Source organism: Salvia splendens, chromosome 13 (genome assembly GCF_004379255.2).
Source record: "Salvia splendens isolate huo1 chromosome 13, SspV2, whole genome shotgun sequence".
Classification (NCBI taxonomy): Eukaryota; Viridiplantae; Streptophyta; class Magnoliopsida; order Lamiales; family Lamiaceae; genus Salvia; species Salvia splendens.
The window spans coordinates 20556394-20628156 of NC_056044.1; the positions used below are offsets into that span (position 1 = coordinate 20556394).

General features: G+C 39.1%; 5 protein-coding genes, 2 long non-coding RNA genes and 1 other non-coding gene across 14 annotated transcripts in view; 4 read left to right on the forward strand and 4 right to left on the reverse strand.

Annotated features, from left to right (window-relative positions):
- Positions 1 to 7201: 7201 nt before the first annotated feature.
- Positions 7202 to 8104, forward strand: LOC121763040 (dirigent protein 22-like). The gene has a single exon (XM_042159095.1). It carries the CDS (start codon positions 7343 to 7345, stop codon positions 7907 to 7909), a length of 567 nt encoding a protein of 188 aa, XP_042015029.1. The 5' UTR covers positions 7202 to 7342; the 3' UTR covers positions 7910 to 8104.
- Positions 8105 to 16334: 8230 nt separating this feature from the next.
- On the reverse strand, positions 16335 to 16439 carry LOC121763139. Its single transcript, XR_006042382.1, has one exon. It is a non-coding gene; the product is annotated as a U6 spliceosomal RNA (small nuclear RNA).
- A 1267-nt stretch (positions 16440 to 17706) lies between these two features.
- On the reverse strand, positions 17707 to 18492 carry LOC121763051. Its single transcript, XR_006042339.1, has 2 exons — positions 18427 to 18492; positions 17707 to 17944 (listed from the first exon to the last, which is right to left on the reverse strand). It is a non-coding gene; the product is annotated as an uncharacterized LOC121763051 (long non-coding RNA).
- A 137-nt stretch (positions 18493 to 18629) lies between these two features.
- LOC121763048 lies at positions 18630 to 20273 on the forward strand. Its single transcript, XR_006042336.1, has 2 exons — positions 18630 to 19858; positions 19992 to 20273. It is a non-coding gene; the product is annotated as an uncharacterized LOC121763048 (long non-coding RNA).
- Positions 20274 to 31181: 10908 nt separating this feature from the next.
- LOC121762994 (chromatin modification-related protein EAF1 B-like) lies at positions 31182 to 44604 on the reverse strand. Of its 7 annotated transcripts, none has more exons than XM_042159026.1 (24): positions 44048 to 44603; positions 42608 to 42809; positions 42449 to 42503; positions 42272 to 42372; positions 40754 to 42194; positions 40540 to 40659; positions 40217 to 40372; positions 39446 to 39625; positions 39161 to 39241; positions 38548 to 38605; positions 37941 to 38464; positions 37798 to 37851; positions 37283 to 37337; positions 37018 to 37196; positions 36873 to 36926; positions 36657 to 36737; positions 36197 to 36334; positions 36019 to 36114; positions 35503 to 35606; positions 35137 to 35340; positions 34695 to 35076; positions 32560 to 34241; positions 32058 to 32217; positions 31182 to 31459 (listed from the first exon to the last, which is right to left on the reverse strand). In XM_042159026.1, the coding sequence occupies exons 2-22, from the start codon at positions 42748 to 42750 to the stop codon at positions 32637 to 32639; spliced, it is 5811 nt and encodes a 1936-aa protein (XP_042014960.1). In that variant the 5' UTR covers positions 42751 to 42809; positions 44048 to 44603; the 3' UTR covers positions 31182 to 31459; positions 32058 to 32217; positions 32560 to 32636. The 7 variants fall into 7 exon arrangements, with proteins under 7 accessions (XP_042014960.1, XP_042014966.1, XP_042014962.1 ...); XM_042159032.1 differs by lacking the exon at positions 31182 to 31459 and having other exon boundaries at positions 31769 to 32217; positions 37941 to 38237; positions 38313 to 38464; XM_042159028.1 differs by lacking the exon at positions 31182 to 31459 and having other exon boundaries at positions 31769 to 32217; positions 37292 to 37337; positions 44048 to 44604.
- Positions 44605 to 46367: 1763 nt separating this feature from the next.
- On the reverse strand, positions 46368 to 47542 carry LOC121760675. Its single transcript, XM_042156312.1, has 2 exons — positions 47264 to 47542; positions 46368 to 47204 (listed from the first exon to the last, which is right to left on the reverse strand). The coding sequence occupies exons 1-2, from the start codon at positions 47540 to 47542 to the stop codon at positions 46368 to 46370; spliced, it is 1116 nt and encodes a 371-aa protein (XP_042012246.1).
- Positions 47543 to 64768: 17226 nt separating this feature from the next.
- On the forward strand, positions 64769 to 66062 carry LOC121763027 (xyloglucan endotransglucosylase/hydrolase protein 3-like). Its single transcript, XM_042159077.1, has 4 exons — positions 64769 to 64967; positions 65041 to 65141; positions 65224 to 65417; positions 65514 to 66062. Exons 1-4 carry the CDS (start codon positions 64784 to 64786, stop codon positions 65914 to 65916), a joined length of 882 nt encoding a protein of 293 aa, XP_042015011.1. The 5' UTR covers positions 64769 to 64783; the 3' UTR covers positions 65917 to 66062.
- Positions 66063 to 71731: 5669 nt separating this feature from the next.
- Positions 71732 to 71763, forward strand: part of LOC121763031 (RPM1-interacting protein 4-like) — a 2056-nt gene continuing 2024 nt past the window's right edge. The window contains exon 1 of the mRNA XM_042159083.1: positions 71732 to 71763. This exon is cut by the window's right edge and continues 235 nt beyond it. The gene's annotated coding sequence lies outside the window, so the exon portion shown is untranslated.

Genomic DNA, 71763 nt, shown 5'->3' on the forward strand with positions numbered 1-71763 from the left:
TACCAAGTTTTCTTCTAACACAAATGTGCATCCCATCAAGACATTTTCCTTGATCATACTCTAACGAGTTCAAAATATAAGCACATGATATGGAGGCACAAAAGTCTAACAATTCTTTCACAAGGCACTTCAAAACAAAACCATTTGTTGTAAGATCTTTGACAAAATAACCATAAATATACCAACTCCATTAAAAGGTTTGATTCTACTGCAATAATAGAACCTATCATACCAATTCTTTCACATGCATCAAACACCTTGTACCTCTTGGTCTCAAATCTACTCACTCTACCAATCCACATACCTAACATTTCCTCACCAAGGGCAAAAAGGATAGGGTGATTTAGAGCCCTCCCAAGGTTGATCTTAGAATCTAACAAGCAACTTTTTTTCCTCACATGCTTGTAGTTTTTCTCTCTCGGTTTCTTTGATTCACACTCACCCCCACCACTCTCTCATGGTTTTTGCGTCTCACATTTTCACCTTTTCTCACACTCTATTGGCTTTTGAAGCATGTCCTCACTCTCTAGCTTTTTCTCTTTCTCTCGATCCTCTCTCAAGTGCTTGTGTTTATTAGCAACCTCATGTAGCTTTGGTTCGGTGTTCAAGATTTGAAGGGCATTCAACGGCTCACATTCGTCTTCGGCTTCCACTATGCTAGACACACCATCATTGAAAGTTGGGCATGCGCCTAATTCATGTATGACCATGGACTCTTTTTCATCCTCACATTGCTCTTCGTCATTATCGGCAACAAAATCCACCATATGTTTGACACGCTCTTTAACAATGTAGTTAACATTGTCACACTCACTTTGAATCAAGCTCTTTGAAGGAGCGAAATTGGATGACAATCACGACGAAACCTTCGTTCGATAGCTAGAATGAGATAGGTCCACCTTCTTTGGGGAAATGCTCCTTTGGCTCGTGTCGCCACCACCAAGTCGGGGGTTAAAGCCTTTCCAACTCGAAGTAGTGTTTCTTGGATAAACTTGCTTGTTTATAGAGACATTATCTTTAAGCATGGTAGAGGTACTAGCTTGCATTGTGGACACACGTGTATCTATCTTGTCCACCTTATTTATCAAAGTGGCCAACATCTCCTCAATTGAGGACTCGGCATACGAACCCATATTGATGTACCTACAAAACAAAATGTACAAAACTAGGGACAAGTCCCTTTTGTTAGTAACACAAATAACACACACACCTGAGAATTGAGAATTTAGTGAGGAGCTCACTTCCCATATTTTGTACCCCTTTTCCCCAAAACTCACACCCAATGTCACTCGGAGGGCTTAGAAATTTTAGCGGCTAGGATACTCTCCCTCACTTGCTCTCAAGATGATAATCCACAAGGGTAGCACAATTCACAAACAAGATATGCAACTAGACAAGTAATTACTAGTTCTAGAAGCCAAAAGATAAGTGAAAGTAAGGTGCTAGGCCAATGGGACAAATCAACGAACACTTTGTGTGCACAATTTCACCCAACAACAATAGACCCAACAATTGATGTAATTTTGGCCTACAATTTTGGAATAATCACATTGACATACCCAATGACACATATAACAATTTATAGCTAAAGCCCATGGATATATTTTGAAGTATGACTCTCTTTTTTTGAATTTTTTTTTTGTTTTTTTGTTCAAACTTACAAGAACAAGAACCAATGGCTCTTGATACCAAATAATGTGAATCTTAATGATTCAAGACACATATGTTTGCCTCGGACTTGCTCTTGTAAATATTTCAATAACTCAAACAAACCCAACAAGATATGAAACAATAAAAATGGTGGAAAAGGGAGAAAGTGAATGTGTTATGATTTAGATAGATGCTTGGAACCTATGGACCTTCTACAAAACAATGAAGACAACCCAAGGCAACTTTCACCAAAGCAATAATCTAATGGCTCCACAAAACAAGCAACACAAGAACTAGAATTGCATACCTTAACATTCAATCTAAGCCCGACAATAGATTAAAATGCAACCACAAGGGATTTTGATAAATCTTCAAAGATGAAGAGGAATGCTCATAATGGAGTCTTTGGTAGGTTTACAAAATGTTCAAAGCTGACAAAGAAAAAACCCTAACATATCTATTTATACTAGAAGTGAAAAAGGAGCAAAATAAAACAATTCTTGGTCAAAAAGTCACATCCCGGACAAAACGCCCGACCGGGCGTTTCCCTAGGTTCATTTCGCCCGACCGGGCGAAGTTTCTGGAGAAAAACTGATCTCTCGACAAAAACGCCCGACCGGGCGTTTTGCATGTGGAAAAACGCCCGCCCGCGCGTTTTGTTCTGCACTGCGCGGCTTTCTTAAAACGATCATAACTTCCTCATTCGGGCTCCGATTGAGGCATGCAAGATACCCACGCGAAGCTCTTTCGACGATGAAGTCAATGATGGTCTGAGGAGAGGATTTGGACTTTATCTTCATAGGCAAATTCCTGTTTGAATCAGACCTCCCAATCCGACTAGGCTCCTTGCCATGTCTTCACCCTCTTCTCGGACCCCAATCAACCCATGACCCTCGACATCGTTGCATTCTATGATTGTGAATACCTGGATTCACATCACTGCTCCAACTAAGCCCATCTCTACCCACCCTGCTCAGCCATCCAGGAGACACTAGTATAGCATCTTTACCCAACTCGATTCAATTCCAAACAATTTATGTTATTTTTATTTTGGTCTGTAAATTCTATGTTTTCATCCGTTTCACACTTAGCCCAGTCCATGGTCTAAGTGTGAGAAATTTATGGATTTGTTGTTCTTGACTCTGTGTTTCTGGGTTATTCTTGTTTTTCCTTGTTTCGGCATGTTTTTTTATTTTGGCACTATCTCCCACTTAGCCCAGTGTCTGGTCTAAGTATGAGAAGTTTCCTTGGTTTTTGTTATGCCTGTGCCGTTGCCTAACCCTTTTTCCACTGCATCAAGATGCTCGAGGGCGAGCCAATATGCAGTGGAAGGAGGGAGGGTAGTCCATTTGAAATCACACATATCGGGTTTAAAAAGAGAGAAAAAATAATAAACAATAGATAGAATTAATTAGGACAGTATGCATGGAATTGGGTAAATGAAAGATATGAATGCTTGAGAAAGAGTTAGAAAAAGGAGTCAATATGTTTACATGTGGAAACTTGATTGCTTAACTTGATCAGTTTGAATGATGTAAGTATGATGGAAATGCTCATTTTTCATACGATCTTTGCTTCAATTAGCCTCTCCAAAATACTCTTCGCTTGGATGAACGGGGTTTTCGAGAAATCCCCTTGGGCAACTAAGTTGAGATCATTCTTGCTATCCACCGTCAATCCACCATATAAGGTTGAATAGACCTCCCGCTCTCCTATCTTGTGATTCGGACACGCTTGAAGCAGTCCTTATCTGTCCCAATATTGGCCCAGAGGCTCATCATACTCATGCCTTGCCTCTGTAATTTCTCTTTTCAAGGAACTTGTCTTTGATGCTGGGAAGAAACGGTCCAGGAAGATCATGCGAAACTCGGCCTATGTTCTAATTGAGCCTTCTCAACCAGATTCCTGCATCACCCTTCAAAACGAAGAGTATCGCCTTGAGCCTTTAATCTTCTGATGTGGACCCAGCCGGTACGGGTTGAATGTCACAATATCTGCAAAATTCTTCTAAAAAGGCATAAGGGCATTCCTTCGAGAGTCCATAGAAATTTGACAATACCGCGAGCACCTCCGATTTGACTGCGATTGCCCGTATTCCTGGGGTAACTATGATGGCATGAGTGGGCTCCTTCTCGTCATGAGCGTGTAGGGAGCCGATTTCCCAATCGTTGTCTACGACGACCATCTGTTTTTCTGCTTCCTCGAGTAGTGGTGGTTTAGGCGGCGTGGTCTGTTCTCCTTCCTCCTCACTGGTCAGTTGCCCAGCAATTGATGACGAAGCTGCTGCTGCTAACGCGGCTCTGTAACGAGTGGTTACTACACCGGCCTCCTAGACTCTCCAATGAGCGTTTGTATTTATGTGGATGAGAGGATGATTCTAGTGTCCTCCGCGGTGGTACCTTCTCATAAAAAGAAAGAAAAACAAATTAAAAACAAAGAGTGGGAGATTACGCGTGATCAAGTTATATGGAAAAATAACCGACCAAGTGGATCAGTTAGCAAATGTCGTTGCCACTTGATCAAGGCGCTTCTCTCTCTCACAAAAATATATATAACTCCCTTACATGGATCCTACTTCTAACAGCAAGCGGCAAGTACGGGGTCGATCCCACAGAGAAACTGGTGCGTTGAGTGTGTGTTTAGTGAACAGGGTTCGGCTGCTGCCACACTTTAAGTTAGGAGTTTTAATTACTGGATTAAACTAGGCGGAATATAAATTAACTACTGGATCAAGTGACTCATCATGCTGGAAAATAGAGAACCGATCAAGTAAGCGACAAACTGGAATAAAAGATTTAACTACCTAAACATGTTACAAATCTACGAAACACTTTTCCATTCAACATAATGAAAGTTCAACACTGGATCTAGGATTTTTTTAAAGATAAAGATTAAACTAGAACAGTAGACGAAAACTCCGAAAACAAATAACTTTGATTTTTAACTCAAACAGAATCGTGAAGAAGCGGAATACAAAACAAGAACGTTTCTTTGACTACGCAACAAAATGAAATTAAACTAAGCAACTAGATCTAGAGTATGAAAAAGCGAATAAGGTCGAGAGATCCTCGGTCGGAAACTTGAGACGGCGCCGAACAGATCTGGGTTTCTCTATCGCTCCCTTCGGTCGCTCTCCTTCGGGCGCTGCGTCCTCCATATATAGGCTCTTCACAACAACCTCCAGCTATGATAACAACTTTGGCAGCAAATATTCATCCTTGTTGGAATTGCGCGCCTCATCTGCTAATACGTGTCCTCCTTTTCTGTTTCACAGCTGTAGTCCTTGATAACTGATTGAGGATTGCTTTCCAGCGCATCGACCATACGTGTCCTCCTTCTGGAATGTAGTGGTCCCCCGGCTAACTGCTTGATCACCACCTTGATCAACCCACATGGTTTTAGCCTTTTTCGCCTTCTGCGCCAGCTTGATCAGCTTGGCCTTGCTGCCCTTGGTCAAGCGGCATTCCTGCACAATTAACACTCGCTTTCCGCGATAAAATGATCAAGTAGCCTACATTTTACCCCTAAACCGCTTTTTAAGAATATATGCTCTCCTAACTGCATCTCGCTCATTTGGAGGATATTTCATTATACTATCTCTTTTTGCAGGATCATGATTAAGTTTTTCAACATCGTAAATCAATTCTTTTTCCTCTAACGGGACACTTCGAGTCGGAGATACACTAGCATTTGAAGGAGTCACGGTAACATTTGAAGGAGTAGGAGACACACTAACATTTGAAGGAGTCACGGTAACTTTGGGAGGAGCCAGAGACGCACTAGCATTTGAAGGAGACGTATTATCATTTGGAGCCGAAGAACTTGAACTATCATGAGATTTCATTCTTTTGAACATATTTCGAAGATCAGATTATTTCTTCATTCTTTTTAATTCTACTTTCTGCAAAAATATTAAAAATATACAAACTTATATCTAGCTAGAAAGGGTATTTTGCAGCTTATAGATAACTCAAACTATATAAAAGTATAAAACTCATGCTTTCACAATTCCCAACTACAAGTCTACCGCTATAACTATAACTAGAATGGTAAATTAAACAAACATTAAATTAATGTTTTAACAACATAGCAGATTAGCTGCACTGCAATAAAGCTTTTAATACTCATAGAAATCAAGAAACAAACCTGTAGGCTCTGAGGCTGGATGGCTGGATTGAATGTTCTGCAGTTGACGGAGCGCTGAGCACGACTCTGCTCCTGCAGGCTGCTGATCACCGGATGGGAATGGAAGGTGGAGGATTGTGGACTAGAGACTTGGTCTGGCAATTGACGGAAGGAGGCTTTTTATAGATTTTAATTAGGGTTTAATTTTTTTAATTTAAATTTTATCTCAAACCTTATATTCTGATTTATTTCCTAGATTTAGATGAATCTTCCTTCAATATTCATAGCTATCTTTTGAAAATTTTTGTAAAATACATTACTAATAAATTATATATATAATACTAGTACTAAAAAAAATAATTGGGGCTACCACTTCCCTCCGCCACTGTATGTACTCCTTATAAAATATTTTTCATTCAATGTGTAGATGAAGATTGTTCTAACTTTTGGGGAATATTATTTCTCATTATGTTTTTATGCGTTACTTTATCATTTGTGGTCATATTTTTGCTAGAGAAAGAGTATATAATTAGTTTGAAATTATTTTATAAAATATAATATAATGTACTACACCATAATATTTTTTGTTGTATAGCAATACAAATATTATTCACACAAGAATTAGCGTTAAAGAAAAGATAAGTCTAGCAATGAATTCCTTCCTTTGTAAATTTCTCATGATCTCATCATATCACTCTCTGTTTTGATACAGAATTTTTGAATCTGAACATATTTAGTGGGTGACTCCCATTTTCTCCAAATAAAAAAAACAACAATGACGGTGACTTCCATCTCTTTAAGAATTTTTTTTAAAAAGAACATGACAATAATTTTAATTTGATATAAATAGTATTAAGGTGGTGGTAGTATATAGTGCTCCACATAAGAATAACACATAACCTTCCTCAACTTAATTTCATTGTTTTTGCAATTTAATTATTTTAGTAACGAACAATAACAACATTATAGAAAACGAGATCTAAATATAAATTAAAAAATAGTCATGTCTATTTTATTTTGGGTAGTCTACTAAATTACTTTTTATATATTTCTGGTAAGTTTTTCTTTCTAATTAAATGAGTCTCATTTTTAACTACTTTAACCATTTTTTTTCTATCCCTCTCTTACTTTATTAATTTTATATTAAAAGTTGAGTACTAAAAATTTTGAAAAGGCAAGTAAGAGTATCAATCTCTTTTTTCTAGCATTCCCACTTCAAAAATCAAAGACAGAGAAAGACTTTTGACTACATATATTTCCAAAATGTGGTCCCTGGGTGTAGGGTGGTTAGTGGGTGGAATCATGACTCTGTAATTAAATTATCATGACGACGAACACATTAGTAAAATCCACATAAATTTCTTTTGTCGTCCGTTATGCAAACTCTTCATTTCGTGTATTTTACACAAGCAAAATTTATCAAAACACAACAATATACATATTAAACCCACTACAAATATTTCTTCCAATAAGAGCAAAGAACGTCAAAACCTCCACCTTACACTCAAAACTCTATTTAACCACAAACCAAGCTCCCATAATTTCTTCAAATTACATACACTCCAAAATGAACACCTTCTTAATTCTCCTCACTCTCTCCATCTCCATCCTCCTACACTTGGCTCAATGTCACATCATTGATGAACACACCAACATCGATCTAGTCGAGCTCGAGCTCGACCAGACTGTTCTGAAGCAGAAGCAAAGCCGCTTCCGTGTCTATTGGCACGACATCCAAAGCGGGAACCACCCTTCATCGATGCCCATAGTGAAGCCCGTTACTAAAATGGGCTTCGGGCAAGTCAACATGATGGACAACCCGCTAACCCTAGGGCCCAAACTGAGCTCGAAGGCCGTGGGAAAAGCCCAAGGGTTTTACGGGATGGCTTCACAAGAGGAGGTCGGGCTATTGATGGCTATGAATTTCTTCTTCATAACCGGGAAGTATAATGGAAGTTCAATTACTATTTTGGGAAGGAATGCTGTATTTGATCACATGAGAGAAATGCCCGTCATTGGCGGTTCCGGGCTTTTTCGGTGGGCCCGTGGCTATGTGCAGGCCCGAACTCATGATCTTGATCTCAAGAGTGGGGATGCCACGGTTGAGTACACTATTTATGTGATGCATTATTAATTAATTTAAATTCCTTCTTTTTTTGAGCAAATTTATTATATCTTGTGGGGGGGGGGGGTGTTATGATTAAATTAGGTGGATTTTCAAATGTTTAGTATCTTTAGAATTTGATTTTTATTGTTTGGTGTGATATGGTGGGTAAATGCATGATGGAATTTGTGGCCAATTTTGCTTTAATGGAGTTTCTTTGAATTTTCTCGTTTCTAGTACTCCCTCCGTCTCACAAAAGATGTCACACTTGTGGGACGGCACGAGATTTTAGGAGGTTTTGTTTTGTTTGTTAATAGAAAGATAAAATATAATTTTTAGATTTATGTGAGAGAGAATTTTTTCTAATAATGGAAATGTGACATCTTTTGTGGGACAAACTAAGAAGAAAAATGTGACATCTACTATGGGACGGAGGGAGTACTATGCAATTATTACGTTGTTTTTTAGTTATTCCATCTTTTTGTCAATTTTATCAACATATATAAAAATTAGAAAAATAAAGAACATATATTGAAGGCAAGGGTGAATAAGGAATTTACCAATATTTATAGTAGTATTTGAAATAAAATATATCATCATAATTTGAAATAAAATATATCATCATAAAGCTTATGGGTAAAGATTTAAGAATGCAATGTACCACAATTAATATAATACTACAAAGGTTGAATAGAAGAAAGACTTAATTATTCATCATAGCGTAACAATTACTTTTTGGATAAATTGACGTGTGTTGGCCTAAATATTGGTAATAGAGTCCAAAATAGCGATTCAATTCACATTCCGTCCATCAAATTAATTTATAAAAATAAATGATATAGTTAGAAGAATTTTGTGAAAGATCTCTCGAGTTACCATTCACGTTATAATATTCGAGTTCCCGCTAATGTTGATTATCACGGTGATTCAGATTCGAATAAAAATTTTATGGTTAATCCACACCAAAATAGCATAATGACTTGGTGTGCCTCACCAATAACCACTTGACAAATAGAAAATAAAAAGATCCCACGTGTCACATCAATTAAATACCTATTCACTAAACTAATGGTACAATTAAGCCTTCCGTTAATTGTTTTATGGAAAGTGAGCAAAAATATTAAATATGGTGATCACAATTTACGTGCCATATATATAATTTAATTTATATGCAATTGGCCTCATAATATAGTAATATTTTATATTTATAAAAGTAATCATACACATTACTTTTCATGCTAAGAAAAAATATTGTACAATACTATTACAACTCTCTCTTTGATAATACAATTTTAGAATTTTATGGGTATTATCTTTTTTCTTGTTTTATATTTATATATTTATATATAAATTATATAAATAGAAATTATGGCTATAACATATGTTTTGTTAGCATATTAAATTACAGTTTTCAATATGTTTTTAAAAGAATGTAAAAAAATCAAAAAATAAATAAATGAAACAAGAGAATAAAAAGAACGAGTGAAAATTTAATACACATAAGAATATTTGTATATTATGAGAGAGATATGTTATATACACATATCGAAAATTTTATACACATAAGAATATTTTTATATTATGAGAGAGATATGTTATATACATATATATGGCAAACAAATTCTTCCATATGCTGATTACCACCATATTTAATATTTTTGCTCACTTTCCATAAAACAATTAACGGAAGGCTTAATTGTGCTGTTAGTTTAGTGAATAGGTGTTTAATTGAGGTGGCATGTGGGACCATTTTATTTCCATTTGTCAAGGAGTTATTGGTGAGGCACACCAAGTCATTATGCCACTTTGGTGTAGATTCATCATGGAATTTTTACTCAATTCAGAAAACTATTGTTTGCAAATTGCAATTACTAAAATGAATGGTAGGACCTAGTCACAGTTCACACAATTGTAATTATTGAATATTCTCTTTGTAAAGATTAAAGAATTAAAGGATAATTGATACTCCTTTCGTCCCTAATTGATAGTCCATTTTTGACATTTTTGTTTGTTTTCCATTAGTTACCCACTTTCACTTTTACGTAAGTAGGCCTTACATTCCACTAATTCATTTCATATATAAAACTAATAAATAAAAGAATGATTCAAATTCCACTAACTTTTTCAATTCATTTTCTTTTACATTTCTTAAAATTTGTGGCTGAGTTAAAATGGACAGTTATTAGGGGCGGAAGGAGGAGGGAGTATTATGAAATGATACGAATAAATTTGCAATTCTTTAATAAGTGGATCACAGTATTGAAGTTACTATAGTGTGGATACAAAATAAATTTATAATGTAAGATATTGTAACCATGAATTCTGATTAATAACATTCCAAGTTACAATAATGTTGAAGATAATTAGCTATGATAGAAATTGGGTATGAAGATCATTCTATTCGATGATTGTAATGTACATAGAGTATGCAACTTATATAGGCTACAAATTACATAAATAAGGTAAACCTAATTTACATTAATTGTATTCTATCCTTGGTAAATATTCTTGTGTATAATCCTCTTGATTTCTTCCTGATTTCTTGCTAACATTCCCCCTCAAGTTAAGTAACGGGATTCCCGATACTCAACTTGCCTAATACGTCTCGGAACGACTTTGAGTTCACGGCCTTCGTCAGAATGTCTGCCAACTGATCTTCAGATTTGACAAAGGGCATTTCCACCACCTTAGCTTCAATGTTCTCCTTGATGAAGTGTCTATCAACTTCCACATGTTTGGTTCCATCATGTTGAACTGGGTTTTCGGATATACTGATTGCCGCCTTGTTATCACAAAATAGCCTACACGGCTGTATCGGGCGCAGGTCCAACTCTGTCATAAGCTTTCTCAGCCACAATATTTCTGTCAACCCGCTTTTGATTCCTCGAAACTCTGCCTCTGCACTGGACAATGCTACTACCTTCTGCTTCTTACTTCTCCATGTCACAAGATTTCCTCCTACGAATGTAAAATAGCCTGCAGTTGACTTTCTGTCGTTTGGATTTCCGGCCCAATCAGCATCAGTGAAACCATGGACCTCCATGTGACCATGTTTCTCGAACATAATCCCGTGCTCCGCTGTCCCCTTCAAGTATCGAACTATTCGAAGCACTGCCTCCCAATGCTCTTCTTGGGGTGCATGCATGAACTGACTTACTACTCCCACTGCATAGGCTATGTCTGGTCTTGTGTGGGAGAGATAGATCAATTTCCCGACCAACCTCTGATATCTCCCCCTGTTTGTCTGTCTCGCTCCTTCCTTTAACTGTAGCCCGTGATTCTGAATTATGGAGGTATCTGCTGGCTTGCAGTCTACCATCCCAATTTCCGCCAATAAGTCCAATATGTACTTCCTTTGATTGATGAAGATTCCCTTCTTTGATCGTAGCACTTCTATTCCTAGGAAGTATTTGAGCAATCCCAAATCCTTCATCTCAAATTCTTTGAACAAGTTCTTCCTCAGCTCACCAATTTCTTCTTCATCATCCCCTGTAATGATCATGTCATCTACATATATAATCAGACATGTGATCTTACCTCCTTTCTTTTTGAGAAATAGGGTGTGATCTGAATTGCTCTGCTTGTACCCATATTTCTTCATTACTTCTGTGAATCTTCCAAACCAAGCCCGTGGGGACTGTTTCAACCCGTAGAGTGTTTTTTTCAACTGACAAACTTCATCATTCTGGAATTCTTGAGCAAATCCTGGGGGAGGTTCCATGAATACAGGCTTCGGCAACTCTCCATGGAGAAACGCATTAGTTACATCGAACTGATGAAGTGGCCAGTCCTTGTTAGCGGCGATGGAAAACAACACTCTCACAGTGTTGATTTTAGCTACCGGAGAGAATGTTTCAGCATAATCTACACCATACGTCTGAGTATACCCCTTTGCCACGAGTCGAGCTTTGTACCTTTCTATCGTGCCGTCCGGCCTTCTCTTGATTGTGAATACCCATCTGCACCCAACGGTTCTTACCCCTGCAGGTAATTTGCCTTTTACCCACGTGTTATTCTTCATCAAAGCCTTCATTTCGGTTAACATTGCTTCTCTCCAGTGTTTATGTTCCATTGTTTCTTCGGCCGTCCTAGGGATTTCTTCCTCTTCATATAATGCAGCGGAAAAAGCCCTAGCCATTTTAGACAGATTTCCCTGCACAAAGTTCGCCACTCCATATCGGCTTTTCTTCCCTATCTTCTCGGGGGAATATCTTTTTGGCGGTATCCCCCTTGTACTCCGTTGCGGAAGTATATATCGTCCAGTGTCCCCGTCGATTACATTTTCCTCCACTTGGGTTTCTGTGTCAACTTGGTCAGTGGAAATAGGTATAGGAGACTGTTCTGAGTCAGGTATTACCTCGGATATCGTCAGAGGAGGATCTTGAGTTAGTGGTTGAGATGGCTCTTGTGGTGAGACCTGCTCGGCGGTAGTGATAACTGGTTCTGTTGGATCTTCAATCGAAGAGCTTGACAATGGCACAACCCAACTTAGGTAGTCACTTCCACCTGGATCACTCTCCCCCTGGCTACTAAGGTGGGTTTGGTAAAAGAATTCGGTCTCCAAGAAGTTACAATTCATAGTAGTGATGACCTTTTTGGTGTGAGGATCAAAACATCGGTACCCTTTTTGGTTTATCCCATATCCTACGAAGACACATTTAGTCGCACACGGGGACAATTTGGTCCTTTCATGTTTCGGAATATGCACGTAAACGGTACAACCAAAGATTTTGGGCGTGAGGTTTAGGTGTTCTGGGATTTTGGTAATTTTGGACAAGGTATCAAGAGGTGTTTTCATTCGAAGGATTTTTGTAGGGAGTCGATTCATGAGGTAAATAGAAGTGGAGACTGCTTCGGGCCAGAAAGAGGTCGGGACTTTGGATTCGATCATCAGGGCTCGGGTCATTTCAAGTATTGTTCTATTTTTTCTTTCGGCTACCCCATTTTGTTCGGGTGTATAGGGACAAGAGGTTTGGTGGATGATGCCTTTTTCTGTGCAGAATTGGGTCATGGCATTATTTACAAACTCCCTCCCATTGTCAGATCTAAGAGTTTTCATAGTAGTGTGGAACTGTGTTTGGATAAGTTTAAAAAAGGATGTGAACTTATCGAATACCTCAGACTTATGTTTCAGGAAATAGACCCACGTCATTCTAGTGCAATCATCGATAAATATCACAAAATATTTAAAACCATTTCCACCCATAATTGGGGCTGGACCCCACACATCAGAATGCACTAAGGAAAACATGAAATTCATTCGAGTATTCGTAGGTTTAAAAGACTGTCTGTGGCTCTTAGCCAAAACACAAGTTGCACAAGAAAAATCAACAGGAATAGAGAGTTTCGGAAAAAGTAGTTTAAAATAACCCGGGGAGGGGTGTCCTAGTCTTCGGTGCCAAAGCCAAGTTTCTTGTTTTGTGGATCCGTGAGCTAGCATTGCACTACCATGTTGAGCTATCTCGTCCACGTAGTAGAGTCCTTGCTTCTCAGTGCCACGCCCAAGAATCCTCCTCGTCTGAATATCCTGCAAGATACAAAAATCGGGGTGCATCAGGATAGTGCAGTTCAATTCCTTAGTAACATGACTAATAGACATCAGCCTTTGAGACAGTGTAGGAACATATAAGCAGTTTTTTAGACGAAGAGTAGGGGAAATCTCAATAGTTCCAGATCCGACTACAGTAATCAATTCCCCATTGGCCGTTCTAATATAGGATTTATCCACTTCACAACTTAGATCAACAAAATCATCTTTTTTCGGGGTCATTGTATCAGTTGCCCCACAGTCAAAAATCCACCCCTTCGCATATGTATCAATCATATTATCAACATGAAATGCAGCGGAAACCTTTTCTAATGGTGCAAACGGGTTTTTAGACAAATAATCACATAGGATTGGGGCTGATTTGCAATTTTCATCAATATAGGGGCGCATTTGGGAGTTTAAATCGTCTCTGTGGTCATTTTCTAATTTATCAGGATCAGGGGGTTCAAATAAAATGTCATGGGGTCTGTTTCGTAATAAAGGAAACTTGTGTGGGGGAAAATATAATTTGTGTAAATTATTAGGGTTTGGTATAGCACCAAACCCTTTACCTCCTTCATTTGAGCCGCCAACCCTTCCGTCTGTTCCTCCCGCTGTTTCCGTGCGTCCGGCGAAATTACCGGCTCCCCGCACGTTGTCGCCGCCGGGTTGAGCTCCTGGGTTCACCGTTGGTCCGTTCCCACCATTTCCCCCATGATTACCGACGCCAATTTGCTTCGGTATCCCTTCCTCGCTAACTCCGACGGCTAATTTGGCCTGGAATTGAGGTGCTCTCGCTTTCTGCCTTTCTTCCCACCACTCTGGGTACCCCAATCTCTTGAAACACGTCTCATACGTGTGCTTCTGTCTACCACAATGTGAACACCAGAGCTTCGACGTATCTGGTCGATTCCCTGGTCGGCCGGTGGCTGCGGGACGCGGTGGTTGTCCGTGTCGCGGTGGTTGTCCATGTCGCGGAGGGTGTTGGCTCTGGGCAGCGAACCCGCTCCCAATTCCCCCAAATGATGTATCCCCGGCGTAATTGCCGATGGCTTCGGTGGGTGGAGACGATGCCGGTGGCATGATGTTTCGTCGAGCCGCCTCCGTCTTCACCCAACCGTAAGCTACTTCGACTGATGGGTAAGGATCTTCTTTGAGGATCTCTCGTTTGATTGAATCGTACTCCCGATTCAATCCGGTCAGAAACTTGAATAGTCTCTTCTCGTTCGAATGGACTCTGTATTGGTTGATGCCCTTATCGCAGCACGTGATGGGTTGTTTTTGGCATCGATCAATGTTGATCCATAATCCATTGATTCTTCGGTAATATGTCTCTAAATCAAGATCTCCCTGTCTGATTGTTATTGCTTTCTCCTCCAAATCATATATTAGATACTTATCTGCTTTATTCTCGAACGTGATTGCGAGGCTGTCCCACAATGCATTGGCCGTCAAGTGGTGTGCGAAGTCGGCAATTATCTCGTCTTCAATGTTGTCGACGATCCACGAAAACACCACCAAGTCGTCTTCTTCCCAATCGTCATAACCCTTGTTCCCGGGTTCTGGGGGTTCGCTTCGGATATGTGAATAGGCCCCTCGGCCTCCGATCTTGACTTTCATAAGTCGAGACCACAACGGGTAGTTCTTTCCATTGAGCTTGAATGCCACGGTGACATTCTTGCTGTTCTTCAAGTTCGTCGGCTGATCTGGTTCTGTATTGTCTTTCACGTCCTTTGTATCTGACATGATTTTGTTGTAGGTTTCTGGTTCTGGTTTGGGTTGGTCTATGCCCGGAAGGTCGGGATTGGTATATTGGCTATGATGAGAAATTTTCTGAGCCTAAGAGCTTCCTGCTCTGGTACCATGAAGATAATTAGCTATGATAGAAATTGGGTATGAAGATCATTCTATTCGATGATTGTAATGTACATAGAGTATGCAACTTATATAGGCTACAAATTACATAAATAAGGTAAACCTAATTTACATTAATTGTATTCTATCTTTGGTAATTATTCTTGTGTATAATCCTCTTGATTTCTTCCTGATTTCTTGCTAACAAATGTCATTTTAGGATAAATCGGCCCGATATTGTTGGAGTACTCTTTTTTTTTCATGTTGTAAATGGTTTGATTTGTTGTTATCATGGAAATCGGTCGACAATCTACAGTTTGGTTGGAGAATTTGTATTTTGAGCTTGTTTTACTACTCTCTTTTTGCGTAATGAGACAATTTTAATTTTTATAATTCTTTAGTTGCTGATGTTCTTATCTTATCTAGGCGCTATTTACGTGAATAGCTCATGTTTGCAGTATCTCTTCCTATTTATATTTTCTACAGTCGTGGCAATTCTTTTTATTGTATATCTGAGTCTCGATGCAAAGCTCTTCATTTCTAGAATCCCATAATGCCTAGAGTTGTTAATTGGGCCGGGTCAGGTTGGCCCAGACCGGCCCACTAGTGAAACGAAGTGAGCCTAAGTTGGGCTTATTAGTTGAGATGAGCTCTAATTGGATCATTTTATAAACCCAGGCCCAAGACCATTTGAAGCCCTGCCCAGGCCGAGGACTAGCCTAGGCCTGGCCCAGGCCCATGCTCATTAGAGGTCCATCTTTTATAATGTTTTTTTAATATAATTAGATGATTAATCACTAATAATACTCAATCTGTCCCTGAATATAATTAGATGATTAATCACTAATAATATTCACTCTGTCCCTGAAGAGTATGCACTATTTCTTTTTTCATCCCTCCCCAAAGAGTATGAACATTCTAATTTTGGAAACTCTCTTCTCTCTAATGAGGTGAGACTCATTCTCCACTAACAACACTTAAAAAAACTTTATCTATCCATCTCTTTCTTACTTTACCAATAATAAATTAAAAGTCATGCCTAACCCAAAGTTCATACTCTTTGGGGATCGAAGGAGTAATATATTTCTTCTCTATTTATGCATGTCATTTTGTGCATGAGACATGTTAATTTTGTCTATATCGTTCCAACTTTTTGGATGTGTCCGAATGAACTGAAACAGTAATAGTCTAATATCTGCACAAGTTTCAATCCAAATCATGAATGCAACATTCAATCTTGACTGCATCTAATTTTTTCTTATATTTTTGTTATCTAAAATGTAAAAAAGATGATTCGGAAGTTTATCTTTAAAAATATTACAATTTCAAACCTTAATATTTGATGAATAATTATAGAAATTTTTAAATTTGTTAGTTAGTTCATATACTTATACTTTTAAAAATGTTACGTCAACTCATATGCTATCATCTACTAACAAAACTAACAATATAGGTTATTTCTTTAGTTATGCACTTACTATTAAATAAAATAAAGAACATGAAAAATGACATTAATACAAAGTCAGTAAATAAATTTAAACACACTATTTAAATTTCGATTTAGTGTAAATGTTTATTTTTGCATATAATATATTTAGCATATCTTTAAAATACGTAAATAAAAAATTTAAACAAAGCCCAGCCCGGTCCCACATGGCAAGCGGGCCTAAGCCGAGCTGAGCTTAAATTTTTTTTAAAAAGCCCGGCCCAGCACAGCCCACCTCATACATGGACCTGGGTCGGGCTGGACAAGCCAACCCACTTGACAACTCTAGTAATGTTTCTTGGTGATACAACCTCATAAAAGTGTGAAATGATACTTCCTCTGTTTACCATTTAAAGAGCCATTTTGCCATTTTAGGTTGTCTACTTTATAAAACCATTTACTTTATTCCACTTTTAGTATGCAGAACTCATATTCCACCAACTTTTTGCACTCACAGTCCAATATAAAACTAATACTTTTAATGAGTCTCCATTACTTTTCTTCACAAAGTAAAATACTCTCTCCGTCCCATAATAGTGGGCACGAGTTTTAAAAATTGTAAAGAATAGTGGATTGGAAAAGTTAGTAGAATATGTAGACTTTTTATATTTGTTTTATAATTGAATGTGAGTGAAGTGATTTAATATTTGTTTTTATATTTGGAGAATCATCAGGGTATCGATTTCTGTCCGTAAAATACATGTTTTAGGGTTTTATATGTCAATTGCATGATTTAATTCAAGTGTTGTTTATGTAACATGTGATATTGCATGAATAGATTTTAACAAAATAATCACCTAAATAGATGTTTCACAAGCAACCCATGGTTGAATTTAACTAGTTTTGATTGTGTTTCTGTCACGACCGCACTTCCTAAGGATAGAAAACACGGTTGATCATGACTAGGGGAGGATTAAAGAAGCAGGGAAGAAAGGGGAAACAATCAAGGGGTACGACATGTAAATCAAAAGATGAAACTTTATTACCAACTTATAGTTTGGAATCACGAAGCAACAAGGTTCTTAGGGAAATATTCCAACAGATTAAAGAAAAACATAAGAGTTTTAAAACTTGGCATAGCGGAAGCATTTGAGAGTTAGCTACTACTATGTATGAAGACACAATAGCAACCAGAACATTTATTGAATGCGGTCTTTGTCCAAATTCTCAACATCCTCCATCCTCGTCAACGCTCAACCTGCACATAGGGAAAACACATGCAGGGGCTGAGTACTTGATGCACTCAGTGAACTCAAGATACATTTTATCAATAAAGGTATGTCAAGCCATCATTGAGTGAAACTCGGGTTTTACTTTTAAAAAAATGCCGAGAAACACTAAAATCATTTCCATCGTAAAACATGGCTGCGCAGCCCATCATCATCATCCTCCATCATGTACCATATCTGAACCATCATGTGAAACGAGAATGTGGCCACAAACTCGATCACTGGACCGGCCGACCCAAAGGACGGCTCATGATCCCCATCAGTGCACTAGCCTAAGTAGGGCTTAGACCCGAATTCGTTAACCATCAAAGTCTAGTAGAACATTATTCTAGTAGACAATCAGATAGGCAATTCAAAACATAAAATACGGCATGACATAACATTTTAAATCACCCTTATCTCACCATATACATATCATTGCAAATAAAGGAGTTTAAGTAATAGAGCCCACCTGAAAAGCTTAGTAATTTCCTTAACAAGCTTCTTGATCCGACTTTAACGAGCGTGCGAACAACCTTTTTGAGAAAATTAGAGTACACATCAATCTCAAGAAAGAAAACATTTAGAATGCATGCACTCTAGTTAAAGTCTTTTATCTCGTTTCTCGGTTTACGTTCATTTTCGATTATTCGGCGACCGCCCAAGGCGTCGCGGGCGACGCCGGTCGGCCGCTTTCACCAATACTTCCTCTGTTGGCTCCTCGTATTTTCCTCCACGGTATCGAAATACGAAGCCTCAAAATCATTCAAGCGCATAAGTAAATTATAGCAATTATTTCCATTCGAAATTATATTTATTTCGGACTTAGGTTAAATTACTCAACCTTCGAATTATTCGGAAATTAATTAAATAACCCCCACGATTAAATTATCGGCCCAAGAATTTAAATTAATTCCCACCTTAATTAAAATGCCAGCCCACCTTATTCCTCCAAATAAAATTAGGATGGCCCAAGTTCAAAAAACCCATTTCAAAAGAAATTGAGGAGTCGATCCTCGTTCCCCCATCCGCCCAACTTCTCTCTCCCCCTTCTTCACAAAAGAGGAATCCCCCAATTTGGAGAAATCTCTAACCCATCGCATACTCCTTCTCACGCCGACTCCGACCTCAATTAGCCGCCGGGTGTCCGCCCTCTGTCATGACGCAACAGCTGTACCAAGCAGCCATCACCGTCGTTATTATCGCTGATCCGAGCAGCCACCGCCGCTGCCCTCACTGGTTCGGCTCGCTGTTCAGCCGCTGTTGTTCATTGGCCGCCACTGAGCAGTCATCGCCGTCTCACCCAAACGCCGCTGCTCGCCGACGGGGTCAGGGCCACCACCGCTGTTCCACAACAGAAATTGCCGCTGCTGTACAGTCGAAGGTCTCGCAGCGTCGCCGTCCTTCTCAATTAGCAACTGCATTGCGCGTTTGCTGTTAGGACAGCCACCGTTCCTCACCGATTCAACCTCGAAACGACACGGAAGCCCCCGAAACATCTCCGAACAGCCCCGAAACAACTCCGAACCGTCCCGAAAGATAAGTTCTCATTACAAAGTTATCTTCTTTCGTTGTCAGTTTTCAATTACTCTGTTATGGGTGTTCAATTGGTTATGTTCGATTGATGTTATTGTTTGAGTTGTTCGTGTGGGGGTGAGTTTGGCAGAATGATATGTACTGATATGCTATGCTTATGAAAAATACTTGATCGATTGGAACGGGGTTTACCTCGCTGAGAACTAAGCTTGGCGGCAGGAGTTTGTAAGGCCGAAAGGGGTGAACTCCTTGGCTTGGCAGATTGTTTCTGCCGTGAATTTCATAAGAAGAGAATGAGTTCTCATCCGTGATCAACACTTGGAAATCAAAAAGGAAGATGGAATGGATATTTACCGTGACTTGTGACGGTGAATCAAAAGCTCATCTACTCTCTCTCTCGGCTCTCTCTAGTTTGCTTAGAATTTGTTGATGTGATTAGGGAAGGAGAGAAGTGAAGAAGCTAATGTATTGAACTTGGGTGACCCTTTGATTTCTTTGCAGAATTGAATAAGGGAGATGGAAAGTGGAAGATGGAAGATTGGGAGTCTCCATGGCGTTTAACGAGGAGAGGAAGAGTTTTTGGGCTTGCAAGCAAAATTTTCCATGAAGGAATTGGGCTCAAAGACATCTCTCACAACTTTAATTAAATTGTTTGGGCTCATTTAGTTGCAGAGCCCAAATTTGTATAATTATTTATTTGTTGGACTTTTTTGATTGTTATGGCCCAAAGCCATTTTTATAAAAATATTTGGACTCCAATTTTATTTGAGAAGTCCAAGTGTATATACTTTACATTCTCGCATTCCTTTCTATTAATTAAAGTTCACGGAAAACTTTAATTAATTTCGTCATCTCGTTTCCAACAAAGATTAAAATCGCCCAACGCAACAATTAATATTTAGTGTTGTTCCAAATATTAATTCCTCAACCGATCCTTGATTTAAACGCGCCAAGTACTATAAAATCCATCTCAACCATCTCATTCAATCATGCCAAGTAGCAACATCAACGTCATTACTTCAACGAGACTTTCAAACACGTCTCCTAGTAACATCCAACATCTAAAAAAATGGACGTCTCATTTCATACCAAGCACGTAAATACTATACTCCATTATAAAGAAAATAACGAGAAACATAGCATGACGACAAAAATTCATTTTAACTAATACGCGACATTTTTTTTTTAATTTAGTACTTAAAAAGTACGGGCTTTACAGTTTCATTCTGTAAATTAGAGTTTCCTAAAGTCCTTACAAGCAACCCATGGCTGAATTTAATTAGTTTTGATTCTTTCACTCTGTAAATTAGAGTTTTCTAAAGTCCTTACGTTGTTTTGATATGTATATGCTTTTCTAGTCCAGTAAAAAAAAGTAGATGGAGAGTTATTGACCAATATTATATGATTTTGATATTCTTTCCTACTATTAATTAGAGTTTTCTTTTAGTTTATTCTTTTCTAGTTTAATATTTCTTTTAAATTTTATTTTTTCTTATGTTTTGAATATTCTTTGTCTATGTAAACACCTAATTGTTGAACTATAAAGATACACTTTTGAAGATTAATATTATGATGTGTTTATCTCTGTTGAGTTCTTTCTTGAATTTTCAATTTAACGAGGGACTAACAAAGATTCTACAATACAAAATAAATAAATAAAACCTGAAAATGAATAGTATTTGAATTTTGATAGTGGCATAATGGGTGGCTTGTGAAACATTTAGTGTAGAGCCTTTACAGTCTAATAATACATGCTTTTAAAAGGAACAAACATGATGCATGACATATATATGACTCATTTCGAATTAGTCAACTAAAAGAAGCAATGATATTTTACGCATGGGGACAAAAGATTTATGTACTCCTTAAAAAATATTTTTCATTCAGTGTGTAAATGAAGTAATTTACAAAAGGAATATTATTTCTCATTATGTTTTTATGCGACCATATATACCAATTATTCATCAATTCCCACGTCATTTTAATTACCCATATTTTTATAAGATGGATGAAAAATAAATAATTAAATTGAAGAAAAAATAAATTAAAAGAGAGATTAATATAGACAAAAAATTTCTCTATATTATTTTTTCTCTTACTTTACTCTTTCTCCATTTTAATTATTAATATTATTTTTCTAAAACGATTACAGAAAATAAAACGCATCAATTAATAAGACGATATAATAAGTTTGAAATTATTTTATAAAATGTACTACACCACAATATTTTTGTTTATAGTAGTACATATTATTCACATAAGAATTAGCGTTAAAGAAAAGATATAGGCTTCGCACGTTGTAGGAGGTGGCACTGAATTCCTTCCTTTGTAAATTTCTCATGATATAATCATCACTCTCTGTTTTGATATGGAATTTATGAATTTGAACATATTTAGTGGGTGACTCGCATTTTCTCCAAAAAATTAAGGGAAAAAAAACAAAAAAATGAAGGTGCCTTCCATTTCTCCAAGAAATTAAAAAAAACAAAAAAAACAGCCATGATAATTGACAAAGTGAATTCCCATTTTCTCTAAGAAATTGAAGAAAAAAACATGACAGGGATATTGATATGAACTACTATTTAGATCAATTCTTACCGAAATCGGATTTTCTTTTTGTACCATATGTAGTTAGACTTTCCTTTTTCGCCTTTTTCCTTTCCGGACCAATATTCGGCTCAAAAGTCTTCGTTTCAGTGTATTTCATCTCCTCTGCGCTTATTGAACCTACCCACAATTTTTTTTTTTAAAAGCAAAAAAGAAAGCATATAAATTTTGTCGTATTTCCCGAGAGTGGCCGCCTTCTCTCAAGCCAGCAGTCTTCGACTTCTAGTAGACTGCTTTATAACGGGCTTCCTGTTCCTGAGCTCTGCTCGCTTCGTCTACACTCCGACCCTAATTAATTGGAAAATGAGATAACAATGCTTCAATTTTTTTTTGGAAAACGAGATACCAATGCTTCAATTTTTTTTTCTAGTTTTATTTTATTAATATTGCATTAAAATTGGTATAGTTGCTAAAACTATTTTTGATGAAAGAAAGGCAGGTACTAAGAATTTTGAAAGGCAAATAAAAGTATAAATCTCTTTTTTCTAGCATTCCCAAATCAACTTCAAAAATCAAACACCTTTGACTTTGACTACATAAATTTCCAAAATGTAGTCCCTTGTGCTTAGTGGTTGGAATCATGACTCTGTAATTAAATTATCACGAGCACGAATACATTAATAAAAATCCACCTAAATTTTCTTTTTGCGTTCATTTGCAAACTCTTCATTTCGTATATTTAACACAAGCAAAATTGATCAAAACACAACAATATACATATTATACCCACTACAAATATCTCTTCCAAAAAGAGCAAAATTGATCAAAACACAACAATATACATATTATACCCACTACAAATATTTCTTCCAAAAAGGAGCAAAATTTCAAAACCCCCACCTTACTCTCAAACTCTATTTAACCACAAACCTAACTCCCATAATTTCATCAAATTACACACACTCCAAAGCGGGAACCACCCTCATCGATGCCCATCGTGAAGCCCGTTACTAAAATGGGCTTCGGGCAAGTCAACATGATGGACAACCCGCTAACCCTAGGGCCCGAACTGAGCTCAAGGGCTGTGGGAAAAGCCCAAGGGTTCTAGGGATGGCTTCACAAGAGGAGTTCGGGCTGATGGCTATGAACTTCTTCTTCACAACCGGGAAATATAATGGAAGCTCAATTACTATTTTGGGAAGGAATTTTGTGTTTGATCACGTAAGAGAAATGCCTGTCATTGGCGGCTCCGGGCTTTTTCGGTGGGCCCGTGGCTATATGCAGGCCCGAACCCATGATCTTGATCCTAAGAGTGGGGATGCCACGGTTGAGTACACTATTCATGTGATGCATTATTGATTAATTTTAATAACATCTTTTTTATGAGCAAATTATTGTAGGGTGTGTGTTTATGATTAAATTATGCGGATTTTCAAATGTTTAGTATCTTGAGAATTTTATTTTAAATTTTTTATTGTTAGGTCATATGATATGGTTGGTGGGTAAATGCATAATGGGATATTTTGGCCCGTTTTTCTCTAATGGGAGCTTGTTGCAATTTTCTCCTTTCTAGTATACTATGCAATCATTTATGTTGTTTTTTTTTCTTTTTATCACTATATATAAAATTAAAAAAATTAACTTATATATATTGAAGGCAAGGGTAAATAAGGAAATTAGCAATTTTTTATTGAAGGCAAGGGTAAATAAGGAATTTAGCAATTTTTTAATGGAATTGACATAAGGAGTACTATTTGAGGATAAAATTAATCTCCGATTAACAAAAAATATATCATCATAAATGTTAGCATTATTGGTTGATCAAGGCATGTACGTTCGGTGGAGCTGCAGCTTGATCAAGGTGAAAGAGAAAGGGAGACAGCTTGATCAAGAGAAAGGAATGTAGCTTGATCAAGGAGAAAAGAATATAACTTGATCAAAGAGAAAGCAAGATAGCCGTTGGAGGCGGTTACAAACTGACTCAACAAACTTTTGTGAAGATCTCTTTCACTTAAGTTCTAGTATAAATAGCTAGTTTGTTAGCTCATTGTAGAGAGCGAAAATCAGTTGTATACATCCGCAATTTGATCAATAAGAGTTTTCCAATTTCGGTTTCTCAAAAAGGGTGTTCATCTTCTTCAACTTGCGTTCTTATCAAATTCTTTTTCGATTGCAATCTTTCAACAATTGGCACCGTCTGTGGGAAGCGAACAAGAAGCTTAGAGAGATGGCTGCGCGTATGGAGGCTGAAAAATTTACGGGCAAGAACGACTACGGCTTATGGAAAATGAAGATGCGAGCCGTTCTTGTGCAGCAGCGCTTGGCTGCTGCTATCACCCCAGCTGACGCAGATTCGAAGGGAAAGGCTCCTGTCCTCGACGAGAAGGCTCAGGCTAAGCACGATGAAATGCTCCTTAAAGTGCATAGTGCTGTGATATTGTGCCTAGGAGACAAAGTGTTGAGGGAGGTGCAGGCCGTGACAACCGCAACTGGAATCTTGAAGAAACTTGATGAGGTATATCTGGCTAAGTCCTTGGCTAACCGTTTATATATGAAGACAAGGCTTTATTCATATAGTTTCTTGGAAGATAAGCCAATTCATGAGCAGCTAGAGGACTTCTGCAAATCTATAGATGATCTTGAGGCCGTTGATGTAAAGATTGGTGATGAAGATAAAGCCATCTTGGTACTCAATGCCCTTCCCAATTCGTATGATCATATGAGGGATGCCATATTGTATGGAAGAGACAAGCATATTACGTTTGCTGAGGTTCATGCTGCTCTTATGGCCAAGGAATTGCAGAAATGGGCAGTTAAGAGGATTGATCAGCAGCCAGAATCCCTGAATATTAAGAAGTTCAATAAAAAAAAGTTTAAGAAGAAGTATGAAGATTCAAATGCTGAAGTCTCTGGAGAAAAAGAGACCTGTTCTTGCCATTGGTGCAAGAAGCCGGGGCATTTAAAGCGTGATTGCTATGTCTGGAAGAAGAAGCAGGCCAGTGAAGGGAACTCTCACTCAAATAACGTGAATGATGAAGCTGATGAAGTGCCTGAGGTGATGAATGTGACAGATAAGTGTGAGAAAGGATTCTGGATCATGGACTCTGGTTGCTCTTTACATATGTGTCCCACAAGAGAATGGTTTCATGATATGAGGGAGGCACATGGCACTGTGCTTCTTAGAAACAATCAAACATGTTGCATCAGAGGGATTGGAAGCATCATGATAAGGGTAGATAATGGATCTATCAAGGTGCTATTTGATGTAAGATATATTCCTGAAGTCAAAAGGAATTTGATATCTCTGGGAACTATGGAGAAGAAGGGATATTCCTTTATATCACAGCATGGTGAAATGCAAATCTGCAAGGACTCCCAGGTCAAGATGGTTGCTAAAAGGAATGGTAGTATATATTATCTTCAAGCCGCAGTTATTGAAGGTGAGTCACATTCAGTCTCCACACCAGATTTGAAAGTGTGGCATCAAAGGCTAGGACATCCAGCAGAAGGTAGTCTGAAAGTATTGATCAAGATGGGCCTGATAGAGGCCAATGCAGAGGAAAGAATGGAAGTATGTGAGGATTGCTTGCTAGGAAAGTTCAAGAAACAAAGCTTTCCAGCAGGCAAACACACCTCCTCATCTCCTCTAGACTATATACATTCAGATCTATGGGGCCCTGCACCAGTCAAGAGTTTGGGTGCATGGAGATATTACATGTCAATCATTGATGATTGATCAAGGAAGGTCTGGGTGTACATACTAAAAGAGAAGTCTAACGCTTTCAAGACATTCAAAGATTGGTGTACAGAGATGAAAAATGAAAAAGGCTCAGCACCAAAGGTCTTGAGAACAGACAATGGACTAGAGTATTTGTCCTAGGAGTTTGATCTTTTTTTCCAAGAAAATGAGATCAAGAGACACAAGACTGTCCCAGCAAACCCTCAACAAAATGGGGTTGCTGAAAGAATAAATCTAACCTTGCTTGAGAGAGTAAGGTGTATGCTGAGTTCATCTGGAGCAGGAAAAAATTTTTGGGCAGAAGCAGTCTCCACTGCAGCCTATTTGATCAATAAATGCCCAGCATCTGGAATAGGTGGAGCAATCCCAGATGAAAGATGGTATGGTGGGAAGTCAGATTATGGCGGACTGGAGCCTTTTGGCTGTTTAGCCTTTGCACATTAGAAGCAAGGGAAGTTGAATGCTAGAGCTCTTAGATGTATCATGCTTGGATACCAAAAAAATGTGAAGGGATTTAGGCTCTGGTGCCTAGAACCTGGTAACCAAAAGATATTGGTGAGTAGGGATGTGGCCTTCGTTGAGCACAAAATGCCTCTTCATGAAAAGAAACAAATTGAATCAGTTTCTGAAGCTGTGGATAATGATCCTCACTTTGAGGTGGAGAATGGTGGTGCTCAAACTGCTGGGAATAACTATCTTGATCCCTATGACTCATATGTTGATGAAAGTCAAAGTGAGATCATTGATCCTACACATGAAAGCACAGATCAGCCTGTAGCAGAAGGCTCAGATGCTCAGGAAGATCTCATTGGCTATCAGTTGGCAAGGGATAGTACTAGAAGAACAAATATCAGGCCTCCATCAAGATTTAGAGACACTGAAATGTTGTTTTATGCTCTCCACATAGCTGAGCAACTGGAATATTCAGAGCCTAGTTCTTATGCAGAGGCCATTTCTGGTCCAGAATCAAAACAGTGGATTCAAGCCATGAAGGAGGAGATTGACTCTCTTCTCAAGAATAAAACATGGGTATTTGTTGATAAGGCAGAGTTCAGGAAGGTGATAGGATGCAAATGGGTGTTTAAAAAGAAAATTGAGGCAGCCCAGACAGACAACATCAGATTCAAGGCAAGGTTGGTGGCCAAGGGTTTCAATCAGCAAGAAGGAGTTGACTTAAATGAAATATTCTCACCAGTTGTGAAGCATAAATCTATCAGAGTTCTATTGGTTGTAGCAGCACAGAGAGATTGGGAGCTGGAGCAGCTTGATGTCAAGACTGTCTTCTTGAATGGAGATCTTGAAGAAACTATCTACATGGCACAACCCCAGGGCTTTGAGGTTCCTGGATCAGAAGGAAAGGTTTGCATTCTAAAAAGGAGCTTGTATGGTCTCAAACAAAGCAGTAGATAGTGGTACCTGAAGTTTGGAGAAAATCTGTCTAAGCTTGGATTTTGTAGATCTCTATATGATAGCTGCATTTTTGTCAAGAAGCAGAAGAACAAGGAGACCATATATCTCCTATTGTATGTAGATGATATGTTGATATCGGGGAAGGACATCAATGAGATAAGAAAGGTCAAGAGCCGGCTAAGTGCCATCTTTGAGAGGAAAGATCTTGGAGCTGCCAAAAGAATACTAGGCATGGATATAGTCAGAGATAGAAGTAAGGGGAAGCTGTGGCTTTTCCAAACTGACTACATCAACAAGTTTTTGAAGAAATTCAAGGCTGACAATATGAAGAGTACAGCTACTCCTCTGGCAGTTCATTTCAAGCTGACAAGATATCAGAAACCAAAAGATGAGGTGGAAAAGAAAGAAATGGAACTGATTCCCTATTCCAACATAGTTGGGAGTATGATATACATGATGATATGTACACGACCAGACATTGCTCATGCCATAAGCTCCACAAGCAGATACATGGTTGATTATGGAAGGCAGCACTGGAGTGCTTTGAAATGGATAATGAGATATCTAAATGGAGCACATAATCTTGGAATCCTATTTACATCAGAAGGTGGAGTTAAAGGGGACCCTCTGATTGGATACTGTGACTCAGATTATGCAGCAAACGTTGATACAAGGAGATCCCAGACTAGATATGTTTTCACTTTGTATGGTTCTGCCATTTGCTGGAAGTCTAGTTTGCAGAGTGTAGTGGCTTTGTCTACTACAGAGGCTGAGTATATGGCGCTCACTTCGGCCATGAAGGAGAGTAAATGGCTGCTTGGATTGATCTCAGAGTTTGGCATAGATCAGAAGTCAGTTGTTGTTCACTGTGACAGCAATGGGGCGATTTGCTTGGCTAGGCATCAAATGTTTCATGAGCGTAGCAAGCACATCGACGTTCGACTCCGTTTCATTAGAGATGAAGTTGAGAGTGGGAGGGTTAAGGTGATAAAAATTGACACGGCCCACAACCCTGCAGACATGCTCATCAAGTCGTTGAACAAAGATAAGTTTGAGTATTGTTGCATGCTAGTCAACTTATATACTACGAGATTTTGAGTTCGTCAAGCCATGACCAGCCAAGGTGGTGATTGTTAGCATTATTGGTTGATCAAGGCATGTACGTTCGGTGGAGCTGCAGCTTGATCAAGGCGAAAGAGAAAGGGAGACAGCTTGATCAAGAGAAAGGAATGTAGCTTGATCAAGGAGAAAAGAATATAACTTGATCAAGGAGAAAGCAAGATAGCCGTTGGAGGCGGATACGAACTGACTCAACAAACTTTTGTGAAGATCTCTTTCACTTAAGTTCTAGTATAAATAGCTAGTTTGTTAGCTCATTGTAGAGAGCGAAAATCAGTTGTATACATCCGCAATTTGATCAATAAGAGTTTTCCAATTTCGGTTTCTCAAAAAGGATGTTCATCTTCTTCAACTTGCGTTCTTATCAAATTCTTCTTCGATCCCAATCTTTCAACAATAAAGCTTATGGGTAAAGATTTAAGAATCCTATGTACCACAATTAATATACAAAGGTTGAATAGAAGAAAGACTTAATTAGTAATCATAGCGTAACAATTACTTTTTCGTTAAAATTGACGTGTGTCGGCCTAAATATTGGTAATAGACTCCAAAATAGCGATTCAATTTACATTCCGTCTATCAAATTAATTTACAAAAATAAATGATAAAGTTAGAATTTTGTGAAAAATCTCTCGAGCTACCATATGCGTTATAATATTCGACTTCCCTCTAATGTTGTTATCACTGTGAATCAGAGAACTATTGTTTGCAAATTGCTATTAATAATATCAATGGTAGGACCTGGTTAATTGTAATTATTGAATATTCTATTTGTAAAGATTAAAGAATAAAGGATAATTGATAGTATGAGACGGAATAAATTTTCATTTCTTTAATAAGTGGATCATAGAATAACTCTCTCAATCTCATAAAAATAAAATGTTTTCTTTTTGGATTGTCCCATTAAAAGGGGAACGTTTTCTAAAGTGGAAGCGAAATCATTTCTACGTTTTCCCCTCTTTTACATTGTTCTATTTTCATTAACTCACAAAACAACTTTACATAATATCTTGTGACGAAAAACAAATATTTCATATTTAATTGGGCGAAGAGAGTATATACCACTAGTCGTGTAAAAGAGAAAAATATATTCCCTCCGTTCCACTGTAGTAGAAACGTTTTGTTTAGAGCACTCATTTTGGTAAAAGTGATAATAAATAGTTAAAGCGGATAGAGATTCTTCTCTACATTGTTATCTCTCTTACTTTACTCCCTCTCTCCACTTTAAATATTTATTACTCCCTCCGTCCTAAGATATTAGACTCATTTCTTTTGGCACAAGAATTTAGGAGGTGTTGCTTAGTGGTGTAAGTAGAGTTGGTAATAAAGTAAATTTTTACCATAAATAGAAATAACTCAAGTATGTTGGGACACCCCAAAGTGGTATTATACGAGTCTAATATCTTAGGACGGAAGGAGTATCATTTTTTCAAAATAAGTGCTTAAAACGAAATGCCTTTTACCACAAATTCTGTTATTCCTTGTAAAATGTATACATAAAGAGGAATTTGGAGAGGTCCAGTTCAAGAAAATTCATGAGTTCCTTTTAAAAGTGTTGTATTGGATTGGATTGGATTTACACATGGCTTGGCATGTAAACATGAGCAAAGCCTAATAAACCAGGACTACTAATTAACTTTGTACCACAAATGCTGTTAACATTCTCCCTAATGAACTGGAGTCCCTCTCTGGCTACCAGAGATGATAATCGGAGACGAGAACCTCACCTTCTTGTGGAGCTTCCTCTTCCCCCTCCCTCCCTTTCTCAGGCACGGCAACGCTCTCTGCGCCACCACCACCTCGTCCCTTGTTAATGTAGAATCCTCTTTCTCATGCAGTTGCCTCCTCATCTCTTCCCACGTCTCGTAGAACATCTCCTTGTACAACCCTCCTTGCTCAGAATCTTGATCAGAAGTAATGTTTTTGTTATGATTTTGATCATGAGCTGTTTGTCTCTTGTGGTTTCTGTCTTGGTCTTGGTTACTACGACGATCGTCATGATGATGATGACGATGATCCGTGGTAGATCTCGTATGATTCTGGCGCTGCCCTACCGGAGCCCCTTCCCTTACACGGGGAGTTGGCTCAGCTGGAGGGGGGAGTGGAGATTCTGATGATTGTTGAAACCGGTGCATGTTGTCCTTCATGACTTTGTCGACCGTGTAGTGAGGCACGAGAAAAAATGCCTCCCCGGGCTTCAGGACCGAGTCAGGTCGGACTACGATCCACGGGGAGTCGAAGAAGTCGGGTCGGGTAATGCAGTACCTAGGGTACCTCCTCATGATCTCCCCAGCCGGGATCGGGTCCAGGAATAGCTCAACCTGGCCGCCCGGCCGCACAATCTTAAGGAAGACACTCTTATTTTGAGAATCTTGTTTTTGTTGTCTCTTGAGTTTTGCTAGAACCCCCATTTTTCTTGAATATCGATTGGGGTAGGGGGGGGCATGAGCCCCCTCAGTGCTCTTTCTTATAGCTAAATGATTTTCATATTGTGACAAATTATTAATTATGGCGTGGTATCTAAGGGCTGTCTTCTTGGGATATTTTGTATAGTTTTATTCAATTTGATTTTGAAAGGGAAATGTTAGGTTGGTTTTGTTTCTTATCTTTCCATGATATTGCTTCATGTTGATATGTGCTATATTATATGGTCTATAGTTTTTATCTTTCTATGTTTTTAATATGGAATTTGATCTTTGGCTCTCTGCAAGGGGTGATCTTATCTCCCCATCTATGTATATTTGTCTCAGTCCAACATTCATGAAGTGACAAAAATACACCCCATAGTTTGAGGATTAGGTCATCGGATGCAAGATAAAATCACCACAAATGGCAAGAAATGACAAATTCATGAATAACTAAGAAAATACTAGAAAGATACCAAAGAAATTCCTTGGATTAGTACAATAAAATTAAAATACAAAACAAGACCTCAAACACCACAAAAGTTGAAATGAAAAAACACTCATGCTATACGGATTTCAGGGCGATGATTTGTCCTGGTTCAGCTGTGCCTACTTGGAGTCATGTATGTGGTCGGGGCCTTGCTGGGAATGGCCGATGAATCAATGTCGCCCACATAGTACTCGTCCAACATTGCCCCCGCAGCTTGATATCCTCAAAATCATCAGTTGTGTCCTTAGCTACAAGCGGCCTAAAGTTTGTGATTTAAGAAAAGTAGGAAAGTATAGTTTTCAATGAAAAACACAATAAAACAATCACACAAGATTCATTACCACGTGAAAAGTTTGTAATTAAATTGACCAGCTAACAAAGGTTTAGGAATAAAAACGTAAATTTTTCATATGCGTGGGAATATAAATGTATCAATCTATAATATTAAGGATCTGAAACTATCAAACATACAATTGTGAACCAAAATCATAAAATGGTTCGAAATAATTTAAGAACCGGTGTGTGTGTGTGTGAGAGAGAGAGAGAGGGTGCATTTAACAAATAAGAGTGAGTAAAAAGAGCATGTGCATATCTTTTGATTTCTCATTTGTTCAAATCTGGGACAGAATACAACAGCAATATACAGGGAATGGCATGGACCACTATTTCAAGGAATGTTTCCTAGAGTGTGTTTTATGCACAACACTAATCAATATTCCCATAGCCTTCCGCCACAACAATGACAACGGCCCTACGGGCAAACAATTATGGCCCCTACCCTACCTCACCACAATAACATTAGAGGGGGCATAAGACAAAAAGGTAACAAAACGAGAGACGAAGCTCTGTACACCTACCTCTACTATCCGTCTCTATCCTCCCGAAGCCCTCGGGGCACTCCTCATATACAATGTCCCCAAAAATTTGAGCACCCCGGGATCTGTTTGTAGAGCTCTTAGATTTCATTAACGTGTCAGATTATCCTGTGCCCTTACAGAACCACAGGTGCAAGCTTCACTGAAGAAATTGCAGGTCCAAATTAGCACTGGTATTAACATGCCAAGTAAATATAGAAGTCATTCAGAAAAATAAATAGGCAATTGAAGAAGAGAAAAGTTCCCAACCAAGGAGTAACATTTTATAAAAATATTCCCACATTAATCATTTGGTTCCGTCTCCAAGTGTTTATTGTAATTAGACATCTTATAGACCAGGAAAAACAGAAGATTTCATATTCAATAGCCAATTCTCAAATTATGGATTACTAAAGCATTGAAAAGAACCTACTCAACAATTAACTTACACTCCACTAATATCAGTTAATTGGCACATAGCTAAACATAATAGGCCACGACTGACCTGTACACTGGTGTGTAAGAGTAAGCCGACCAAACATGAGCAGCACTATCATCACCACACATTATGTTGGCTCATCTTCATTCCAAACTTTGGTCATTGGGCCGACCATACAAATCACCTTTACCAGCTTGAACAAGCTGTCCCTGCTGAGAATGTAGAGGTGGTAGAGGCCAGTGGGGCGCCGGTGAATTAGGATGAGGAAGTTGTGACAACTGCTGATGCTGCTGGAAGTGTGCACTAACATCGTGTTTACTAGATGGTAAGCTGGCCAATGGCCTCTGGCCCAGCTCTTGCCCTACCTGAGGGACAGAATCACAAGCATTTGCTGGCATTGATACCATGCGACTCATATTTGTAGAATGTCCATCCAATGATTGTTCTGTTGCATGTCCATCCAATAATTGTTCTGAAGCATGCCATTGATGAGTATTGGCCGAAGAGGGAATTGTTGCAAAGTTAGTTCCATTACTTGCGGTCTGAGGTAACGTTGTTGTGGCAAGCATCTTACTAGAGCTGCTCGTCAGGTGCTGATCAGCATCAGAATTTACTGTATGTGGTTTTGCTGGATCAGTATTTGTCGGGCGATTTGGCTGCAGTCTTTGAAGTGCTAATTGGTTTTGGTTCACTAGCTTCTGGTGGGATATTGTCTGTTGGTGGTTTGAACTAGACATGGCCGAAGGCACAGCTGGAACATGACCTTGACTACTACTATCAGGCAGAGAAGACATTTGATATAGGTGCTTGGTGGATGAAGCAGCGTGTCCAGGATAATTCTTTTGCTGAGTAAGGGACTTGTTAGGTGGACGTGGAGACACAAAATGCCCTGTTGGGCCTGGCTGCACAGTATTTAGTGCAGAATTGGCAAATGAGCCCTGATTGGACATTAAATGAGTGGATGCATCTCCTTTATCGGAACTCTGATTCCCAGGACTCGTGGAAACCCCATTTCCTAATGAAGGATCAACTGGGACGTTCTGATGCATCATCAGGCTACCTCTCCCAATTCCTTTGGCAATCTTAGCTGGCTGTTGAGCCTGTGACTGCTGCCGCTGCTGAGGATGTTGTCTGTTAGCTTGCGAAATCTTCTGTTGCTGCCTTTGTCGTTGCTTGGCAGTCAGATTAGCTAGCCCGCTCCCACCAGCTTGAGCATTCCGTACACCTACTTGACTTGGTAATTGATGCTTTTGCTGATGCTGGGGCATTGAAGAAACTGCAGCCAATGGAGAAAGTGATACAGGTTGTGTAGCTGTTTGGGGTTGAACTTGTGGACTATTTTGTACTGTAGGTGATATAGGGAGTTGAGAATGTGGCATCATAGAACTAGATACAGCAAACTGTGGCTGCTGTGGAGGTACTGGGTGCTGCAGCTGCTGCTGCTGTTGCAGAAGACGATGTTGTCTCTCTTTAGCCATGCGAATTGCATAGGCTTGCTGTTGGGGATTTGGGGCATGATTAGTGGGTCCTTGAAAATGTGGGTGATGAGGACTAAGGACTTGAGGCTGAGGTGATACTGGATGGGACGGCTGATGATGGAGAGGGTATGATGATACTGGAGGAGACAGAGTCTGATTAGAGAAGTCTGAACTCAATCCACCAAAGTGAGGAACTTGGCTGTTTCCTGGTGACGCCTGCATTTGAAGCTCAGGTGCCATTTTCCTCTGTGAATCCCGACTCAGGCCAGGCTACAAGACAACATAATTATCTGTTATTGGAAGTACAGACATATGCAACTGTGAAACATAAGAATATCAAAAGGTAGAGCTCCACTTAAAAGAAAAAATAATATGAAAATGATTGTCATTCATGATCAGACAAGAGAATGGAGTTCAAGTTCAATTGGGAATATACATCAAGAAGAAACTCTACTCACACAAATTTTGCATTTCAAAACCAACAAAAGGTAAAAGCAAGCGACACATAAAACTCATGCTGGAAGAGAATGTTCTTTTTTTGTGGGTATGTGCAGACTCTTTTGGAAAATAAGAAGTGGGTTGCAGGAGTTAGCCAGAAAGGAGAGAATGTGATAGAAGGCTGCTTGCCTGACTAGGTGAAATAGTAAAGATTATGGTATTTTTATTCATAAAAGTAATCTAGAAATATGTACCAGAAGATAAGAAAGGAATATTATTGCATACCCGCATCATGTGCATAGGTTCACGAGGTCTCAAAATGGAATTTCCTTTACCAGTGCCTACTCCAGAGTGCACATTTGCTGATGATATACCAGGGGAAACCATACTCCCAGAGTTAACTATGGAGGATGAAGCAATGGCTTGGAACCCAGGCCTTGCCATTGGCATGCTTCTATTAATACCGCAGGGTAAACCCATGCCATTGCCACCAGGAAGTAAATGGGTACCACGATCAGCTCCTGGAACAACTCCAGAAGGAGAGAGATTAGGCTGAGGCACATTCCTATTAGTCATCATATGGTTATACTGCTGCATTCTCTGCTGTTCATCGGCTAAAGCAGGTCTAGGAACAACAGATCTACCATCCCTACATGAAAGCATATAACTGAGAACGCAATCAGAATTAACTGCAAAATCAGAAAAAGACTAGCCCTCAACACAATACCTCATAGAGCCTGGTGAAGATGAAAAGTTATTGCCATGCGTCATATTTGGTGATCCTTGCAGTGCAGAAGCAGCACCAGATGAATGATGCAACGGGGTTACAGGGCCCTGATTTGCAATGGGTAATCCACCAGGATGTGGCCCTTGATTACCAATAGGAAGTATGTCTGGGCCAGTAACAGTGGCATCACAGATATCCAGAGGGCTTCAAAGGTTCAAGAGTCATCAGATTAAGAGAGTAGAAAAAAACATTTACGGAAAATAAGGAAATGTTTCAGCAGTTTGAAAGACCCAAAAAACTACAAGAATTTTGATCAGAAGAAAAAAAACAAAGTGCACTTGATTAAAAACAATAAAAAAAACTTACGTGAGAACAGGGGCTCCATTCAGGTTGTTTGGACAGACTTGGGATAGTGCAACCGCATGAGAGCCATGAGGTTGCTGGAGTTGTTTGGGATCCTGATTGTTATTCTTAAAAGAAATCAAGTCAAAAAATAAAACACAATCATGACCAAAGTTGAAGCATAAAATAAATATTAACAATGATGCTAATTTTTTTTTAGTTAGGGAAATGACAGAAATAATAGTTATCCAGTATCTTAAACCTTAAAAGTACGAACAAGAGAAGATAACACATTTGAACAGGCATTGCAAACAAATAGGGAGCTTCAATAACAGAATCTCCATATATAATATCCGACATCCTATTCAATGGCATCTCTTTTAGCAGTATTAACACTTAAACATGTCATTCAATACCCGAATCTCAACATATTTATCATATCAAAAGTAGCTAAGAGTCAAAACACACACAATGATAGATCTTGATATTAGGTCACGTCATATGAGATGATGTCACATTGGATTAACTTGGTTTAAGTACCTGGTTTTTACAGTATTGTTGTTTCTTCCCAATTACGATGATTTTCTCAAAGTGAGATTTGAGGGGCAAACGTTGAAACAGCTGTCTGGCGCTTCCCTATATTAAACAGAGAGAACATGTATTGTAACAAGCAACCGTATAGAACAATAATACAAGGAATTAAAAGAGGGCATTGTACCTTGGGAATGCCAGGCAATGTAGAAGGATAAGGTTGAGAAGACCCTGAGTCTTCAGCACTATCTGCTCCATCAACAGAAGTTCTATCCATCAAAACATTGTGTCGCTCCTTGCATTCTTTAGCTTTGCGAAATATGCACTTTACATGAAAAGAAAGATAGTACTTAGTATGTTAGAAACTAAAAAGTACTCCCTCCGTCCCATAGTAGATGTCACACTTGGAAGATGGCACGGGATTTTAGGAGATGTTATTTTGTATGTTAACTGGTGAGAGAAAATATAATTTTATAATTGATGTGAGAGGGGACTTTTTCCAAAAGTGGAAATGTAACATCTTTTATGAGACAAACTAAAAAGGAAAGTGTGACATCTATTATGGGACGGAGGGAGTACTAACTTTGTCACAAAAAAAAAGTCACAATCAAAATAGTCACAAGATCCTCCTACTTTTAACAACTTACCTTGAACTGTAGAGTACTGTTTATAGCATCGCTAACAAGCTCCCAGTTTGGGCCCAAGTCATGTGCCAGGACAACAAGTGCCTAAAATTTTCATTACAATCTTTAAATGATAATACCTATACAAGTAAGCACTAAAAGACAGCCGTATATTAAGTCTTAAATGCATGATGAGTATTTACTCATGTAATATACATACAAGTGTAAATGAAATCAAACCTGGTCCTCGAAGAGCGTCCATGGGCTTCCTGAACCCAACTGCCCAGTAGGCACCTGAGAAGAATCAAGATGCATAACCAGAGTTTATCCAACACTAACAGCAGAAAAAAATGAAAAGAGGGGAAGCTCCCAATGGTAAATGTACCTTCAGAATCTTTGTCTTTCTACCCCGATCCCGACTACCAAGCAGTTTAATAAATTTATTTGGATTAGACATGTTACTCATTTGGGAGGCTGCTGGGGAAGGAGCAATATTCTCAAAAGAGTTCTCTTGTGATGGACGCATAATCTTTGGTTTCTTTATCACAGGTTGACCATATAAACCTTCAGAAATGATATATAATTACAACAGTAGAAATAAACAAAATCAATACTGAAATCATTAATGAGTTGAGGAGGACAAGTTTTACCACTGTTACCATTAGACTCCAGTTGATGCCTTTTCTTTAAGTTATCCCTCTGAAACTGCAAAGAGAGAAGCAGCATCCAACATCAAGCGAACACATCAACACAATTACAAGGAATAAGAGAAACATCACTCTCTAAACTGAAACTCCAAAAAAACAGAATGAATTATTTTTATTGTCTTTTTATTATTTGTATCAATTCAAATAGACGTTTCATTTTCATCAAAATAACAAATTAGATCACTTAGATAGCAAAATACAAAACCAAACTCCAGTACATCTTATATGAAATGATAATCAGCAAGTTTTGCAACAACACAAGGCCTATTACTCAAAAACTAAGTTTACCTTTAAAATAGTATAGTATAAGTATAAGCAGGGTTAAGAAGAATAACTGAAGACTCACAAAAACCCTCAGAAACCTTATATGCATCTACAATGCATCTCTTATCAATCTACAACATCTATCAACAAACACACAATAAAACAAAAAAAAGAAAAGAAGATTATAAATTCACCTGCTCCATTTGGAAGGTAGGATCAACCTGCCATCTTGGTTCGTAAGAAGCATTCTGTGTCAGAACACCAAAGGGAAATAAGACATGGGCGAATTACAACAATTGATATGCAAATATGTTCAAAACCGTATGGTATTGGTTACCAGATGCTTGGGTTTCTTCTTTTTCTTATGTTTTGTCAGGACTTCTGCCGAGTGAAACGGTAATTGATTATTGAAGTCCCCACTGGACTCAACTTCCAAGCTATTTGGAACAAATGATCCGTCACGCAGAGTTGACTGTTCATCCTGAAATGAATCTGTATCACCACTCGAAGCATCTGTTCTATTAGGTACCTGAATGCATCCAGAGGTTCCTGCACTAAATGGGCTGATAACTCTCCTGGAAGCAGTCCGGACACGTTTTGTTGGGATTGAAACATTAAGACTGCCACCTGGACGCTTCACCATCAAAGCAGTTGGTTGATCGACAACTTTATTTTCAGCATATTGCATTGGCAAAATGTCAGAGCTTACTTCATACGATCTCACCCCATAAGCATGTATCAAGTGTTTACGCTTCTTTTGGCCAAATCGTGAGCACTTGCTACTGTGATAGGTCATTGGCATGTCATATAGGCTTATGTCCCCCTCGTCGTCATCATATGGAATATGGTGAGCCTCAAAGTCTGCAGTTCAATTGAATATACACAACAAATAATTTAATAATGAAATATGGCAAAGAGAACCAAGCAATACCTACAAGATTTACCTGCATTGGCATCATATTCAAATGTTTCCACTTCCTCTTGGGCAATTTTTACTATGTTCTGGGCAAGAATAAGATCAGTTTTAGAGACTAGATAGAAGGTTACATTACTTGCATACCAAAAGGCTAACAAATGATACAAAACAACTCACATAGTAATCTTATGCTGGCAAAGAAAGTAAAACTGGGTTCTCCAAAAGAGAGATGACTTCCATGAATTCTTTATTCAGTATGGAAATCTTATTATGATTGGGTATAGTGGGACCACAATCAAACCCTTTAATCCAGGAAAAGGTCCCACTGCGCTTAAACAGATATTTATATAGATACTAATTCCCATGGAAAAACATTCTAGTGGGGAATGGGGGCTGGGCACATATTTAACTAAGTCAATATATTTGGCTTTGTAAAGGCAAAGCATGTGTTCTCAAAAGCTAACATGTCAGTAGCATTGGCTCATCTAAAACCACCCAACACATCAACTTTACTTCTCACAGACATGTTACATTAGTTATTTATAATTATTCTTTTCTTAAGAAAAAGATATTGCAAAATATAATGCAGTGAAACATAGTTGATTCCCACTGCATAAAAGTGAGCCAGAGAAAGCACTTACCTCACACCGTGCAAACTGTGATATTATTGAGAGTCTATAGGTCTCCATGGCCCCAACAGGGACTGTATAGAAGAGATTTTTCTGAAAGTCAGAATTAATATATAAGTCAACCAGACGTTGATCATTTCAAGAGAAATTCTTGAAGGCATCCACGTGTACAGCTTAGAACGCCATTACAATCATGTTACATGCAGAACTAAAATGAGGGATTGATAAAAACAGTAGGGAAAGAAGTATGAAGGAATGATGAAGAGGGCATCATGATATTCTGTTAAGATTTCATACCTCTGTTAAACTATCCTCCCCAAGAATCCCCATGTCAGATACTCTATCTGGAATCAGTGGTTCCTCAGCTTTGTTATCAATAACGTTGAAATTGTTATGTTTCAAAAATCTCACTGCATAAGCCTTAACAGCAAGGGTATCATCCCTTTTATTTTCCTTCTCGGGTATCACTGTCTTTGCCTGTCAAACCAAAAATAATCATAATCAAAACCATAATTTTCTGCCCATCTTTCAATCTACCAAACATTTACTAGCAATAACTTAACAACTTTATCTTTAAAACACCCCAGCCTAGCAGATTAAAAACATTAATTGCAGTAAATAGCAAGCCAGAGCAAAGCTAACTTGTTAGTTCAGCTGGACAAAGAACTCCCAGCTGGAAATCATTGTTGTTACTATATAAAACAGTTGTTTTAAAAAATCCCTGGAAAGTCTGTTAATGCATCCATTGACCATTTACCAAGCAAAGAAAAAGACCTATTAACAAAATTAAAGTACTACAACTCACTATGCATAGCTCATAGTACAAAAGTACACCTTCCTTCTTAACCTTTTACCAAATAAATAAGAACTAGAACTCAGTCCACACATATTAAATTTGCTGGTTTGTACATTTCAATCAGATTATATCATTTGAAAGAAGTACAGAAAAGAGACAAAGAAACCCAAATCACACAGAAGAAAATGGTTTGACCTATTAACAAACACCTATTAATGGAATAGACAAAGCAAAGAATAGTCACAACATCAACTTAAGAAACATATATGTACCTCAACCGAATGCCAGAACTCCATGATAGATTTTGCCAAGGTATGAGCAACTTTTTTGGCCTCCATACCAAAATTGCTCTCATGTTTTCTCAACTGACAAGCAAAAGCAGCTTGAGAAGTTATTTGAGCTGCAGCAGCTATTTTCCAGGCACGCTCCTAAACAACCACGAAACTCTCTAAGTAAGCATAGTGATATATATCATCCCCAGCAAAGAAAAACGCTATAATGCTTATTCCCAATAAATTATATACAAAAATATATAAACAGCAGGTAAAAATCTGAACTCAAAACAATGGTGTTGGGAGAACTTTTAAGAACAAACCTGAGCAAAATCATTAGCTAACCATGCCATCTCTTCAAGCACATAATCCCAACGAGATTTTGGACGTATTTTTCTCACAGAAGTCACATCAGATAACTGTGCTATCCTCTTCCGTTTTGCCTACATTGTATCAGATATTTGGTACAAAAGTTCATGGAAACATGCTAAACCGTAACTAAGTTAGACAAATGAAATTTAAACACAACAATCTAACCTCGATAATTAGTGCTTCTTTCAAGATTGAATCTTCATCAATTTCTGGCTGTAGTTTTGAATTTGAACAGGGAGAAGTTTGGGCCTCAAGGGAAATAGTAGAATTCTTAGTCAAAGATCCACCATTCAGGAAATCAGAAGTTGAAATATCAACAGAATGTTGATTCTTAACTGCGCATGGAATCTCGCCACCCAGTCCAAGATTTCCATCCAAAGCAGGATTAGTTTTTTTTTCTGAATCTGGCCCCCTTGGTTCAGAAGGTTCCATTGATTCATTAACAATTTGATTTTTCACCTCATTCTTCATAGAAGATTCACTTTCATTCAAATCTTCATGTTTCCATTTAAAGCCATTCTCTTTCTGCATTAAACATGCTGAGGAGCTCTCCAGGTTGTCAAGAGCACAACCACCAACACCTCCTGTCTGTTGCATTCCAACAAGCTCATCACTTTCTACCAATATTGTTCCGTCTGGGGATGAGGTCTGATCTTTGTTCAGCCCATTTACATTGACATTTGTAATTTTCTTACATATATCACCATCATTGTTTCCATCAATACTTTTGCTGGTTTGTGCATAAGATAATGAAGAATCCAAAACCTTCATGTCGCACAAGTCAGTTGTGTTTTGAGGATCAGATTTTGTTCCATCCTTTTCACTGCTGCTACCATTGATTTGACAGGAACTAGATTCATTTTCAGTTTTATTGGCAGACTCAATTTGCTGACATTCAATGACTGCAGAACGCATCTCTTCCATTGCATGTAAGGCCTGAGATCCATCAAAAGTTATTTGAATACAAGTTTCTAGAGCACCCGAGTGTGATTGTTGATTACATTGATCATCCAGAGGGACCTTAGAAGCAATATTCTCTGATGCAGAATCCTCCACAAGAATACATTCAAGTGGCTTTTTAGATGACTCTTCAGCCTTTCCATCCCCTAACTCCATATCCTGTTGTGTGTCCACCAGTCCAGCTTTGCCACCGTCTTTAGCACATATAGGCTTTGAATCACAATTCTTTGATATATTCCGAATTTCTGCTTCAGATATTTTTCCTTTAAGCTCCTTTCCATGACGAGAAGGTAGAGAAGAGACATCACTGCCATGACTTGTATTTACATCAATTGAACTCAACCTAATCCCATCACGATTTGGTCGAGACCTATTCCTTCTCTTATATGCTTTCCTAGGTACACTAAAAGCAGCTGGTTCACCATGTTCCCGAGTCCTACTCCCATCTATGTGAGATAAATTTTCTGGTAGAACAACTTCATTACTACTAGGATCTAATGAAATCTTATTGCACTCATGCTCACCATCAAATAGCATGAGATTATCAGCACTATTGGGTTCACAAGAATTAGCCCCGAGTCTACCACTACTCTCCACAGAGTCTCCATGGGGTGATGCAGTAAACTCAAAACTGCCTTTTGCTTCACTGCAACTCCACACAAATAAATAAGCATAATTATTCACAAAATCTGCATAGAAGAGATACTATTGTCCATCTTATACCTGGTAACAAAGTGATCCTGATGTTGATTGGTCAATGAAGTTGACTGGACACTAACTGAAGCAGCATCTCCAGGCTTAAGTAAATCTAATGGATTCCCACCCTGCCAACAAAATGGAATCAAGTGCTGCAACATGTTTGATATACATTGATTAAAAGATCAAGTTACAGCTCTATACTTTTTCAAGAAATTCCAATTCTCTTTTTGTTTCATCCCGGACATTATACTCTTGCCTGTGGTCACAAGGAAAATGTTCACGACAATGCAATGAATGATGAATCCTTGAGAGTTCTGTGCAGCTGCATAATAGAAAAGCTATGCATCATGGCTATATTACCTGAGCTCTCCTTGGATCCTTTCAATTGCTAATCGTCTGGGAGAGGTTTTGTGAGCAATAGCAACTCCACCTTCCACAACTCCTCCCATAGACTCAACTTCGGCATTTACCAAGAGAACAGACGGTGAGTCACATCCATGCATCCCCCAGTTCAAAAGCTACAGATTACTGCCTCCATGAACTCAAGACCAAAAGCAAAATCCTAAGGAACAACGATGCAGCTTATTATCCACTAAAGAGTGCTGCATAGAATATATGATAAAAAAAACTCAAGTTTGTGTATGAAATACATAGGATATAGTAATAGTAAAAGGGAGGTTCCTTTTGCTCTGTCCCCTGCATTGTGGTGGATGTGATGGTCTCGCAGAGTAAGGATAACGATCTCAGATATATAGTCTCGCAATCGCTAGTTTACTAACAATGTAAGTATGTAACATAATATCACTTGAAGCCTAAGAACCTTGGCTTTGGTAATTAAACCATTTAGAAGGAAGTTGAACAATTCAAATTGCCAATGTGCCGTCAATATATCGCTCTTTTATCAATCATAGGAATTCAAGCGTAAAACATGCTTTATTCTGAATTTCAAGAGAAATTAGGTACACTAAATCTTGCTGTGATAGGCCAAAGATGAAGTCACAATAAAGACAAAATTTGCATTCATCCAAATCAAGCAACCTTGTTTAATTATACCACACAAACACAATATTATAAAATCTTCAAAATAAGTACAAAGGTACATTCTATATTCACCACATTTCAAAATTCATATCCACATGCAATAACAATTCCATACATTTTAAGTCAAACGAGTTATGTCTCTCACCACCCTAAGGCTAAAAGGCTGGTAAACAACGGCAAGAAGTTCTAAAACATAGCAGATATGAAACAGCTAACATAAATAGGAAGCACGAAGTGCATGCATAACATATGCATCTTAACTGTCCATTTGCTATTCAGAGACATATTAGTTCGTATTGCCATACCCGCCCATCTGATTCATAGGATTACTATGGTACAAGTACAATAAAGAATAAAACTCTGCCAAACTAAGCAGAAAGATTCACAACTAAGCAGATAGAATTTTAAGGAAACATGCACTTCCCTCCACCTCCTCTCAAGTTCAAACTGTCATAACTGATCAACTTAAAGCTTCAGACCAGTAAACGCAGAACTCAACTCATTCAGCATGCAAAACCATGTAAAACTCATACAAGCATGCGCCAATGATTGCAACCTCACATGCAGCAAACTCGAAATCCACACAGCACTTCAACGAAATGCACGACAAGAAACACGTAGACATCGACTCCACATCAATTCCCCAAATTCCAAACCCCTAATTCAACTACAAGCTTGCAAAGAATCCCAATGTCGTGACAAACTCGGTCTGAGCTCAAAATTCTAGGGTTTCCTGAGGTAGGAACGCGAGGATAATACCTCAATTGCGATTGAACATGAGCGAATTGCAGCTTGGGGCTCGCAAAATAGGCCCCCTCGGCTCCTAGGGTTTTGCCTCTGATGGCACAAGGTAACTCAACTCGAAGGCAATGATTGCATATTTTGCCCTATAGCACCTGACTCTATCAGAGGCATTCCCGCTACAGCATGGCAATGAAGATGAAAGTATACATACAAACACGTGTATGTATAGGTCAGTGCGTGTAACTGCGTGTGATTTTGATTTGAAATGATGCTGCGATTCGACCCCCTCGTTGGTCCCCGAAACTTTCTCTCTCTAAAATTGTATCCCAATATATTTCGCTAAAATATTGCAAAAACTACTTGGGAAGCGTGCCACTCTCCAACCAAGCCCACCTCTACTCAAGCTGCCCAGCTGCGTCAGAGATAGCTTCCCCGTTATCCTCTTGCATAATTCGGCTCAGGTGATCGGCCACCTTATTCTCCGTGTCTTTCTTGTCTACTGCCACCCAGTCAAATTCTTACAGTAGGAGCACTCATCTGATCAAGCGCGGCTTCGATTCTTTCTTGATTATGAGGTATTTGATAGCCGCGTGATCTGTGTAAACAATCACCCTTGAACCCAGCAAGTAGGGTTTGAATTTTTCGAAGGAGTAGACCACTGATAGCATTTCCTTCTCTGTAGTATCATAGTTTTTCTGCGCTTAGTTGAGAGTCTTCGAAGCGTAGAATATGACGTAGCTTTTCCCATCGATTTTTTGGCCCAGAACCGCTCCTACCGCGTAGTCGCTTGCGTCGCACATCACCTCGAAGGGGTGACTCCAGTGGGGGCGCGGATAATCGGCGCACTTATCAATTTGTCCTTCAAGATCTGAAAGTCGGCTTTGCAGGCATCGGACTCCACTTCATTTTGGAGCAGCCTCGTCAAGGGCTGGGCAATCTTCGCAAAGTCTTTGATGAAGCGTATGTAAAAGCCCGCATGGCCCAGGAAAGCCCGGATTTCTTTCTGATTGGTGGGGTATGGAAGCTTCGCAATAGCAGCCACCTTGGCTTGATCAACTTCAATCCCCCTGCTTGACACAATATGGCCCAGTACGATGCCCTCAGTCACCATGAAATGGCACTTCTCAAAATTCAAGACCAGGTCCTTCTGTCGGCATCTCTCCAGCACTCTGTTCAGGCTATGGAGCCCTTGCTCAAACGTGTCCCCATAGACGGTAAAGTCATCCATGAAGATCTCGATGCAATCTTCTAACAAGTCAGAGAAGATGCTCATCATGCATCTCTGGAAGGTATCTGGGGCATTGCAGAGTCCGAACGGCATTCTTCTATAAGCTTAGGTGCCGAAGGGGCATGTGAATGTGGTCTTCTCTTGATCATCTGGGTTCACAGCAATTTGGTAGTAGCCGCTATACCCATCAAGGAAGCTGAAGTATTGCTTCCCGGCTAATCTCTCGAGCATTTGGTCAATGAACGGCAGCGGGAAATGATCCTTCTTAGTGGCAGCATTCAGCTTTTTGTAGTCTATGCACATTCTCCATCCAGTGACGGGCCTCGTTGGAATCAGCTCGTTTTTCTCATTTTTTACCACTTGGATTCCACCCTTCTTTGGCACCATGTGAACTGGACTGACCCAGTTGCTATCCGAAATTGAGTAAATAATTCCGATGGAGACCAGCTTGACTATCTCCTTGAGCACTTCATCCCTCATATTGGGGTTGAGTTTGCGCTGCTGATCACAGTGGGGCTTTGCTCCTTCCTCTAACCGGATGTGGTGCATGCATAGATCTGGGCTAATTCCCACCAAGTTCGTCAATTTCCACCCGATTGCCTTCTGATTACGCCTCAGCACCTCTAGCAATTGCTCTTCCTACCTCTGGGTCAACTGTTTGTTGATGATTACTGGCAGCGTTTCATTCTCTCACAGGTAGGCGTACTTCAAATGCGCTGGAAGCGGCTTCAATTCTTTCGCGGGCGTGGGTACTTCAGTCGGCAGAGGATTCTCGTCTGCTTCTCTTCTCAGTAGAGTGCTTTGATCAGGCAGCTTCTCGATGCTTGACAGTTGAGCGATCCCGCTTGACCCAGCTGGTCGTGGTCGCTCACAGAAGTCCATTACTGCTTTCGCAATGGCTTGATCATCCATCTCGCCAACTTTCATAGCCTCGTACCAGTCAGCGACTTCTTTCTCAATCTCTTCGTCTGCTGCGGAGTCTGTGAATTGTCTCTGTAGGAACTCCTCTTCTAGATACTCTTGCACCAGAGGCTCGGTTATGTCCACCGAGTGCACGTTCTCACTGTCCCTCGGCCTTTTCATTGCTTCGTCGATGTTGAAAGTGAATTATTCTCCATTGAAGTCCAGACTGATCGTCCCATTACGGACGTCGATTATTGTGCTGGCTGTAGACAGGAACGGTCTTCCCAATAGGACTCCACTGGACTTCTTCGCTACTGGCTTTGTCATTTTGATGACGAAGAAGTCAGCTGGGTACAGGAAATTGTTCACCTTTACAATCACATCTTCAAGAATTCCCTCAGGGTGAATGCAAGACTTGTCGGCTAGCTGTATCATGATGTCGGTGTCGACAAGCTTAGCCTCTCCCAACTTCTTGTATATAGAATATGGCAGTACATTGATAGAAGCCCCTAGATCGCATATTGCGTGCTCCACTTGAATGTCTCCAATTGAGATTGGGAGTGTGAACATCCATGGGTCGGTCTTCTTCGATGGGAGGTCACTCCGCTGGATCACTGCAGAGACATTCTCCTCTATAACCATCCTTCCTTCTTTAGTGACCTTTCCTGCCAGGTAGTCTTTGACAAATTTACTAATAGGGGGCATCTTCAACGCCGTCAGGAGTGGCACTTTGACTTCCACGTCCTTGAATAAACTGGCCACATCAATCGTGGCATCTCTCCTCTTTGTAATCATGCCTCGGTAGGGGTAGGGCTTGGCCTTCTCAGTTCCTTCGCCTTGACCTTCTCCTGAGGTCTCGCCGCATACTTTCGCTTTTCCCTTATCTCTTCCTCCGGCGGCTTGATCAAGGGAACTGGACTCTGCTCCTTTTTCGCGGCTCTGTCCAGATGTAGATACTGGAGAACTTGTAGGTGGAGGGGGGCTTTGATATACCTTCCCTGACCTCAGGGAGACCTCGCTGATGTTCTCTCGCCCAGTAGGCTGCACCGTAGCAAGGATCTTTCCTTCATTCCCTCTCAGTTCCCCTAGTGACATGCAACTTGAGAAAGTTGCTTTGTAAGCATGTCCATAGCTGCCCTCTGTTCCTTCTGTGCCTCCTGGATTTCGCGCATCGCATCATTTGGATGGTGCATAACCATAACCTCTCCTGGACCTTCATTGGCGTGCATGTTATATCTCTGATTTGAAGGTCCTCCAGCGTAGCTGGGCTGAGGATAGTCCGACTGCCCATAGTGCTCAGATTGATACTGGGGCTGATGGTATGGTTGGTTCCCTTGGTGTTGTTGGTTTCCTCTTTGATGTGGCGGAATATAGCTCATCACCTGGTTGTTTGGTTGTCTCCCAGAGTTGCTTGACTGGGGGCCTTGATGTCTGTATCCCCAGTTCCTTTCTTGTTGTCTTCCCGATCAGTTGGGCTGACTTCCGCTGGACCAGTTACCCCGGGGTCCGCCTGACCAGTTCCCTTGACCACTCTGCCCTCTGTTTCCTCCAGTGTTCGGTCTTTCTTGAATTCGAACAGGCAAATTGGGCTGCCCTTCGGAGGGTTATGTCTGCTGTGTAGATGGTTGAGGTGGTTGTCTTGGGCTCTGATCATCCCACTTGAAATTTGGATGATCTCTCCATGGAGCATCCCTCTGTTTCCCTTGGACCCAGTTGCAATCCGTGTTCCAATGGCCGACAACGTTTACTTGATTCGGAGCTTCTGCTCGCAATAGTAATAATGGTGCTCCTCCGGAGGTGGTGGCACATACGTCTTTTCTTTAGGAGCTGGAGCTGGAGGTGCTCTGGTCTTTTCCACTCCTTCTAGCAGCTTCTTCTCCATTTGCTCAAATCGAGCCTCCAACTTCTCATTGCTTCGTGCTTCTGCTGCGTGCACCGCTCCTCTTCTGTACTGGCCTCGAGAGGTCTCATATGATCTTTTTACTTGATCAATCTCTCCAGAATGCTCTTTGCTTGGCTGAATGGGGTTTTGGAGAAATCCCCGTGGGCAGCTAGATTGAGATCATTCTTGTTGTCCACCGTCAACCCACCATAAAAGGTTGAATAGACCTCCCGCTCTCCCATTTTGTGATTAGGACACGTTTGCAGCAGTCCCTGGAATCTGTCCCAATACTGCCCAAGAGGCTCATCGTACTCCTGCCCCGCCTTTGTAATTTCTCTCTTCAGGGCACTTGTCTTTGATGTTGGGAAGAAGCGGTCCAAAAGATCATGCGGAACTCGGCCCAGGTTCTAATCGAGCTTTCTGGCAGCCTTGACAACCAGATTCCCGCATCACCCTTCAAAACGAAGGGAATAGCCTTGAGCCTATAATCTTCTGACGTGAATCCAGCTGGTACTGGTTGAATGTCACAATATCTGCAAAATTCCTCCAAAAAGGCATAAGGGCATTCCTTCGAGAGTCCGTAGAAATTTGACAACACCGCGAGCACCCTCGATTTGATTGCGATTGCCAGCATTCCTGGGGTAACTGCGATGGCATGAGTGGGCTCCTTCTCATCATGGACGTGTAGGGAGCCAATTCCCCAATCGTTGTCTACGACGGCCATCTGTGTTTCTGCTTCCTCGAGTAGTGGTTCGTCCTATTTAGGTGGCGTGGACAACTCTCCTTCTTCCTCACTAGTCAGTTGCTCAGCAGTAGATGATGATGCGGCTGCTGCTAACGCGGCTCTGTAGCGAGTGGTTACTACACCAGCCTATTGGACTCGCCACTGAGCGTTTGTATTTCTGTAAATGAGAGGTTGATTCCAGTGTCCTCCGCGGTGGTACCTTCTCATAAAGGGAAAGAAAAACAGATTAAACAAAAAAGAAATTAAACTATTTACACATATGCATTAAACACATCTTTGTAATAAAACCATGCATCCCCGGCAACGGCGTCCTTTGGAAAGGCAGAGATTTTTTTTTATTTGCGTGTAGTCGATCAAGTAATATAAAAATATAACCGATCGGGTGGATCGGTTTGCAATTGTCATTGCAACTTGATCAAGGCGTCCCTCTCTCTTTCAAAACTATTTATAACTCCCTATAATGCAACCTACTTTAAACAGTAACCGGCAAGTACGGGGTCGATCCCACAGAGAAGCTGGTGCGTTGAATGTGTGTTTAGTGAACAGGGTTTTGGCTGCGGCCATGCTTTAAATTGGGAGTTTTTTTTAAACCACTGGATTAAGCTAGGCAGAATATAAACTATCTACTTGATCAAGTGACATATCATGCTGGAAACAGTGAACTGATCAGGTAAGTGACAAACTGAAATAAATGACTTAACTACTTAAGCATGATACGAATCTACGAATTACTTTGCCATTCAACATTATGCAAGTTCAAACATTGGATCTGGGAATTTAAAACTGAAACTGAGCTAGAACAGTCGACGAGATTTCCAAAAACAAACAACTTTGATTCTAAACAGTATTCAGAACAGAACTTGGAAAGTGCAGAATACAAAACAAGAACGATTTTTCAACTACGTAACAAACACGAAATTTAACTTAGTGACTAGATCTGAAATGTAAGAAAGCGATAAATCCAAAAGGTCCTCGGTCGGAAACTGAAACTGCGCCGAACAGATCTGAGTTTCTCTATCACGCTCCCTTCTGTCGCACTCCTTCTTACTCTCTAGCTAACCATTGCTAACTCTCTAAACGAAACTGAAACGTAACTCCTAAAATGTAAAGGAAAGAAAACTAAAAAAACGGAACTAAAAAGAAGATAAAAGGAACAAAGATGATCTTTTATGGCGATGCATCCCCTATTTATAGACTCTTCATAACAACTTCCAGCTGTGATAACAACTTTGGCAGAGAATCTTAGTCCTTGCTGGAATTGCGTGTCTTATCCATCGAGTCAGCTTATCCATGTCCCCTTTCTGTTTCGCAGTGGTCCTTGATAACCGATTGAGGATCGCTTTCCAGCGCATCGGCTATACGTGTCCTCTTCTGCAATGTAGTGGTCCCCGGCTAACTGCTTGCACATCACCTTGACAACTCACACTGTTTTGGGCCTTTTTCTCCTTCTATGCCAACATGATCAGTTTGGCCTTGCTGTCCTTGGTTAAGCGGCATTCCTACACAATTAACATTCGATTTCCGTATAAAACTAATCAAGTAGCCTACATTTTACCTTCTAAACCGATGCATGAAATAGGCCTTATCAGTTAGTAACGACTTTGGTTATACAATTCATTTTCTATTTAATATCTGTTTTGTTCTTACTTCGTTTCTTTTCTAAGTTCTGGATAATTGCTTCACGTTTGAGTAGGGGTGGCAAATCGTGCGTGTCGGGTCGTTATCGTGTCGACACGATAACGACACGAACACGATAACAACAAACACGAACACGACCCGTTAAGAAAACCTCAAACACGAACACGAACACGACACGAAATCCTCAGACACGAACACGACACGAACCCATTAACGACACGAACCAATTCGGGTCAACACGACACGATAACAACACGTACACGAGATGACACGATAACGACTCGATAACAACACGACCTGATAACGGTTAATCCTATTAAAAATGAAAATAATAAGAATTAATAATATTAAAATATTATTTGTTAACGGATAACACGAACACGACACGAACACGTATTGTTAACGGATAACACGAACACGACACGAACACGACACGAACACGACACGAAATTTTCGTGTCCTTAACGGGTCGACCCGATAAGGACACGAACCCAATAAGCTCCGACCCAAACCCATTATTTTCGTGCCGGTTCGTGTCGTGTTATCGTGTCGTGTCAAAAATGCCAGCCCTACGTTTGAGTGACACATTCTGTGATGATTTAATAGACTTGCTACATAATCGTGAGAGGAGGTTGGCGAGTTTGATCGGCTTAGTAGACACTACAATTAGCTTCCCTTAAAACGACACTGTTAATTGAGAGTGAAGACTTTTCAAGGGTCTTAGGAGCTTTTAGGAGTTACAAATCTAGGATTGACAATCCTAGTGAGGTAATCTATGTTTGTATCGCATGAGCATAACTTAGGCGACTCGTCCTACTGAAGTAATAACTGTGTTAGGGTATTGTAGTTGGAACTTGTATAACCATAACTGTGAACGCACATCCCTGGAATTCCCTTTTTTCATATATTTTTCTCTATGTTTTATCTGCAATAGTTGTTCATTTCTGTCTTTTAAAGTTTTTATTTTCAAAAATTCTAAAAACTTTCGGTTCTCCAAATACTGAAAGAAGCCTAGTAGATGGTAGACAATTTGTGATTGTTTTCTTTTTGTTCGATATCTGGTACTGACCTTTAGCTATACTATTTATACTCTGTATACTTGCAGGTATTTTTAGTGCTAAAAATAATGTTATTGCGCTCGAGGTAATTGTCATAGACAAAGTCGGCCCAATTTCGTTCAAATTACCAACATTCTCCAGATCTTGTCAACCCCACAGTACTCATACCCAATACGAGCTGTCAAGTATTAAAGTCGATCATTGGTGTCCTCATGCATTGTGCCAAGCATATCCAACATTCCGTCAATTGCTTGGTGACCTATCATTTTTCTCTAGTTTGGTGTTAGGACATGTGTGTCTTTCGAGGTATGGTTGCTCCTTTCAGTAGCAGCACTGTCAAGGGAAGTATGAAGCAGTGGGTTGTTCGAAGAGAGGTCCTCGGCGCTCAGATTGATGTCTTCATCCTTTCTATTGCTACCTTGTTTCTCATTTGAATACAAGCCATTGACAACATCCATGATCACTTCAGCGTTAGATCCATTCGCTCTATCTTTTCCAAAAATATCTTTCCATGCCTCGAATTGAGGCCATGACTTGTCCAGCATGAAACGTGCATTTTGTTTGCCTACAAAATTCAACAAGAAGCACGGTTAGGTCATTGATAAGGATAATTTCATGCACTGGTTAGGGGATTATTTTCATGCAGTTACGGGGTCTAACACATCTTTTTAAGCCAGGTGTGTAGTAGAAATCGCCAGGCCGAGGAAAAGAGGAAGATAATTGCAAGGCGAAGGAAATGTGGCGATAAAGTGAGCAATTTGAAGGAAAATAACCAGACGAAGGAGGTCGTGAAGGTGAAGGGCAGAATAGAGATTTCCTGCGAAGGCTTCTATAAGATCACCTTCACATCTATATAAGGAAGAGAGCATGCATTTCGAAGAGGACCTTTTTTTTTGGCACTCTCGGCCTTCTGGCTCTCAGCTCACACACACTTCTACACATTTGGTTTTCAGGAATAGGCAAGGGGGTTCGGGGTTTACTTTCGGTTGGTTGTTACGTAACACTGTCCTCACGAAGGGCGAAGATACAATTTATTTGCTTTTATTTCGTTTGTTGCGGCGAATTTTCACCGAGCTTCGCTGTTCGAGGCTCGGCCTTGTTGACTGTCAAATTACTGTTGATCTTATCTATGTAATTTATATTTTCCGTTATGATGATGTCGATTTCGAGTATGGATGATGTTTGTTTCTGAGTTTATAGATATTTACTTGAATGGATGCTTTTCGCACTTGATCTGTTGAATTGGAGTAGAATCGGGGTTGGATTGTCGTTGAACTGAGCAGATTTGTTGAATCGGAGTTTATGAAGTTGATTTTGGTCGTGGTTGGGTTCGGATTGCTTGGATCCGGAGTGGATTAAGCGTCCGAATGTGGATCTGAAGCAGAGTTGTCTGATTATGCTTGAGTTTGATGTTTGATTTCTGTGTTCTGCTTACTACGTCTAGTAGAAGTAGATTTGTTGGTTTCCGATTAATCGTTAGTTTCCGACGTCCAAATCTGTATGTTCTGTTTGAATCTAGTTATTTACTCTGTTTTCTCCATGTTCGTGCTTAAATCAGGTAACGAGATACAGTTTGTTGTTAGTTAAATTAATAGTTTGTTATCTGCAGCTTTTGATCCGTACTTTGCTGTTTTAGGAAAATGGTCCCCACTGCTTGCGTTCTTTCTGTTTAGCTAAATTAGGTAGTAGTTTACTAGGTCAAGGAAATTTGTTTGAGGGATTGAAGTTACGAATATGTTCCATGCCTGCATGATGTTTTCAGTTTCCTAGGTCTAGTGTTAGATTTTGTTCCTAAGTTTAGAGTTAGCTTTCCTCAACCCAAAATTGCGTGGCAGCAGCCAATCACCTTTCCAGAATCACCTAAATGCCATCATACGCATCCATCTTCGTGGGATCGAACCCTGCTTCCATGTACTAATTCATAGTATAGAGGGTTGAGGGTTTTGAAGGAGGAATTTGTGTGTCCGACGACTGAGACTTCTAAGATCCTCGGAGTTCCTAGACCTTGTGATCTAGCGGATTCTCTGGGTTTGCGAAGCTTGACCTAGCACAAAAGCACACACAGCTTCCCTCACTCTTCAGTCATATGTGTGTTGAAATATCTTGGTTGTGGAGAATATAGGCACATAAATGATGTGAGCTAAAGAATTAATTTTTACAACAATTGTTTGGCATTGGATCTCACCTTGACAATCTGATCCCATTGATCATCGTCACAGTCAATTCTAAAATTGTCATGATCGTTGAAGCCCACACCATTGCGTTGGAGAATAGAGCACAACGAGTTGTAGTCTTTTTTCCAAGCTATAAGCCTAGAGACAATGTGTGGTGTGCCCTTGATTTTGCATCCTGGGAATTGAATGGCCATAGCATCTTCAAGCTTGCCTAGGTAGCTGGCACGGAAGTCGTTATTAGATTTCCAGCCATGGGTGACAAGATCGTGAAGCGTCACGAGGAGAAAATCATCCTATCTGATGGTCTAGCTGCGCCTTGTTCAATCTCCTTTCCGGTTACGACTTCCAGATGCAGACGAGTTCACTAACATCAGTAAATATTAAATCAGGCTTAAGATAAACAAAATTATAACTAGTGGCTAAACACGAAGTGAATGAATGTGTAAGTACAATAGAACTCACATTGGCTTCCTTCTTCAAAGCGGTACGCTTAGACTGTTTCGCGTCAGACATTGTGCTATTGTAAACAACTGAATCAAGTTATTTTTCAAAAGCATGGAGAACATATGATTTCATGAAGCCCTGAAACTCAACATTTCCCAACCAAAATAAACCCTCGAGATTTTCATACAACAGATATAATCCTGACCGCATCTTACGCTTGAAAAAACTAATTGGAAATGTAATGGGTATCTATGATAAGAACAAACTACAATAAAAAAGAAGAAGACTCTTTATTGATTCTGAAGCATACCTGGATCAGAGGTTATGTATTGTGAATGTGAGTAATGTACAAATTCACAGAAATGGGAGATTAGCATAGATATAGATTCGTTTGAACATCTCATTTGGGAAATGGAGTATTAGAGAAAACCTTAGGTCAAATTGAGATCGATTCCACTAGATGGTGATGGAGAGAAAGCATGAAGCAAAATACATTATTCGATTTCACAAATCAAAGTGTAATCAAATTCAAACTTTTACAGCTCTCTCTGCGAAAGTGGTACTCCTCATAAAGTGGTAATTTTTAATGCTGAATTGTTGTTGCTAATTCAGCATGGAGAACGTATTATTACAATCTAGAATGGGGATTATTGTAGCACCTATTAATCCACATTCTAGCCGAGTAAATAAAAACCAACAACTAAGAACTGAAAATAATTCATTATTTATTTGAATTCTTATTTTGAGGCCAAAATAAACACATATACTAACATTGGAGGCAAGTGCAGACAACATATTTACATTATTGCCCATAATAGAATAATCATAATAAAATACGTATATTAGCAGCATACACTATTGCATGCATGATTTCATCAATACTCATCACAACATGCATGTAACATGAGCACATCCTTGCGCTAAGAAGGATGGGGTCTCGTATTATCTAGTAGGATTAAAAAAGCTGACATGGATCAATAAGGCACGTGCTCATCACATGAGGTGGCATGCTGAGGTGGATGAGTGCGGAACGCGTGAAGAGGCTATTATATATATGGAGAGGCCACCACCTTGGGAGGTTGTGGAAGAAGTGTGATCAGTGTGTGCATTGGGTCGTGGATCCAAGGCATTGTATCGTTGTTCTTTCATCATTATATCGTTATTTCATTCAGTTCATATCAATACAATTCCTATTCGTTTCCTATTTCACATTCTCTCGTTAAATTGTCATTTGATTGCGTTGGGTTACGTGATATCAGTCAAAATCGGGCGCTCTCGAGCTAGGACCGTATCAAGTGGTATCAGAGCCCTCGATTCCAGGCGGGTTCAGTAACGCGGGGTTTAGAAATGGAGAAGAAGGTGGTTGAGTTGGTGGAGAATCGAGTGAGCGAAATCCTAGATCAATTCGTGGTAAAGCATGGGGAGAAAATGGCAGAGATGATGCAGGCAATTGCTGCAATCAACCTGCAGAATCAGTAATTTCAGACGCAATGGGTTGAGGATGAAGGATCGGGCAGCGGTGGGGACGGATCAGCCGGTGGGGCGACGATCACCCCTGGATCTGTAGTGAAATCGGAGGACGAGCGAGACGATTGGGGAAGATCCACACGCTATGAGTTTCCAAAGTTTGATGGTAGTGGATTTGAAGGTTGAGTGATACGGGCGGAATATTTTTTTGAGGTTGCTAAAGTGCCGGAGAACAATAGAGTCAGGGTGGCGGCAATTCATTTGGAAGGCAGGGCCCTGCAATGGCATAAAGGATTCGTGAGTTTGCAAGGAGATATCGCTTATGCCGATTGGAAATGCTACATTTCGGCATTGTCAGCCCGTTTTGGAGCGCATGCTTACGAAGATCCGCTAGCCGATCTGAGAAATTTGAAGCATCGAGGGACGTTGCAGCTCTATATGGACGAATTCGATGAGCTCTATCCACGTACAGGAATTCGAGAGGATCAGGCTCTCAGTTTCTTCTTATCCGGATTGATGGATGAACTTCAAATGCCGGTTAGAATGTTTAAGCCCACAAGTCTGGCCGAGGCTTACTCCTTAGCAAAGTTGCAGGAGCTAACGGTGAAAGCTTTAGGCATTAAATCGAAGATGATACCTAGCCGAGGGCAGGCTGGGAGTGGTCATTACTCAAATAGTAAACCTCTGGCTGTAACCGCCACTAGCTATAAGCCAGCGAGCCACGGGAATGCTAACGACAACAGGGAGGGTAACAGGATGGGAGTGCGTGCTAGTGCCCACCTTACTCCCAAGGAGATGGATGAAAAGAGGGCAAGGAAGGAGTGCTTCTGGTGCATTGAAAAATTCACTCCAAACCACCATTGTGCTAGGAGAAAATCCTTCGTAATACATATGATAGAACATGAGGTGAAGGAGGATGAATTAGAGCAGGTAGAAGGTGAAAATGAGGTGGACCTTCAACTCTCATTGCACGTTGTGTGGGGGAAAGATGGCCCTCAAATCATGCGAGCGAGGGGAAAATGTCAGAAGAGATCTCTGCGAATATTGATAGATACCAGAAGTACTCATAACTTCTTAAACAAAAGTGGCCGATAAGATCAACTGTGAATGGTTGCAAGTCCCTACCCGAGCTGTGGAAGTAGCTAATGGACAGGTTTTGCAGTGTACTAAGAAGTGCAAGAATCTGATGTGGGAGATGCAGGGATTTTCATTTACAACTGAGGTATACCTTATTCATCTTGAAACATATGATCTTATTTTAGGAGGTCAATGGTTGTCCACACTTGGTGAAATTAGGTGGAATTTTGAGAAGTTAAGTATGATCTTTACTGTTGGGGACAAAATAGTAACCTTACATGGTGAAGTGTGGGCAGCAAAAATTGAGCAATTACATTCGCTCCATGTTCTGAACCAGCAAGGAAGTGACAGTGACGATGAGAAAATGAACTTACTAATGCCATCAGTTGAGTGTGCTCCATGGGGGTGTTGGAAACTGGAGTCAGAGCAGGGATGGCTGAAATTGAACTTGATTCTAGAAGACTTTGCTGAGTTGTTCGAGGAACCAAAAGGGTTACCTCTAGCTAGATCACAAGACCATAGAATTGTACTCAAGGAAGGCACTGATGCTGTGAACATCAGACCCTACAAGTATGCCACTAAATAGAAAGATGTCATTGATGCCATGATTGATGAGATGTTGATATCAGGAGTTATACGCCCTAGCAACAACCCTTTTGGCAGCCCTATTGTGCTAATAAAGAAGAAGGATTCCACTTGGAGATTATGTGTTGATTATAGGTCCCTCAATGCTATCACTGTTAAAGATAAGTACCCAATCCCTGTGATTGAAGAGTTACTGGATGAACTAGGGGGAGCTAAATGGTTTTCAAAGGTGGACCTTCGTTCGGGTTATTGGCAAGTACGCATGGCGCCCGAGGATATCTTCAAAACATCCTTTAAGACTCACGCAGGTCATTATGAATTTATGGTTATGCCGTTTGGCCTCACAAATGCTCCCGCTACATTTCAAAATCTTATGAATACTGTGTTCAAGGAGTATTTGAGGAAGTTCGTTCTGGTTTTCTTCGATGACATTTTGATATATAGTAGCAGCCAAACCGAGCATGAACATCACTTAACTGCTGTGCTGAGTACTATGCAGCAGCATTGCTTGGTGGCTAAACGATCAAAGTGTTCTTTTGGTTGTAATAAGGTGGAGTATCTCGGTCATGTGATCTCGAGTGAGGGAGTAGCTACTGATGAGGGTAAAGTGGAGGATGTTAAAAGTTGGCCTACTCCAAAATCTATCAAACATGTGAGGAGCTTCTTGGGTCTAACTGGATACTACAGGCGGTTTGGCTCGGCCATTAGTGAATATTATCAAGGAGTCTGCCTTCAAATGGTCTGCCGAAGCTCAAGCTGCCTTCGAGCAGTTGAAATCAGCCATGACATCTGCACCAGTGTTGGCTTTACCTGATTTCACCAAGGATTTTGTGGTAGAAACTGATGCATCTGGGGTAGGAATTGGAGTGGTATTGATGCAGGAAGGGCACCCAATAGCTTTAATCAGTAAGGCTTTATCTCTCAAATATCAATCTCTTTCAGTTTATGAAAAGGAATTGCTAGCAATATTGATGGTTGTTCGAAAGTGGTACCATTATCTTCAGTGTAGAAAGTTCATCATATTGACTGATCATCAAAGTTTGAAATACTTGTTGGAGCAAAAGTTAGCTACTCCTACGCAGCAAGCTTGGATGGCCAAGTTGATGCACTTTGACTACGAAATTCGATACAAGAAGGGAGTTGATAACTCGGTGGGATTCTTTTAATCGCTAAGATTAAGGCCTCTTGGGATCCTTTTACATGCCCTCACCTCATATATTATTCCACTGGAATTAATCGCTAAGATTAAGGCCTCTTGGGATTCTGATTCTCATCTCCAAAAACTGATTCAGGAGCTGCAACAAGATCCAAACTCTCACTCAAAGTTCAGTTGGTATAAGGGGGAATTAAGGAGGCAGGGGAGGTTGGTTGTTGGCAATGACTTGCAGCTCAAAGCTCAAATCCTTTCTCTGTTTCATGAATCTGCCTTGGCTGGCCACTCGGGGGTACTTGGGACTTACAAGCGGATCTCTGCTCTCCTATATTGGCCTAAGCTCCGAAAGGATGTGAGGGAATTTGTTCGAGTATGTGTCATCTGTCAGAAGTATAAGCCCAGCAACTGTCCACCAGCAGGGTTACTACAGCCACTACCCTTACCTTCGGCTATATTCACTGACTTAACCATGGATTTCATTGAGGCCTTGCCCACCTCTCATGGGAAGAACACTATTATGGTTGTTGTGGATCGGTTGAGCAAGTATGCTCACTTCTTGGCATTATCCCATCCTTTTATTGCCAAGTCAGTGTCTGAGCTTTTTCTAAACTCGGTGTTTAAGCTACATGGAATGCCTGAGAGAATAGTAAGTGACAGAGGGGCAATTTTTGTTGGGTCATTTTGGAAAGAGTTCATGACATTGCTGGGAGTTGAGCTGCACTATTCCATAGCTTATCACCCGGAGACTGACGGCCAATCTGAGGTAGTTAACAGATGTCTCCGGTGCTATTTGAGATGCTCAGTTAGCGCGAAGCCACATTCTTGGGCTCAATGGCTGGGGTTGGCGGAGTATTGGTACAATACCTCCTTTCACTCAAGTATACAAATGACTCCCTTTGAAGCTCTTTATGGGTTTGCTCCACCACTACATATTCCATATCTGCCGGGTGACTCTAACATTGAAGCAGTGGACATCACCTTGAGAGATAGAGAGGCTATGATCCATATTTTGAAAAATAATTTGCAGAGAGCAGCAGATAGAATGAGGAGGCAGACTGATAAACATAGGATTGATAAGGAGTTTGAGATTGGAGACTGGGTTTGGTTGAAGCTTCAACCCTATAGGCAGAAGTCAGTTCGGGGACCTCATCAAAAATTTGAACCTAAGTTCTTTGGGCCCTATCAGATTCTTGCCTGCTTCAGCTGCAATCCATAATGTCTTCCATGTTTCCTTCTTGAGAGAAGATGCAGCTCCCACGGGACCTATTACTGATCTTCCTTCCATCTCTCATATCAAGGATGACATTCCTTTAGCTATACTCGAGAGGAAAATGGTGAAGCGACATAACCAAGCGGCAACACAATGGCTGATTCATTGGGCAGGCCGATCTCCTGCTAATGCCTCTTAAGAATTCGTGGATGTTATCACCGAAAGGTTCCCTTGGTTCCTTGAGGGCAAGGAACCTTAAGAGGGGTTGCATGCAGGATTTCATCAATACTCATCACAACATGCATGCAACATGAGCACATCCTTGCGCTAAGAAGAATGGGGTCTCGCATTATCTAGTAGGATTAAAAAAGCTGACATGGATCAATAAGGTACATGAAAGCACGAGCTCATCACATGAGGTGGCATACTGAGGTGGATTAGTGCGGAACGCGTGAAGAGGCTATTATATATATGGGGAGGCCACCACCTTGGGAGGTTGTGGAAGAAGTGTGATTAGTGTGTGCATTGGGTCGTGGATCCAAGGCATTGTATCGTTGTTCTTTCTTCATTATATCGTTGTTTCATTCAGTTCATATCAATACAATTCATATTCGTTTCCTATTTCACATTCTCTTGTTAAATTGTCATTTGATTGCGTTGGGTTACGTGATATCGGTCAAAATCGGGCGCTCTCGAGCTAGGACCGTATCATACACCTTCAGATGTGGTTGTAAAACAAAACCATCTAACCACAAAACACATGTAATTGTGTGCACACCGTGATGTTAATAACGAAACCGCGAAACTACCAGATGACGACGACTACCCAAATAAAATGAAGAACAAATGGAAACGGCTGAACAGGAGGCAAGAGAAGCACTTACTCAATGGTATGCATGCACTTGCAATTTTCTCTCTGGTTTGTTGAAGGCGGCGAGAACAAGAAAGAGAGAATTCCCTCTTATATTTTGACTGCTAGGGCTTGAAAGGTTGTAAGGGTTATTTTCTGAATTGACTGAGGATAAATTCGTCATTGCAATAATTTATCAATTATTAAATATGTCGAACCAAACATGTGTTACTGTAATACAAAATTTGTTTCATAGAAACCAAACAACTGACCCTGAAAATGAAACAATAGTTTGGTCAACTGCTTTTATGGCCATTGTCTTAACTTATGATTAGGTTTCACCGAAACCAAACGACTCCTAAGTGTATAAAGGAAACACTTGATTAATTCTTACTATATCTTAATTAAATACCCTATTTTTTCTTAAAATAGGAATGATGCAAGTAGTGTGGAACGACTCAAAACATAAAGTACGAGTAGCATGGGATGGAGGGTGTACAAAATAAAATTGATCAGAGCATCTCTTGGGGGCAATATCAACTCCGGCACAGTCGAAATATGATTCTATAAATTAACTATGCTAGCAATTCCTACATGATGATCAATGTCACCCTTTAGCCACAAGTTCCTTCAATGTTGCAACTAAGATTTTTTCTTTATTTCCGGATCAGCTACGTCTGGACCTTTCACCTTTGTACACTTTATCAGGGACGGAGACACCGGCGGCCAAGCCACCGCTCCCGTGGGGGCTTGGCCGGAACCGGAACCAGACCCCCCCTATGCAGCCTCATTTTGCCCGATCTCCACCCCGGCTTTGGATGGCCTGAAATTTGATGTAGAAGAAGAGTAGAAGAATATCCCTAAATTGAAAAAGAACTGTCCCTAATTGTAAAAGATGACGCAGTGTAATTAGGTTTTCAAGTGGGTCCCTAATTTTATTTTATTGGACTTTAAGTTGGGCCTTTATATTTTATTGGTATGTAATTTTATTTGATAATGGAAAAAATAATGCAACCCTAATAGAAGCCCAAATCTAAAATTACAATAGCGGCTCTTCTCCTTCTAAAACCAGAACAGAGGCAGCGAATTATAGCATAGCTTTGGAGTCGGACTGTCGAACAGAGGCAGCAAATTACAGCATGTATTTTCCAGAAAATCAAAGGTTTGATTCTTGATTGACGGTTGGATGAATGATATCTTAGTTGTATATACTAAGAGGGAAATTTTTAACAAAATTGAAAATGAGGACATCCTTCGACGGTTTCAAGAAATGGCGACACGTCGAAAAAAGTTATCATCTAGAGTCTCGTAAAAATTTGTAAAGACATTTTATTTGAGTTGAATATTTTATTATACTAATTATTATTATTGTTTTTATTTTTATTTTTTTAAAATTTCAGCACCGGCTTATTTGAAAGTCTAGTTCCGTCCTTGCGCTTTATCACACCTTGTGTCATTGCTCCCTGCATAATAAATTTACAAGAATTATATGAACACATATAGCAACAAGTAACAAGTTCAAGGGATTGAAAAATGGTCAATTTTTCACCTTCTGGTACATGGCTAAGTTACATCACATTTTTGCCTCTACATGCATCGGCCATGTCGAACTGCAACAATGAGAATGAGAATTACACTAGTTAATTCAATCACACACACAAGCAGCTAATGACGAAAGTTAATTATACATATGAAGAAAATGAATATAAGTTTTTATAAATTGTTCCCACACTTTGTAATTAAACAAACTAATGTACAACATATTTGAAGACTTCCATAAACAATTGCATTCGCTGCATAAAACAACACATGCATACAGCTAATCTCTACAAATTAACTGCATACGCAAGTTTAATTAATCTGATTAAATTAGTTAAGAAAATGAAATCGTTATCGCATTCACTACATTAAACAACAATATGTAAAAGACCACATAATATAACACATTCAATTGTTCAAACGATTTGTGAGTTGGACGAACACAAAAAATCCCAACCAGCGTTATTAAAATTAAAGGAACAAAAAAAACTAACAAAAAACCCTAACAGATTCTTGATTTGGACGATCAGAATTCATAGCAATAAATAGACGAGTTGAACAAACAAAATAAGTTACCATACTTATTCAAAGGAAAAGGAGAAAGCTAATCAGATTTGTGATTTGGAAGCACAACATAATCGACTGCTTAGAAATGAGAATGTCAGACAAAAAATCTAGGGTGAGATGTTGCCTGGATTTGTAAGAAAATTTAGGGCAATATGAGGATACTTTGGTCATTAAGTTAAATTGATGAGGATAATTTAGGTTGTCATAATTAGTTTCCATATTTGTAACTTATTGTAATTTAGTACAGCCCTAAATTTCAGAAACCAATGATGCAAATTAAAGGAAAAAAGCTGTACAATTGATTAAAATGATGGAAACGACATAGTTTCTGGTCTACCTGGATGATAATGTTTGAATTATCGACTTATTATCCGTGTCAGAAAATCCGGCATCCATGCCATGCCACTACTAATATTACAAAACAAATAGTCTTATAAGATATTTGAGAATTATTATAACGTTTTATAAGATATTTGCGAATTTAGTAAAGTTATGGTTTAATTCGTAGTAGTTTATGATAGATGAACGGTAAAAGGGCATCTATCATAATAATGTTAATATAATGAATGAGTTCGAGCAAGTTCTGTGATATTGGCTTTTGATTTTTAGGATATGTTTCCGTGATGGGATTATAATTATAATTAGTTTAAGTGAGTTTATTGGAGTGATAGGATTTTAATTTTATGGCTATGATCGAGTTTGTTATTTCATTAATTATTGTTTCACACGCAATTCAAATAGTGGTCTGTTGAATTTTCTCTCTTCTAATTGCATGGGTAATGAAGGATCAAAGCATGACGCAAGACAACCAACTAACTCTAGCGATATTTCCTCAACATGTCCAAAAATTTCGTTACATGCTATGTTTATGTTATGCCTTGTACTTGTCATATATTACTCGTGAACATAATTATAGGTTAGACTCACCAAAAAACTATAGAAATAACCTTTTGGGTATTTTAATAGATGAAGCATGTCATTACTTTTATCTGAACTATTCTTACTTTCTTCAATTATGAGTTTATTTTATAATTATATTCGCAGTGTCGCATATGATATGCATCGCGCGTGCATGAACTTTATTTCACATTTTCACTCAAATGTTTTGAAAAAAGTGATTTATTTTGAACCTTAAATTTCAACCTTGTTTGATCATTCAAAATTCCAACTTTGGTTTTTAAGAATATTGATAAAGGAAATTTAGATTTGTTAATATATTGATTATCTCTTTGTATGCGCTATAAATTAATAGTACTACTTCCCATTTTTTGGGGGGTATACCGTATATTTGATGAATGATGACCTCACAATATTTATACAGGTAATAAAATAGTATATCCAAATTGTACTGAAAAAGTCAAATTATATGAATCAAATCGCTCAGCTCTATCCATATTAATAACGATTTTAGTAATAATGTATAGTAATATATCCAATTATAAGTCCTCGCTACGAAATTGGCACAAAGCATGGAGAAAGTAAGACATAACAGCTAGCTTATTTCGTCACACGAAATCTCATATTTATGTCACAATCTATTATCTAATGGCATGATGTATAAATATTATTATTCAAAATTGTACTATAAGATTTTATATTTGATCAACATGAAATGAAGAGGCTATTCATAAGAAGACAAACAAATTCGCACTTCATGACGAATGTGACAATCCACCAAAAGTTGAGTGTGCATCTTTATTGATAAATTATTAATTAAATTTCAAGCTCGTTAAAATTGAAGATATTCAAAATAGTATGTGTAGACTATGCTAGGTACTTAGTTGTGAGCCTAATTATATCCTTAATTCAAAGAAAAAACGAACCGTGACGCATCAACGTCGTGACCATATGATATGACAGTTCATTCAAAATTAGTTGATCAATAATTGCATACCAAATGTTGCAAATGATTCTTTACCTTTTAGCCCACTCCTAGCTTACGACTTTAAATTTTCTCCTAAAATAAGCAGTTTTTGCTTCTGTTAATGCAATTAGTTATGCATGGGTGATAGATGGGTTTAAATTTAATAGCGTGAAGATAACTAAATTTGAAGAGGATGATCACACAACAATTGCCCAGCTTGTTTTAGGCAATCACACTTGAAGAAAAGCTGGCAATATTAATATATCTAGTGCCTCTCTCTCTTTCTCTCTCCCTATATATATGTCATAATAAATTAATAGTGACACGTTTATACATGCATGAGATTGAAATAGAGTTAGGGTTTGCGATGCATTTTACAAAAATGAAATTGGCTTGTTTTGTTGCAGTTGTTTACGCGTTTGGATTAGTTGTAGACGGTGCATCCATTGATATAGCATTCGATGATATATACGAAGTTGTTTGGGGAGGCGATCATGTTAACTTCCTCAACGAACGAAGAGATGCTCAGCTCTGGATGGACCCTGCTTATGGTTTGGTTCAATTCATATGTATATTCGATTTCATTTTATATTATAATGTTAATTACAAGTGTACGTATAACAGGAGCTGGTTTCGGATCGAAGCTCAACTACGGATCAGGATTCATTCACATGAGAATCAAGCTGCCTGATAAGGACTCTGCAGGAGTTGTTACAGCATTTTATGTATGTATACTTTTATTTCCACATGAGTTATTAATTAGTACTAATTGGAGCAAATTAATAAATTTTTATTTAAAATTTGCAGCTAACTTCAAACTCAAGTAAGCATGATGAGTTAGATTTTGAATTCTTGGGAAATAGAGAAGGTAAACCAATCACATTGCAAACAAATGTGTTTGCACATGGGGTTGGAAATAGAGAACAAAGGACTTTGTTGTGGTTTGATCCCACTGCTGAATTCCACACCTACAAAATCCTATGGAACCTTTACCAAATAGTGTAAGATCAACCAACAACACACACCACTTCTCTCTCTTCATATATATACAAATTAATTGATCTTTTATTTTAATTTAAATTTTAATTTATTTTTAGATTCTACGTGGACGAGATTCCGATTAGGGTGTACAGAAACAAGATGGACATTGGGGTCCCGTACCCGAACCAGCCAATGACCGTGCAGGTCAGCTTGTGGAATGGAGAGGATTGGGCAACAGATGGAGGGCAAACTAAGACCAATTGGTCTAATTCACCTTTCATTGCCCATTTTCAAGGTTTTCATTTTGGTGCATGCCCATTGCCTAAAACTGCAGTAGATGTTGAGCCTTGCTATCAAGATCTTTCAAACTACTGGTGGAACCGTAGCAAATATTGGCAGTTGAGTGGGAAAGAGCAGAGACAATTCAATGAAGTGAGACAAAAGTATTTGAATTATGACTATTGTGATGACACAAGCAGGCATCCTACTCCTCCCCCCGAGTGCCAATTCAATAAATAGTAGCACTACTACTAGTAATTTGTATTTATATATATGTATGTGTGTGTTTATCTTGAGAAGTTATTACCTTCACTTCTTTCATTTTGAACTAGTTTTTGTTATCAACAATCAACATGTAAATTTAATTATACTCCATACTAGAAGCTGAAGATACATCTTACGAATTTGTTACCACCACATTTTGCCATAACGATCACATCCAATTAATACTGCAAAAGCTACAGTCTATTTTAAGTTACAAAAATGCTGAAACGATAAAATGCAACGCGACAACCACAATATTTGCTTCGTCAGCTTCAGAATCAATATTATCTGGGGAAAGATTGACACTTCTTCTGAGTGAAGAATTTGTATCTATGAGTATAATCTATTTTAGCTTTCCATGCTTTGTACTTACTGCTTTCTTGCTTGTACTTACTTACTGCTTTCTTGCTTGTACTTATTCCATTCTCTAAAGGGTGCCAAAAGCGGGGATGGATCCCCTACTGTGCCAAAAAACACAGCACAAGATGCTGTGCATAATACGCAAGATTTTGTGAACAAAACGCAGCCATCTCTTTCTCTCTCTTCTTTCAATATTTTCATTCTTTATTTTATACCTTCTCTTTCTTTCACTGCTTTTAGTATTTTCATTCATTCTTTCTGTGTTTATATATAAAATACTAAAAACTATTGTATAAGGATTTTAAATGACACCAACTCTTCAAATCATCAGACGTATAAAATAATTAACGGTTGCATATTTTGAGCTAATTATTATATTTCATGGTAACCGTAATTAATACTCTCAGATTTTACAATATTTTTCAGTATTATATATTCCCTCCGTCCCACAAAAGATGTCACACTTGTGGGACGTCACAAGATTTTAGGAGGTTTTGTTTTATGCGTTAGGGGAAAAGAGAAAATATAATATTTATATTATTTTAAGAGATAACTTTTTCTAAATATGGAAATGTAACATCTTTAGTGGGACAAACTAAAAAGGAAAGTGAGACATATTTTATGGGACAGAGAGGAAGTACTCCTCAGTATATAGAAAAACAAAGAATGAAAATATCGCAAAAAGAGAGAAAAAGATGGCTACGTATTCTACACAAAATCTTGCGTATTTTAAATTTTACAATAATTTTTAGTATTTTCTAATATAAAAACAAAGAATGAATGAAAATACAAAAAGTAGTGAAAGAATGAAAATATTGAAAGAAGAGAGAAAGAGATGGTTGCGTTTTGTTCACAAAATCTTGCGTATTATGCACAACATCTTGTGCTGTGTTTTTTTGGCACAGTAGGGGATCTATCCCCGCCAAAAGCACGTGCAGTAAATCGGCAGGGAAGAAGGGCTAGCTGTTGTAGAAAAAAAGACATCACTATGCATTAATAGTACTCCTATTAAAATGGCATCAGATTAATGTAAATGTTAATAAGAAATCACTCCATGGAATATTTACATGTTCTCCTATTTAGGGCATCCGCAACGCGTCTCGCCCCCGTCTCGGTCTCGTCCCGGAGAGACAAGACGGCAGCGAGACGGCGATGCAGCCATCCATCTCGGTCTCGTCTCGGCGGGCGTCTCGGCCCGGAGGGTGGGTTGGCGAGACGTCTCGCCACGTGCCAGCGCCACGTGGCGAGCGTTGGCGTTAGGCGTGACGCCCACTCGCCGGCCCGCGAGTGGGAGTCGTCATGCTGACGCAATAAATAAATTTTTTTTAAATTCGATTTAAATAATAAATAAATAAAAATTAAAAAACGGTAATATTACTGTTCAATGGTAATATTTTAATTTTTTTATTATTTTTTCTTTTTTTATTCTATAAATACTCATCTTTCATTCTCATTATACACACAAACACACTTCTATTCTTCTCAATTCATCTTTTTTTCTCTCCAATTTTCATCTCACCTCTCCAATTTTCATTAAAAATGTCTGGCGACGGAAACTCTGGCGGCTCCGGCGGCTATGACTTGAACACGTTTGGCGACTGGGGGGTATGTACAATGTCTTGGGTGCTTCCGATTCCGGTTCGTCGACGCCGGGCACCCAAGGCTCGTCGACGCCGGCGGCGTACCAACCACCCTATTTTGATGTGGATGCATACTCTCGTCCCTCCGCCCCGAGGTATGGGCAATCGCAGGGATTATCCCAAATCATGGAGGATTTTTCGGATGAACCCAATCCGGAAGGAAGACAAGGCGGTGGAAGCTTCGTGGGTTGCGCATTCGACGCCGTGGAGGAAGAGGAAGAGGCGGCCGAGGAGGAGGAGGAGGATGTAGGCCGTCATCCATACAGCTGCAAGGACACGATGACTCTATTCAACGCTTGGGTCAGCGTCTCGTACGATCCCATCGTCGGGAATCAACAAACCCGCAAGTATTTTTGGGAAAAGGTCACCGACGTCTACAACGAGAACAAGCCAAAGGGGTCCCTCCGCCGCACCATGAAGATGCTCCGCAGTCATTTTGACCTAGTCGACAGAGATGTCAAAAAATTTTGCGGTATCTACAAGAATGAAGCGGCGAATTACCAAAGCGGAGCCAGTGGAGCCGACATTCTGAGAGCGGCTATGCGAGTCTTTTTTGACGACAACATCAAAGAATTCAAACATGTCGATGTTTGGGAGGCGGTCAAAGACGTTTAAAGGTGGGCTGACTGTGTCCAGTCCAGCACGGGCTCGAGCTCTAAACGCACGAAGCACATGGCGGGTGGCCAATACTCGTCTAGTGAGGGCCGGTCAGGCAACACCTCACAAGAGGTTGAGGGCACGACCACCGATGCAGGGGCTCCTCCAGTGGGCGCCGTCGGCCGCAAGGGACCAAGGCGGCGAAGGCGGCTAGAGGGAGGAGGGGCCGAGGCGAATCAAGCCAGGTGGGCTCTGTCTCGGGCTCGAACACCCTATTGTCCATGTACTTGACCGCCACGATGGCTGACACTTCCCGCTTGACGTCTCCCCAATATCAAGCCCATCTTGCCGGAATTGAGTATATGGCAAGACAAATTGGTATTCCGCCTACAGGTGGCTTGAGTGCACCGCCACCGCCTTCGAAGGATGATTCGCCGGCGGAGTAGTTTTTAAGTGTGTAATTTTTAATTTCTAGTATTTTAAATTATGTATTTTTATTTTTTTTATTTTAATTATGTGTTTTTTTTTTATTTTTTTAGGATTTTAAATTGTAATTTTATTTTATTTAATGAAGTGTGTTTTTATTAATTGAATTTGTTGGAAATAAAAAAATGAAATTGAATAAATAGTTAAGGGATGAGATGGTTAAGAGATGAAGTGATGCAGGTGATGTCTCTTAGTTAAGAGATGGAGTGAAAAGTACAGTGGGGCCCATGAATAGTTAAGAGATGAGACGGTTAAGAGACGGATAAGAAACAGCGTTGCGGATGACCTTAATGCATCTTAATAATCTTTCTTGAAAGTGATTGGAGCTGCATATATATCTTGGTTGTAGTAAATTAATTTACCTACCTAATTTTTACTACTATAAAAAAGGAAATGTAATTTTATTTAAGACTGTCCCAAAAAAAATTACATCCCATTTTACTTGGGACTAGACCTGTCAAAATAGATATCTGGTATTGGATACCCGATATTCAAACCCGAAAAGGTCGGGTAATTGGATACCTGAAACCCAAATTTTCAGGTTTCAGGTCGGAATCGGGATCGGGTAGTGGATTTTTGAATTATCAGATATTGGGTTACCCGATACCCGATCGGGTATACTCGAATTATCTGATTTTTTATTAAATTTATGAATTATGTATTTATTCTGATTTTTAAATATTTAGGAAATTTAAATATTAAAATAGTGATTGCATGTGTTTCATAATCAATTGTATATTTTTAAATCCAATTTTTTTGGGGGTTGTATTTTTTAAAAATTCAATGTAAATATTTTTCTAAAAGCCAATTCGCTTATATATTTTAAAAATTCTAAATATGTACTCCCTCCGTTCCTTGTTAATAGAGACATTTCTTTTTCGCATGAAGTTTAAGAAAATTGTGTTAAATGGATGGTGGAAAAAGTAAGAGAGATTAAAGTAAGAGAGAAGAAGTGAGAATATAGTAAAAAGAAGAATTACTTTTGCTAAAAATAGAAATAACTCAACTTCCCAAAAAAAATGACTCTATTAACATGGAACGGAGGGAGTATGAGTTAAGAAATACTAGTAACTATTCGCATTGCTTATTCAATACGGCTTATGTCGATTAATAAATTAAGGTGCATGGATAAGTTGTAAGAATTTATTTATACTAGCGCAAGAAGAAATTTTAATCACCTAAAATTTTGATTAAATTTAATAAGTTTAACCTATGCAATGTTTTCATCTTTAACTGCAGAATATAGGATGCTTAATTATCTGCTTATCAGAAATGAATAATATCATATCCATGTTGTTATGTGCAATTTAATTTTTCTAATTCGTTGACTTTATAAAAATAAATAATTTATTTTAACAAAATCAAAATCAGAATCGGGACTGGATACCCGAGTCGGGTATCCGGGTACCTGAAATCAGATTCGAATCGGGTATTAGTTTTTGAGAAATTCGGGATCGGGTATCCGCGGGTACCCGATTTGACAGGCCTACTTGGGACTATGTATGTATTATGTATCAATATATGAATATTGCGCAAAATTACGTTTAATATAGTTGTGATTGATATAAAAATGATTGCGCAAAATGTACATAGGTCTTAATTTTTTAAAATATGAGCGTTTTTTAATTTATGGAGATTCACACAAATATCATCGAAAACGTTATTACGCCTTCATTTATTTTTGGAATCTTAGTTATTGTTTAGGAGTTGACCTGCTTATGGTCAATGATAAAAGACAACAATCGCCAGCCGGCAACTTTTAAATTTTATTAATTAAATAAGGACAACCAAATTTTTAAATAAATAGGTACACCTAAAAATATTAAAAATGAAAATGACCTTTGAAATCTAGATCAAAACGCTCATAGCAATGAGACAAACACAAGTATTGTCCATTAGCTTACAAAATGATATAGATGAAGATTGTTTGAGATAAATTAGTTAGACGACGATATGATCTTGATAATTACGAGTTTTTTGATACTACTATAATTAAGACTCATTAAATATATAAAACAAATAATGAATTTAAATTACAGTTAAGTTGTAAATATGCTTTATTTTACCTAAAGAATATATCATGCATTTATCAATTCCTCGTATATGAAAATCTATTCCCTTCATTCAAGAAGCATATGTTTTTTAAAAAACAAAATCAATAATTAAAAGAAACAAACAAATAAGATTATTGTTAAAATAGCAATCCAGCCACCAAAACAGTAACCATTAACCGGTCAAACCAATCAGCAACATTTCACCTTACAAGTTACGATTAAGACTAAAATAGCCAAATCAATGGAATTGTTTGGGAACAAAATAGTAAGTAAATTTCTTTTACCTCAAAATATTGATTCCAAAAGAAGAAATCATTGTTTACTTCTAAAATAACTCATAAAAGAAAATGAGCACGCTAAATTCCTCGAGCTCTGTTTGGTTAAAAGTTCAAAATGAAAAGTTGGGGAAGGGCTCAATTTTGGAAAAACAGAAATTTTCAATCTTAATTTGGTAATTTTAATATTGACAATGCATGCAAAAATAGTTAGTCGTCACTTCAAATAAGTAACTAAAATAGGGTCTAGGAATATGCATAAATAATTGTAATTATAATTATAATTGTTAGTGCTATCTTATTAACAAATTAAATTTTGGTTTTGTTTTAATATATACTTGGCTCCACCAATATTTTGATATCTGGACGAGTGAAACAATTCAAAGACGAGTGAGAGAAGAAAACAGTGAG

Coding starts and splice junctions, on each gene's coding strand:
- LOC121760675 (XM_042156312.1), bottom strand. CDS start 47,542: ATGAGCTATATTCCGCCACATCAAAGAGGAAACCAACAACACCAAGGG. Junction 47,205..47,263: donor TTACAAAGCAACTTTCTCAA/GTTGCATGTCAC, acceptor GCTACGGTGCAG/CCTACTGGGCGAGAGAACAT.
- LOC121762994 (XM_042159026.1), bottom strand. CDS start 42,750: ATGCATGGATGTGACTCACCGTCTGTTCTCTTGGTAAATGCCGAAGTT. Junction 36,738..36,872: donor GGACGCTCTTCGAGGACCAG/GTTTGATTTCAT, acceptor TGAAAATTTTAG/GCACTTGTTGTCCTGGCACA. Junction 35,077..35,136: donor TCTTCACCAGGCTCTATGAG/GTATTGTGTTGA, acceptor TTGCGTTCTCAG/TTATATGCTTTCATGTAGGG.
- LOC121763040 (XM_042159095.1), top strand. CDS start 7,343: ATGAACACCTTCTTAATTCTCCTCACTCTCTCCATCTCCATCCTCCTA.
- LOC121763027 (XM_042159077.1), top strand. CDS start 64,784: ATGCATTTTACAAAAATGAAATTGGCTTGTTTTGTTGCAGTTGTTTAC. Junction 64,968..65,040: donor CTGGATGGACCCTGCTTATG/GTTTGGTTCAAT, acceptor TACGTATAACAG/GAGCTGGTTTCGGATCGAAG. Junction 65,142..65,223: donor GAGTTGTTACAGCATTTTAT/GTATGTATACTT, acceptor TAAAATTTGCAG/CTAACTTCAAACTCAAGTAA.